This window comes from Lagenorhynchus albirostris, chromosome 7 (assembly GCF_949774975.1).
Source record: "Lagenorhynchus albirostris chromosome 7, mLagAlb1.1, whole genome shotgun sequence".
Classification (NCBI taxonomy): domain Eukaryota; kingdom Metazoa; phylum Chordata; class Mammalia; order Artiodactyla; family Delphinidae; genus Lagenorhynchus; species Lagenorhynchus albirostris.
Window position 1 is genome coordinate 73,434,702 of NC_083101.1, and position 72,089 is coordinate 73,506,790.

The following is a 72,089-nucleotide window of genomic DNA, read 5'->3' on the forward strand; positions in this document are numbered from 1 at the left end:
TAGTCTTTTTCAACATATTGCATCATGATATAATAGGAAAAAATGGAATGGATATTATCACATCTACAGTCCAAATTGTGCACTGAAAAATGAGATAAATGGATTAGAAAACTTTTCTGGCCTTTTCAAATTCCAGGTTTAAAATTAAACTATTTGTCCTTCTACTGTACATAATATATTAAGATTAGAATAGATTGTTAAATAAGCAACAATCACTTCTTCCATATTCTCATCCTTGATTTTATAAAATAGTGCTTTATTCATGTTGAAGCAAGTTTTAACAGAGTCATTCTTGCATCACATGAAAAAGTCTGCATATTCTGATAATGGACGAGACCAAGTTTTACAGCAATCAGTGCAGAATCTACTACTCTGCCCAGTTTCCAATTTTCTTCATAATTTGATTTCACACTACTTGTTCAATATACTTTCTCAGTTCTCTTCAACATGTAATTAGATTTCTTATCTCACACTACTTCCATAACTTGCAAATCTATAGCTTTGACCAGAAAGACCCTATCTACTCACCTCTGAGTGTTCAAATGGTTTTCATTTTTAGAAGACCCAACCACGTCTTATATTTTATCATCTTTATGACACATTATTAACAACTCTGGCCTTCACTGATCTTCAATACTGATGTTCCACAGTAAATACTCTTTATTTAATTGATTACCCCTTTTATATTACTTGTCTTGTGCATTTTTAATTTTTTTCAAACTGTATCATTAGACCCTTCAGATTAATGACCAGGACTTCTGTTTCTGTTTTATCTCTAACACTCCCCAGCATTGTATTATGTATATAGCAGACAGTAGGCATTGTTCAATTTCATTCTTGTTTGAATCTTGTACTAGTGCAGCATTTTTAATTCTGTGGTTCTTTAATGAAAGTGAATTACCTAGAAGCTGGTTGAAATATGGTCTCTTCTGGCCTGCCCTGGATCTGAGAACCATGGAGTAAGGGCCAATACTCTTTAAAAGGAGCCTCACTAAATCTTATACAGCGTATAGGCTGCAGGTAACTGAGTTTGGATGTAGATTTCTAATACATAAATATTACTTCTCACCTTATTTTAATGTTGATGAGCATCAGAGGGGAAATGATCCTGCAATTCATCAAACATTTTTGGAATTTTTAGACTAATTAACAGGATATTATTAGGATAAGTATATGTACTTCTAATTCCACATATGCCTTCTCCATGGGTAACATTTAGAATATGACAAAAAGAAAGTATGTAACACCAGTGAAAGATCTTTTGACGATCTCATTTGTGTGCTTTGAAATCAAGTCTGTATAATGAAAGAAACACTTTTCATGCTCAACAGCAAATTAATTTTAAAAAATTAAAATAGACCTATTCCAAAAAAAGACATTATTAAAGAAAATTCAGTGTGTATCACTTAGTTCTTCCTAAAGATTTTTTTTTTTTTACTTTTTTAAGAGAGGAAGAAACTTATACTAAATATAATTGAAAGGAAAAATGGAGTTATCCTGTTTGTCTCTATTTTGCTTTCCTATGGGTAAAAGTCACAAATCATTCTGTGAATTTTATCAAGGAAAAATGTGTCTTAATAGATTGCCTAGGTGAAGCTCCATTCTAGAGTAAAAATTAAATTTTATGAGAAACCAATTTCTCTAAAGATTTTCAGCTTAAAAATGATTTTTAAAAATTCCTAATCATTACCGTTAGTTTAACTCAGCCAGCAGCTATCAATCCAGAGTTTCATGAACATTCTCTGCAGAGGAAATTGATCCATAGATATAAACGTCAATTTTAATTTCTTGCCTTTTGTTGTGTAGAGATAATATACTTTCCAGGTATGTATTTAATTTGTAATTTATATTTATACCATTCTGAAATTCATACGGTAGGCTCATCCTGGTACAAAGTTACCTTTCCCATAGGACTGGACATTTATACACTGTAAATGAACAGCTGCACAGTGTACTGGTTTCCAAGGCTCACATTAGTACAACGCTAATCCATGTATATTTGCAAATTGTTATGATCATTGCTCAGAAATGGCATCAGTTGCAGCTGCAGCATTCTGAAAATATTTCAGACTTGTGATGGCTAGAACAACAACACAGAAATTATAATCATCTGACATCCATCACCGCTGCTCTTTCACTTGATTACACCAGTCAACAAATCCTGGGCAGGAAGACAGTGAAATAGGGAACAGCACAAGTCTTATCTACTAAAGAAATTATTATCTTTCTCTCAGATTTTCACCATTCCAAGTTTCTACCATCTTCCTTCTTTCCATTTCAAACAGTATCCAATACACAAACAGAATAAGAAGAAATATGATTTTTCGAAATGTCCATTAATGTGCTACTTCTTAAGAACTGAATCAACAAAGAACTTCTAAGAAAACCTAGTCCCAGGTAATGTGAGGTTGTTATGAGATATTAGTCTAAATATGATTATGTTTTTAGTATAAACATATTTATCTGCTTCTTTTTCTCTTTTCATCCCCCTTCTGTTTTCTGTTTTCTTCTTACTGGAAGATTTATCCTCAATGTACAGGTTAGACAGGATTTCTTTTTCAATGCTGCTGTTTTTATCTTATATCTCCTAATCCATATACTATGGCTAAACAGTTGTCTACTGAAGGCTATTTTGATAATTGATGTCTATGAAGTCACTATAGAAATTCAACCTAAAGCATTTTTTTTAGGTCTCAGTGGTAACCTTAGTGTTAGTGGTTTTTCTTTAATCTCTCAAACAAGCAGAGCAACTTCATAAGATCCAACACCAAGCAAAGTGCTTTTATTTAACATATGCTAAATGAATGTGGAATGAACTAATGAAAGAATATTTAATTGGATGACGTGTTATAAAAGTACACTGTGTCTTATCAAATTAGGATCCAATTAGACAAAAAAAAAAATCCTAGTATTATAACATGTAATATAAAACCTTTCATTGGCTGACCTTTGCTTGTTTATTATCCTGCTTGCAAACCATCTTTTCATTATTTGCCACACCATATATTATGTCTGAATATCCTTAGGTTTTAAGTGTAGTATTTCATGGCTTGTGCATGATCTCTCTGAGAGAATTCTATTCGCTAGTAATATATCTATCTCAAATGATTCTTTCTCCAGAAAACCATTTAAAGCATACAATTCAATTTTTAAAATTTTTTTTAGTAAGGTGACAGAGTTGGACAACCATTACCAGTATATAATATAGAACATTTTCATCACTACAGTTTTGATTCTCTTAATTTCTTTGTGTAGATTTGTGTTACCATCTGGTTTCACTTTTTTATTCAAATACATCTTAATTCCCACCCGCCCTCCTTTGTATGGCTATTGTATAATGTTTGCATTGTGTAATATGATACAAATTACATATATATTACATATATATATAAATGTATTATATGTATATATATACCTCCAATAACACAATTAGATACATTGTTTTATTAAATTTTTAATTATTTAAGAGAAGGGAGAAGAAATATATAATTATACTATCTTTTGTAACTACCTACATAATTTTTTTAACTAGCACTCTTTGTTTTTTCATGTGGCTTTGAATTTAGGTCTGCTATCAGTTGCTTTCAACCTGAAGAATTTTCTTTGATTATTTCTTGTAACGTAGATATGATAGCAATGCATTATCTTTATTTAATTTTCATTTTTGAAAGACTCTTGGTGGGTTTTTTTTTTACCTTTAGAACTTTGAATATGTCGCCCATGACTTTCTGGTCTCCATTGTTTTTGATGAGAAGTCTGACTCTTCTAATTTGGTTTCTCTCACATGTGATGAATTGTTTTTCTCTTTCTGCTTTCAAAATATTTTCTTTATTGTTAGCTTTCAACATTTAACTGTGATGCATATGAGTGTGGATCTTTTTGTGTTTATCTTATTCGAACTTCATTATATTTTTGGATGTGTAGATCAATATTTTTCATCAAATTTGGAATATTTTCAGCTGTTGCTTCCTCAAATATTTTTCTGCCCTTTTTTCTCTCTCTTCTCCTTTTGTATTATGCATATATTGATGTTCTTAATGATGCCCCACATTTTTCTGAGGCTCTATTTATATTGCTTTATTTTTCTCTCTTCTTAGGATTGATAATTTCTATAATCTTTCTTCAGGTTTGCTAAATCTTTGTTTTGCCTGCTCAAATCTACTATTGAACATTTTATTAACTCTAGATTTTCTATTTAGTTCTTTATTATAATTTTTATCTCACTATTGATATTCACTGATTGTTGAGATATTGTCAGCATGAATTCCTTTAATTCTTTATACGTGGTTTGCTTTAGGTCTCGGAACAAATTAATCCTAGCTGCTTGGAAATCTATTGACAAAGTTCAAAATCTAGTTCCCACAGAAACGTTTCTATTGTATGTTTTGTTTTGTTTTTTCATTTGTCTGACATAACGCTTTTCAGAACTTTGCATGTCATAATTTTTCAGTTGAAAATTATATCTCAAGATAATATAATGTCAGGACTATGGAGACTGATTCCCACCCACAGACACCTATAGGGAGTTGTCATTTTTGTTGTTGTTTGATTGGTCATTTGTTTATTTGTCTAGTGACTTGGTTGAACTGAAACTATGATGTTTATTTTCCCTGCAGTTTGAACCTCCTGATACCCCTGCTTAGACTTTTCTTTTTTTTTTTTTTTGCTTGTTTTTATCTTTTAGCATGGCTACCAATGGTTCTTCCTTTGTCAGCATAAGCCACTTATTGATCATTGAGTGTGTTTAAGCCTCCTGACCAGTTAGATTTCTACTCTTTAATGGTGGGTATGTGTGTGGCTTGTGTGCTGTTAACACAGTCAGTTTTTGGCAAACATTCATCCAGGGACTAGTAGCCTGGATGTTCTCATTCTGATTACTTCTGAGAGGGCATAGCCTTGGGCATACACACAGTCTTCCAGACTCTCAAGGGTGCATGTGATTTTATTTTTAAACAAATAAACTTCCTAGAAGTTGTTCCTTGGTTAGAGTAGCCTAATGCTTAGGCAACATTGATCAGAGGTTGTAGTTAAGTCCCCTGTGCCAGTTGTTTTCTGCCCCCTGTTAATAGATAAGTGTGAGATTTAGGAATTGTTTCCACATCCTGTTCTGAGATTGGGCAGCCTAGTGAATGTGTACAATCTTCATGATTCCCAGGGTTGAGTGTGATCTCAAGGGGTCCCTCTATTGCTCTCTGTTATATTTCTGATTGCTCTGCCATTTTGCTTGTTTCTATCAGTATTATGGAGCTACCAGACCCTCTTAATTGCTTTCTCCCAGGATCTTCATGGTTTGTGACAATGAAGGGAACATCAGTCCTGTTGCCAGTGCTCACCCAGAAGAGTGTTTTTGCAACATGGGGCTGAGGAGGACAAGATAAACTAGTGTCCTTCCCCTTCTGGGGAGAAATCACAGCCCTAGACCGGGAGCTAGAGGGAGGGGGAGCTCCCTTTTTACTACACCCACCCAGGGTAGAGTTTCCATATGCAGGTCTGGGGAGCAGCATTGGGAGTAGGTTGTGGATCAAATACCACAGTCACTTGTTTTCTAACTAAGATCTAGCATATCTTCTTGAGTGGATGTTTCTGTATTTGCTGTAAATCCTTTAGACAATTTCCAGAGATTTTAAAGTGTTTTTGCTGTAGTTATTTGTAGGTAAAGGCTTGCTGCTCTTGTTGGAGACAGTGTCATCAAGGTCCTCGCTCCACCACTCTAGAAGAAAAAACAGGGTTTATTGCAGCAGTGTGAGGCTTTTGTTTCGCCTTGTTTTTGTTCATCATTACTTTACTGACATACCCGTCATAGTAAAAGGCCACTTGGTAAAAATCGTATGATTGGATAATCACTTTCAAAAATGTAGTAGTCACTTGCTAAAAACTCATGTTTAATTTTAATAGTTAGTTTAGGCTTTGTAAAAGCACAAATGAATAGGTTATAAAGTTAACTCATTGACTTGCCACTTTATTTGGTCTCATTTCCCATGTATGTTTGACAAAGAATATTGATGCTTTTATTTGTCTTCTTTTATATCATTATCATTTCCATGATTCATTACTTAATCATCATTCCTAGAGGGAATAAAATATTCTTGTATTTTAATACAATTTTATCAAATCATCCAGCAGCATATCAAAATAATAATATAACACGATCTAGTAGGGCTTATTCCAGGAAGGTAAGGGTTTCTCTTTATTAATCTATTAACATAATTCTGTACAGCAGTAGACCAAAATTTTAAGAAAGCATATGATTATCTTCTTAGATTCTAAAAACTCAGTGATGAGACACACACTTCCTAAAAGTCTCATTAAACCACTTCTTCGTGAGGAATGTTTCTGATGAACCTAGGGGCAGGGCAGGAATAAAGATGCAGACATAGCAAATGGACTTGAGGACACGGGGAGGAGGAAGGGTAAGCTGGGACGAAGTGAGAGAGTGGCATGAACATATATACACTACCAAATGTAAAATAGATAGCTAGTGGGAAGCAGCCGCATAGCACAGGGAGATCAGCCCAGTGCTTTGTGCCCACCTAGAGGGGTGGGAGGGAGATGCAAGAGGGAGGGGATATGGGGATATATGTATACGTATAGCTGATTCACTTTGTTATACAGCAGAAACTAACACACCATTGTAAAGCAATTATACTCCAATAAAGATGTTAGAAAATAGAAAAAAGAAATATTTGTTTAGTTAAATAAATAAATAAGATAAACAGCCCTGGTTATTTCTGTCTTCACTGGTAACTGCAGAAGTTTGAACAAGCGCAAAAGTATAATTCTTCTGCATTTCTGTAAATGCCGCCTGCTGACCTAAATGGAATATTTGTTTGCCTATACTAAACATCATATAAAAAATTTATCACTGAAAAAAAAAATACTTCCTCATAAAAATATTTTGTAAGCATACTTGAGTTATTTATTTATTTACTTATTATTTCAATCAACACAAATGTTAGCAACAAATCTAATGAGGAAACTATGAAGGCTTCTCCGACAAAGTCAAGGAGAAATGTAAAGATCTCCTTTATCACCGCAATCATTTAAAAGTCTTCTATATGTATATAAAAGAAATGAGAGGTAAAAATTAGGAAGAAATAAAACTATTCTTATTTACAGATGATATTGCCTTTTATCTCAAATACCTAAGAGACTTAATTAACACTACAAGTGATATGATAATTCAATAAAGAGGTGGGCAGCAACAACCCATGAGGTAATACAATTAAGGAAACAAATCTATTTATACAAGCAAAAGAAAATACCTAGGAATCAATAAGAAATGTACAAGATCTATTGGAAGGACAATTTTAAGTGCTACTAAATGTCACAGAAGAAGAGTCAAACAAACAGAAAGACATGAGTGTTTTTGGCTAAAGTGGCGTGGCAGGTAGAAGTGAGCTCTAAGCCATAGGTGATTAGTTAACTTAATAGTCAATCTGTTTGGTGACCAGATATTTTCTCACAATGACTGAGTGGTTGCCTGACATCTCTACTTCATCACACTAATGGGCCAGTAGAACACAGTCCTCGTTTAAGCAAACAGTAAAAAACAAACATATCTGCACTATGAAGGCATACTAGAATTTCAGAGGAAGACGTCTCCCTAGGCACTGAAGTGTAGTTGTGGGGCTGGGTAACTTTTTTTTTAAACAACATGCTTGAACTTCATAGAAATCCCCCCCGCCATCACCAACCCACCCAGGAGTGTAATAGTTGATGTTTAATAACTCTTAGAAAAAATAAAAATGCTCTAAAGCACTAGATTGTCTTCTAGTATAAGAGAGTATATATAGTCTAATCTTACAAATAAGTTTAGTGCACTCTATTTACTGATGTTAAAAAAAATTGACTTTTGCTTATAAGGTTAATTAACTATATTTTTTAAAGGTATTCATCTTTCTGTATAAATAATGTCCGAATATAGTGCCTCCATGTTTGGGTAATGTTAATAAAGCATTTTCTTTTTCCAGAGTCTGGAATAGAAATGCTTCTGTGGTTCTGCTTTTACAGAGGAAATTTATTGTATTAGGCCACAGCTGTAAATTTTCTCCCTCCAATCCTATAAATTTCTTCTAAATGTTTAATGGTTTATAACTGTAATTATTCTTGTGTGCCAACATTAAACTTTAAAAAGTTTAATTTGGAGACTATTCAGAGAAACTCATCTTTTTTACAGCCTCATAAATAGTTCTTTGATGAAATGAGCAGAGGCTCTGTGTCTGCCTGAGGTGAATACAAATGACACCACATAGCCTGTCTTTATGAAGAGGAAACAAATGCACTGATGTTGAAAGTGATCAGCTGGTGCTTAATAGCAATGGGGAGTAATATGTTCAAAGGTGGGAAATGACATAGTTCTCAAGCTTTATGTCTTTCTCCTTCTCCTCCTCCTTCTCCTTGCCCTCTTTCTTCTCCTTCTTATTTTTCTGAAAGTTCTCAAAATTACCAACTAGTTCTAAGAAACAGAGGATGGTGTAGATGTAGCCACCACAAATTCCTAATCCAGAATATATAGTTCATGGCTTCTTTTTAGTCAATATATTTCAGTGCCATTTTTGAATACTCTGCAATGGAGAGTGCATAGCTATATTATATATTGCTAAGAATATATCTTCTTTGCAAAGTTCATTTGCTTTATCATATCATTTCAAGAAACTGAGGTGAATGAGAATTTCTTCAGCTTCAATGTAGGCTATGGACATTGAGATAAATATTGAAAACTCTCAAGTAAACAGTTGTACATAGAATGTTTCCAAATATGAATTTATACACAGTAGTTAAGTTCAATTAAGATAGAATACCCAGTTGATTTTCTTTAATTAAATTCAAGGAAAAAAATTGAAAGCTTCTCACCTACAGGTACCTAGAAAGACATGGGCATACCCTGGAAAAGATTGAAGTTTCTGTTTTTATTTTTTAATTATTAATTACTATGTTTAAATATATATTTTAATACAAAACAATGCATTTTCATTTTGTATAATTGCTTGAATTGAAAAAATTCAAATTAATTTATGATATATTAATATACTACCTTAATTGAAAAAGTATTTAAGATGACAAATACTAAAATATATATCAATTATTTCTTCTATTTAGGCATTATATACACATATTTGTAACATATGCATTTTTCAAATTTTAAAGTTAATACACAATTAAAAAATGTAGAAAAATAGATGTAAGCACAAAACAACAAAACAATCTATTTTCCTTTCCAAAGTTGTCTACTTACTCTATAGGTATGATTCAAATATGATTAAGATAATAAATTTGTTTTAAGACACTAATTTTGTGGTAATTTATTATAGCAGCAAAAGCAAACTAATACAATAAAAATGCAGCATAGGTAATATAATGTATGTAAAGGTACAATATATGACAAATATGGCACAAAGGTTGGGAGGGGAGAAATGAAGGTATAGAATTATAAATTTCTTATCATATACATTAAGTAGTATAAAATCATTTAAAGGTGGTTATGATAAATTAGGTGTATGTTATAAATCCTGCAGAAACCACTAAAATAACAACAAAAGAGTTATTGATAAAAAGCCAACAATGGGATGAAGTAGAATCACAAAAAATTATAAGATGAGATCAATGGTAAACATATAGCAAGATGATCGATTTAAAGATAAAGATGTCAATAATCACATTAAATGTAAATGCACACTGATTAAAAGTCAGACGTTGTCATAGTGAATAAAACACCAAGGTGTACTTATATGTTGTGTATAAGAAATGTACTGAGACATAAATTTAAAGATATGTATGGAAAAAAGATATATTGTGGTAACACTAATTATAAAAGGGTGATATTAACATCAGGCGAAGTAGATTAGAGAGCAAAGAATATATCCAGAAATAAAATGTTATTTCATAAAGGTAAGAAGTTAATTATTCAAGGGGTAATAACAATCCTAAAGATTTATGCATGTAACAGAGCTTCAAAATACATGAAGCAAAAACAGTAGAATTAAAAGCAGGAAAAGCCAAAACTACAATTATAAGAACAGATTTTAATATTCGTCTCTCAATAATAGAGCAAGTAAACAGAAATTCAGTAAGGATATAGAAGATTTGATCAATACTATTAACAAAATTAAACGAATTGACATTTATAGATTCTCAATCAATGGCAGAATACACATTCTTTTCAAGGATACATGAACCACTTGCCAAAATAAACCATCTTCCAGAACATAAAGCATGTTATGTTTCAATTGTTTAAAAGGATTCAAGACATACAAAGTAGGTCTCTGATTAAAATGGAATTAAAAGATAAATCAATAACTTAAGAATTTCTGAACAATCCAAACATGAAAGCATAAAAATGAAAATCAAAAAGTATTCTGAATTGAATGAAAATGAAAATACAATATAACAGGATTTGTGGGGTGCTGCTAAAGCAGTACATAGAAGGAAACTGGTAGCAATAAATGCCTATAATATTGTAGAAAAGCAAAAAAAAACAATCAGTGACCTCAGTTTCCATGGTAAGACACTACAAAGATAAAACAAATGTAAATGCAGATAAGTATAAAAAGAAAGAAATAACATCAGAATGGAAATATGAAATTAATGAAATGAGAAAAGTAGAGAAAATCACTGAAAGTGAAAGCTATTTGAGAGTATCAATAAAAATTTCTAACTAGACTGACCAGAAAAAAATGGAGAAAACATAAACATCTCCAAAATCAGGAATGAGAGAGATGACATCACCATAGATTCTACAAATAACAAAAGTATAAGTTAATAAAATTATGGACAACATTACATCAATAATTTTTAAAACTTAGACTGGACAATTCCTTGAAAGGCACAAAATATTGCAATAGCACACTCAAAAAGAAATTGATAACATAAATCTCTCTATATCTATTTTAAAAATTGAACTTGTACCTAGAAACCTTTTCATAAAGAAAACTCCAGACCCAAATGTTTTCAGTGATGAATTTTACCAAACATTTAAGGAGAACATAATAAAAAGTCCACCCATTAACCTACCAAGCAGCCGTAGGAAACAGCTAAAGGATGGTTTCCTCCCACAGTGTCTCTCCAGCGCCCTCCATTGAGAAGCATAGCATGCAGCTCACCATACAGAAAGGATGCTTAAAGAATTCTGTCCATTATGTCTGCACATATATTGAAGGGCACATTTGGAGCAGAGAGGCAATAAATTGATAACTGGCATACCGTTTATTTTTTGTTAATTTATTTATTGATTTTTGGCTGTGTTGGGTCTTGTTGCTGTGTGCGAGCTTTCTCTAGCTGTGGCGAGCAGGGTCTACTCTTCGTTGCCGTGTGTGGGCTTCTCATTGTAGTGGCTTCTCTTGTGGTGGAGCACAGGCTCTAGGCACACGGGCTTCAGTAATTGTGGCACACAGCCTCAGTAGTTGTGGCTCGCGGGCTCTAGAGCACATGCTCAGTAGTTGTGGCACAAGGGTTAGTTGCTCCGTGGCATGTGGGATCTTCCCAGACCAGGTATTGAACCCACGTCCCTTGTATTGGCAGGCAAATTCTTTTTTTTTTTTTTTTTTTTTGCGGTACGTGGGCCTCTCACTGTTGTGGCCTCCCCCGTTGCAGAGCATAGGCTCTGGACGCACAGGCTCAGCGGCCATGGCTCACGGGCCTAGCCTCTCCGCAGCATGTGGGATCTTCCTGGACCGGGGCACGAACCCATGTCCCCTGCATTGGCAGGCAGACTCTCAACCACTGCGCCACCAGGGAAGCCCTGGCAGGCAAATTCTTAACCACTGTGCCACCAAGGAAGTCCTGGCATACCGTTTAAAATCTTACATCCTGCAGTTTACATAGGTCAAAGGGAGAGTCACTTATGCATTCATGTGCTACGTAACTATATTTCCCAAGCAATACGAGTTTTATTAATTTTCCAGACATAGTCAAAATGAGGAATTAAAAAGAACTTAAAAAAATTATATCCATCTCTTTTCATCAACACAACAAATTTACCGTGATCACTACCTTTGCCGCCTGCATTCTCACACTGTTCTTTCATTCCTTTTCTTTTGTCCTTTGTATTCCCATAACTTTATACAACTTTCCCTTTCTGTACGCAACCTCATCCCCTTTACCTTCTGGATTTCTTCATGACCCCATCATCTCTTAATTTTTAAAACAGATTTATTGAGGGATAATTGACATAAGATAAACCGTACATATATTTAAATTGTACAATTTAATAAGTTTTGACATAATGAATAAAATTGGAAAATCATGACAATCAAGATTATGAACATAATCATCAGCCCCAAAACCTGTGCAAGCTCTATTGTACTCTCTCATTTTTGTTCCTCCCACCCTTGCTGCTCATCTGCAAGCAATAACAGATCAGCTTTCTGTCATCATATGATTTCCTTACTAGCTTTTTAATAACTCTAGAATCTGTAATGATATCACCTCTTTCATTCCTGATTTTGGTAATTTGTAGGTTCTCTCATTTTTCACTGATCAATCTGGCTAGAGGTTTATCAACTTAATTGATCTTCTCAAAGAATTAGGTTTTCATTTCATCTGTTTCTTTTTTTTTTTTTTTTTTGCTTTCTATTTCATTCATTCCTAGTTTGCTTATACTATATTATTTTACCTGAATTTAGTTTGTTATTTATGTTGTAAGGTGAGATCATTGATTTGAGACTTTTCTTTTCTAATATCCATTAATGATAATTTTTTAAATTATCAATTATTGTGTCCATCATTATTTTGTAGCTGAAGCTACATTCCACAAATTTTATGTTGCATTTTTATTTTCATTTGGTTAGTATACTTTCTAATTTCTCTCTTGATTTCTTCTTTGACATACCGATTATTTAAAAAGTATATTATTTAGTTTCTGAGTTTGGTGGAATTTTCCAGAGATCTTTCTGTTATTGGTATCTTATCTATTTATTCACATATTTATCGGTCCTCCTCATTTACTCCTGATATTATTTTCAAAATATTCCATCCCTGAAGATATGTCCTAACTTATAAATAATGACACAGCAGAACATTTGAAGATAAGTGAGAAGTCCAATAAAATTATAGGTGATATAAATGTAGATGGAGAATTCCAAAAATAGTTTGATTAAATTCCACATGATATTCATTTAAAAAGGAAGTAATTTAAGCTCATTTAACACTCATTAATGTAAGTTCACATAACAGTCAACACAGATAATTGATCAGTAAGCATATCAGTGTTTGGTTGTTGCACAGCTCAGATCCCCAAAATATGTTTTAATAATGATCGTTGAATGATAAACCATGTTTATTATAACTGGATCTTCATGAATTTAATGATATTTAATAATATATTATTTAGGTATTGAGGATTTATAACTACATAATGGATATATTGCTTTATACACTCATAAATGTCTTTTAAGAAATCATTAAAGTATCTAACCTCAGTAATGATCCTATTAAGTTTCAATTTAATGCCTAGTTAAGTATGTTTAGGGCAAGTCATTTAGACTATGCCCATACAGATGAAATGAATTAAAAGAACCAAAATAGTTATCTAAATAATTTCAGCCAAAAGTAAATTTTAAGATCTTAATTAACCAGGACAAATGTCTTCTTTGATGTGTTAGGTACCTCTGTAATTCTTGGATATTCTTGTTTTCAAAGAATAAAGTTTACGTGTCATTAAAACTATAGTGAAGTTTCCTCAGGGTAGTAAACCTTTTTTTTTGGCTTCTATATCTTTCTCATAGGCCAAATGAATTAATCAAGATGTATAGAGGTGACGCCCAATAAATTCTTGATAATAACTACTTAACCTTAATTAGAAACACTAGATGATATCTACATAACATCAATTTTCATGGAGTATGACATTTTGTAGTTTTTATTACAAGTTTTATAAAATATTATTATACTATAATTTTTGAAGTGTCTCTAATGTAAAACCAATTCATGAGGTTTTGTGTTTGTGTAAGAAATGAAAATTAGGGCACTAAATACTTTAGACTAAAATTGTCTCAGCTATCTGGAAAAGAAAGCATTCTTATTGATTCATTATTTGACTGTCTAAAATTGTCAGCCATCAAAAGATAAAGTGAGGCATATTGAAACTGTTGAGTTTATTTGAGCAAAAATCGATTCTAATAGGGCAGTGCCAAACTGGAAGTGGTTATGAGTACTCCTCAGGTAGGAGCCACGAGAAAGGCTTATAGAGAAGTTACAGAAACAAAGGAAGAAAATTGATTGGCTGTAGCTTAAAACCTAGTTGGCTATTTCTGATTGGTTGTCCTTAGGTTTCGATTTCTTAACCTTGAGGTATTTACAGGCTTAGGTTTTGGTTTGTATACTTAGGCCACCAAGCATTAGAGCCACTTCAGTGTAATGGGATTCTTGTTTAATTAATTTAACATATGATGTTCATTTCTCACTTACTCTGTAAATGTCATTCTTCTGGATACTGAATCATATTTGAAGATTAAAAGTGTGTAGAAATCAAACTTTTCAGTCTAAAAGGGTAATAAATATGGAAGTAAAACCATAAAGAAATACAAATAAAATGTGATAAATACAAAAAAAAAGGGTAAAGGTGAAAATATTTGTGTTCAGAGGAAAAGGCAATTATTTCCAAAGAATTAAGGGAGAGTTTGTAATAGAAATGGCATTTGATGTTGTTCTTGAAAAATTGGTAAAATTTGGAAAATATCAAATATTTGGAAATCATTAAAGAACTGTAAATATTCCAAAAGAGCTAAGTTATAGGATAAAAATACTTATTATGAGTCCAAGCAATAGCTCGAAGTTTGATGGAAGGAAACTATGTAAGAAGGAAAATAGTTTAGGACATAGTTGTCAGCATTGTCTGGTACAGTGAGTGAATTGAATATCCAGCTAAGGAGTTCAGATATCAATGAGATTTATTGAAATGACTGTCTTGATTATAATTTTTCAAGGAGCAAATCATCTTCATTAACCCAAGTTTTCCATTGACTTTGTATAACTGGCATATTATTTGTTTAAATAAGCTTTGGCAGAGAAAAAACTGAAACCCAAAATGTTTCTTCTGAAAACTAAACCTAAGGCCAAGATGAGCCCTGAGAGCACTAATTATGTGTCAAATTTTAGTTTATAATCTTTTAAATAGCTACTGTAAAAAGACCTGTTATTTTCAATCCAATGGGGGAAAAATGTAATGCTCTAAAAGCCTGTCTCCAATTATTTTCCTAATTCCTCTTCCTATACCATTTCAACTGTATCATTCACCTCAGGTTTCCACTGTTTTTATGATGCAGCAGCTCCTCTAGTTCTCATGAAAAGTGATCTATAATCACGTTGAAATTGATGTGTTAGTGACTTAACATGTAAATCACCACTTTAGACAAAGAGCAGGAAGGGCTAGGGTAATTCTCCATAAAAATTAAATGCTAATGCTGAACTTTCGGCATCAATAAGGTCAGTTGGTATATTAGCTAGGACTCTGGTTTGCAAGTGGCATAGAATTCAAACCAAACTATCTTAAAGGGGAAATTACTGGTTGATGTCCCTGTAATATTAAGTACAATGTTACTTAAGAGGAAGTTAGTTGGTAAGCATTCCAACAATGTCTCACAGCTGCACTTTTTTTTTTTCTCTCTCTCACTCCATTTCTCTTAATTCACTCCATATTCTCTGAGATTTCCTTTCTCTCCTGGACTTTCATAGCAGTTTTAGATGTTACATACCTCTGTTTGAATTGGGTAGTAGAAGACATGTTTCTTTCCCAGAAGTTCCATCAACAGTATTGTCTTGTTTCACTTGTTCTGATTAACTCAAGATCTTCCATGGTGAACAATTAATGGAATGTTCCAATGGGCTTGGGCCAGGACACCTGCTCCAGTCCCCATCTGTAGGTGGAAGTGACTACAGGTAGGAGAAAGGTGTTCCTTAGAGAAAAATTGGTGCTGCAGTTACCAGAAGAGAGAGCAAATGAGAGAAAGCAAATGCTAAGTAAATGATAAAGAAACAAACCTAACTTTTAACTGACCCCAATTTGATAAATAGAAATTTTCTTTCTGTAACTTTATTGCTTTTGTAACAAAATTTAAATGGTGTTTTGTCAAAATGTAAAGTTGACTTTGATTAAAATTTCATGGCTTATGAATTATTTGTGCATTCATTAATAGTGTCAGGATTTTGTGACCAAGAACCCATAACACATAACAATAGTGTTATGTAGCAATATGAAATATTCCCAAGACTTCTCTCTCAACCAGAAAGCCCTCATATTTTGTTCAGTGTCAAACCTCAGACTTCATGAAAGCCTATACCTGCTATCCTACTTCATAATTCAGGCTGAATCACTTTTTTTTGACATTCATATATATTTTTTTAACATCTTTATTGGAGTATAATTGCTTTACAATGGTGTGTTAGTTTCTGCTTTATAACAAAGTGAATCAGCTATACATATACATATATCCCCATATCTCCTCCCTTTTGCGTCTCCCTCCTACCTTCCCTATCCCATCCCTCTAGGTGGACACAAAGCACCGAGCTGATCTTTTAATTTATCTTCCCCTTTCACTGTTTCTCTGTAACTGCACTATCACATGAGACTATGTGACTCCTGGTACAATTTCTGGATCCAGATACTTCCTCTTATTCTCAAAATACTTCAACTTTAGAAGTTATGCAGCAAACATAACTTCTAAAAGTAGTCATTTTAAAAATCAAATTTTTGAAAGAATGTTTGTGAAAATCTCAATTGAATTTCTACAAGAAAAAACTTTATTATATTTATTTTGAATAAATTTTAAAGAATCACTTCCAGTCAAAATTTGTGTATAAGGTTATGAACCAGCTTTCATTTCCTCTCCAGCCTCAAAATGTGTGGCCTCTCATTACACAGAAAAATCCCACCACATTATTAGTTCAAAGAACTAGTGGCAAGAGAGTTTCACATCTTATTATGTAGAGTACAGAATGAATGGAAAGACAAATATCCTTCTAAAGATGGCTAAGGATGATATTAAGACCGCCTAGGTCTTCACACAATATTTGATGTTTTTGAACTGAATCTGTGTTACTGTGTTGTTTTCTCTCCATCCTACTTATGTTTTAGAGACACGCTACTATTTAGAATGTTTAGAAATATTATAATTATTTTTTAGATAAATTCGATTTTAAAGTTGATGTCCACTGATATTGTCACCCTTTATTTTTTATGTTACTGTTCTCTCCTGGATCTGCTACTAATATAGCTGTTTGTTGAGGATCTCTTCTTGCTGGAAACCCCTCTTCTTCCCTACCTTCACTGTAGTTATTTTAAGGACTCAGCTGATACTTCTGTGTCTATACTCTTAATACCTCAAATAATACTTCTCTGTAGGATTTTGTGACCAAGAACCTAGCAAACTCTCAATACAGGTCTTCTGTATTATATTTAAAGACTTCAGGAAAATATAAGACTTCAGGGGAAAAAAAATCTGTTCTGTCCTTTTTATGTGGTTTTCTTTGTTTCGTTTTTTTTCCATATGCGTTGTCAGAAGGGAACCTGTCCACAGGTTCCAAACAAATTTTTCAAATTTTAAAGCAATGAGACAAAGAAGTCAGTCACTTTTACTCCCTAAAATTTATAGTGCCTTAAAATTTTGCTTTGTTACACATGGCCATATATATATATATATATATGTATTTATACAGAGACATATATTAATAATGCACACATTTATATTTAGTAAAAATACATTTATAGAAAGTTATACTTTTTGTTCATTTCCTATCTTTTTTCTACATGAATATGAATAATCTGGGATTTATATTGAGATCATGAAATATTATCCAAAGTTCATTACTGGCCATAGTCTTTAAAGTTGAAAAAAAGTAAAAAAAAAAAACAAAAAAAAAACCATACAAAAGTTTATATTATTCCTTAGAGAATTCTCAAAGACATAAAACAGAATGTTATATTCTTCCACTGAATATTTGCTTTATTTTTTGCAAAGCACCAAACATGGGAAAAATCATTTCAATTGAAATAGAGTGGAATTTGTCACCCCAAAATATTGCCTCTTTGACATAAGTACTATTTTGGGCTGATTATTTTTAAGAAACAGCAGACAAAGGAGAAGCTCTGAAAACTGAGCAGAAGTTACCCTTTTGTAGGAGACCTTTACATTTATAAGGGGAATCTCCATTTGTGAGGGTCTCTCCCTACTTGTACCAGAGAGAGGAGGGATGACCAAATCTCTGAAAACACTTATCAGTTTAATGACTTAAATATGCATAAGACCCACACCCTTGTTTACTGTGCTTTTCCTGGAAACCTGCCATAACTGGCTTACTCTTCTTTCCCCCACCCCTAACATCTTTCTTTTGTCTTCAGCTGGAGACAAAAGGGGGTGGCTTGGGCCATTTCAGGGAGTTTCTCAGTTTTCCTGGATATCTCCCATGTCTGCAGGAAGTATGTATATTATTAAACTTCTGTTTCTCCTGTTAATCTTTTCTTTTAGGGGACTCTCAGCAAAGAACCTAGAAGGGTAGAGGGAATTTTATTTTTCCTCCCCTACACAGTCCTACCAGGGCCTGAGGTAATCTCAGCTGGTGTTTCAGAGTTTGTTAGAGGAATCAGTCTTCTTCTGGATAGTCCTTTGTGTTTACCAAGGCTGCTTTTTTTTTTTTTTTTTGATAGGTGCTAAGCTCTTCTATTTTTTCTTATCCTCAGCACTGTATATCTACTGAAAGATTCATTCAGCTTTTCAACATGTGTATGAGCTTCTAATTCTCCTGTGTTTTGCATTTTATGAATAACATGATTTCAGGAGAAAACTGGCACTGTGTCAGGTTTATTTCCTAATGCCTCGATCCTCTTTGAGATTTAGAACACCCAATTCCAGGTTCCTTTAGCAGCCTAGTACTTTATTTTTTTTCTACCTGACCCCATGCGATTACCTAACGCTCTGATGTTTTTTTCTTCTTGGTACCCACCCTCTGCTGGGCATCTTCTATGTGCATTGCATGTAGCCGAAGAATTTGCAAATGCCTTGAAGGGAAAAGCATCAAATGCAATTTGGATTTGGCTCAGTGAGATCTTCTTCCTAGGATTTTGGCCTCTCTAATTTGACTGCTTTTGAAGCTCATTAATGCTTATAAATAGACTTTTTTTTTTTCTGTATATTTTCTTCAGCTTTTGTAGGTCTTCTCAGTCAGAGTATTAGTCTATTTAAATCTATCCCATTATAGCCAGATGAAGCCCCCTAACTTATTCTAAAATGTGTGTGTGTTTATATACCTGTGTTTTGTTTTTTTTTTCTATTTCTGTCTGCTTAGTAAAGACACACATAATTTGGGTAGAAAGCATCTTTTGGATTGTATGGATAAATAAACTGTTATCTTTGGATACATTGGCTACATTACAAGTAGATATGAAGTTAAAAAAAGCACAAAAGCCATAATGTGGTAAACATCTTTGTTGCATACTCAATAGCTATCTCCTCCCCGACCCCTCTAAGTTTTTGTCCGTAGAAGCACAAAACCCCACTTTTGATCACTTACTGAGTATTGTAAAACAAAGAATGTTGCTCACTATCCTTTTCTACAAGGATTAAATGATTAGCTGCTGTAGTAGCTGACTGACAGTGCATCCTGAGAGGAATTAAGGACAAAAAACAAAATGAGGCACTCTGTGCTTTGGAAAAACAGGCTCCTTAGATAGTTAGATGTATATCTCAGGAAGAATTTTAATGAACCCAGATTCTTGCTTCTTCCCATAAGTAAAAAAAGCACTAAAATCATTACCCAAGATATCTGTTCCTTCGAACAGCAGTAACCTTTAATTGAGGCATATGCTTGACTACATGTATTCCCTAACCAAAACCCATATATATATACACTGGCTTCTCTCCCTACCTCTTTGGAGCAGTTCTCTCAGAAGCTACTGAGAGGCTGCTTTCTGGGCTGTATTCCTCAGTAAGGTCCCTGAATAAAACTGACACTCACAACTCTTATGTTGTGTGTTTTTCTTCCAGTCCACAGTATCCATGTGTTTTAGCTGGTGTCTTCAGCTTGCATGGGTGAAATTTCATTAGTTGCAGCCATAGTTGGTAACTGTTTTCCCTGTCAGTCATAGTATTACAAATCAACCTGTAAAGCAGTTCTGGCTAAGGAGATGTATTGGAAAGCCTTCTTTGTTACTTTAGAGTAAGTCTCTCTTCTTTTAAAAGGTATGTGACGATTAGATGCTCTTCCAACCCTCTTCTGAGTTTTGGGAAATTTGGTTTTGAACATGTGATTTCTGGAGATTTGAGTAGAATTTACAAACAGGAGCCCCAGGGGTGAGGGAGAAACCAACATGCCACAAATGTCAGAACGGTAAGTTGGAAGGAACCAGCATCCATGAAAATTTAGCTGAGTTACTGAAGTCGCTTGCCCTGGAAGGAATCTATCATTGGGCATCTCAGTGAGATAATGTGGCCGAGTGGCATAATCCACTTTAAATTATGTCACTTAAAGTCAGAAGTATCCTAACTCCTACAGGGGCATCTAGAGACACCATCTTGCCATCCTCATATGTGTATTTGTTAATTCATGAAAACTGAAATCAGTATCGTAAGATGAGACTGCTACTTTTGGCTCAATTCGGTATGAAGTGTGAAAAATTAGTTAAGGTTGCCGTTTTGTCTTTCAGCAGGCTTCTGTTTACTCTGCACCTTGAAATTTTGCCCTTTTCTAGTTCTCTGGCTCTTGCTTTGTTTTCAGATGCTTTGATTTCTAGATCCGTACCTAATGCCTTTGCTCATGCCTCTCTCACACCTGAAGTTCTCTACCTCTACCCTGTGACCTACATCTGTGAAAATGTTACCTTTGTTTGATGTCCATATCAAATATATTCTCCATAATGAAGTTTTTTTTTTTTACCCAGTAAAGCTGCTTTTTATTTTCCCTGATTTTTCAGAGCATTTCTTTTTGTGCCTTCCTTATGCCCATTCTTATATTTTGCTTTATATTTTACTCAGACTTTACACTCTGTGAGGTAAAAGACGGCCTCATGTATTGATATATAGTGAGGTCCTTGAAAAGGGGAAGGGTTTTCATTCATCATTGTATTGACAGTTCCTGGTACCTTGTAGGTATCTAAGAAGTATTTATTGAATGAAATGATACTGGAATGCTGATTTAGAAATTCTCTCTCAGAGGCTCTCTCCTTTCAGCTCCTTACCTGGAAAAATTCACATTGCAGATGTCTATGAGAGTAGTTACCCTTTGGATCCAATTAGTGTTTAACTTCTGCTTGCAAGAGCAGTTCAGTCCTGAAAGTATCCTGAAAGTATCAGCCATTAAAATGAGGCACAAAAATTAACTTTTTTTTATAAACAATTCATTTCCCCTACAGAAAGCAAACAGGTAGAAAAATAAATGAAATTAGCATTCTTATCTCCTCTCCCAGCATAGATCTTAAGGCACTCTGGTTGAGTTTGCAAGATTAACATGGCAGAATTTCACATAAGAATTGTTCACAGTTCCATGGATGAATTTAAATGTAATTCAGAAATATCATGAAAGAATTTAATTTCGTAAAAGTGAATGCAAAAATTGCAAGGATTAGAATGCAAAATACCACCAACTTTCAGTAAGTATTTGCTGGAATTAACCTTGCTGTATACAAATATTCTGTAATTCAGTATGCACTGGTTACTTTTCTATCAGAAGTAGCACTTAGTTTAATTTTTTCTCTGCACACTGAGAATTTGTGGTCTCTTAATTTAGAGACCAAGCTGCTGGGACCTCCCTCTCTGAATAGCTTTATTCCAGAAGGGACACATTCCATGTGCTTTGAGATCCACAATCTTACTCCTACTTAGTAGAAACAGATGAGATCTAAGTCCAACAGAATCTAAAAGGAAATGAATTTGGGGAGCTTGCAAGTTATCAGTTGCAATTCTTTAATCATGATGGAAGTATGAATTTCTAACATGTATTCAGTGCATACTGTGTCTCAGGTATCTTGTTTAGTACTTAGCTGCATTATCTCACTGAGGATCGTAGACACAGCCCTGGAAAATAAGCTATGCAGCCTTGCTTTTATCATTCTTGAAAACAAAGAAGAGGAAAAGATCTAGGATCACTCACTCTGCCTCCGATCATCCTCTAACATCCATCCTTTACTACACATGATTTTGTAACTATAAAAATGAGGGCAAATTAGTCCACAGTATAAATTTTATATTTTATTTCAATTGATGTGTGCCTAACTGAGAGTATTCAGTCATAAGGACTTGAAATGTGGGTAAAATTCTTGAATGAAAGTGCTTTTCTTTTTTTCTGATTCATTGTATTCAATATCACCAAATCTGTACTAGATATTTTTCATTTATATTGTCCACAGGATTAACTAAATCACTTAGCCCTTCGGGAAATAAAAATAGAGTATGTGGAAAATAAGAATAAAACAATTGAAAATGTTTTCATAAATGACCTAATGAGCATGCAATGAAATAACTGAACAGTGTGGTTCAGCCTTTGCAATGAGCTGCATAAGTGTGGGTGGCTCGAGGTTCAGCTTCCTCATCTGTAAAATGAAAAGAGATTGGATTCCATCTTCCCTAATATCCATTTAATTTCAAGTAGTCCATGGTACTAGGGAAGAAAAAGAAAGAAACCATTTTTTTTCCTGAGACATGAACAAAGTTGAACAACTTGGTGTTGATTTCTCCTGAATATTTTGACACTGGGAAGGAAAAGTAATTTATTTTTGGCTTTTTTCCTTCCAGTGTAACACTGATAGTTTACACTATAATCAAAGAGAAGTTAGTACACTTGTTCTCAAAAATATATTGAAAATATGAAATCTGGAAATATTGAAAGAGCAAGCTGTTGAATCATACATAGACTTATGTTGATTCCTATTTCCTATCGTTCAAGGATGATGCTATAATAAACACTAGAAAGGAAGTTCACTAGAGTTTTTGCAGGAGTGAGAGAACTGGGCCTTATGTACCAAACAAATAAATTGGCCTGTTCAGTCCCTAAATCTATGAATGTTGACATATTTTGAGTCTCACAACCAGCACACTGAACAGTTCACTTCCAGCATGGGTGTGTGGCGTGGGATAGCCCAACGTGAGGTTTGTCTGCCTCTCTTTTCACAGCCTTGGTGGGAAATTTCTGTGCCAGTTCCTGGCACAAAAATTTATGCACCGAAAGGAGTGGCAAACCATTTTTCCTTTGGGTTTGGTAAATCCTTCATTTCAAAGAATAAAATGGTATAAAATCACAATATACAATTACTTTATAGACTCAGAGCTCACAAATCTATCATTTTCACTTATTCAAACACTGTGGGGGAAAAAAAAACAAACCCAGCAATAAGTAAAGTATCTTCTGAGCCACAGATACCTTGTAAAATGCATGCATTAATACCCAGTCTCACAAACAAAACATGCTCAGACAACACTGAAAGGAATAGCACGGAAATGACTGATGGGAGACAGAGCGTTTATAACATCAATACATAAACATGTACTGAGCACTAACTATTTGGCATTTATTGTCCTAAGTGCTATATCACCACCATGAAATAGAATTATCTTGTGAATGATTACCACGAATTACTACTTATTTCCATTTCATAGATGGTGAACCTGAGGCTCAGAAAGGTGATGTGACTTACCCCAAGTCACACAGCTGTAAATGATGTTGCCAGAATTTAACTTTAGGCAATCTTAGTATAGAACTCATACTTGAAGCCATGACGTTTTATTATTTTTCTGACGTTGGCAAAGTGTGATAATTTGTAGCCTGAAAACAGAGATGAAATAAGGAAATAAAGAGACATTTTAAAACATCCATTAGGGAAATATGAACTGCTAAAATATAAACAAATATTGATCTATTACTATATTTACTACAGTTGGGTATCAGTGCTTTCAGCAAATTAGTTTTCTCTTCGATTTCTGTCACTTGTGAGTATTGCATGGCAGAGCAAATTTTCTTAATTTACTGACCATACGTTTTCTCATATATAAAATTGGGATGTTTTCATTGTGAGAGATGCTGTGATAATTAAATGACTATAAAAGGTCTAGCACAACGTCGGGCATATTTTGAACACTTAATACGTGGTAGCTACTACTATTAGTCATTAGATAATAACAATGTAATATAGAATGTGCTCAGATTCCAGTATTAAGATTCAAGTGGATCATATCACATTTTTCTTTTGCCTGATGCTTATGCCAGTCATGTTGTTTATAACATGTTTATAACATGTATGTATTTTGCAATTATACATATGTATAAAATTATATATATAGTACACCAATAGTAATACAAGAAAAAAACTGAAAGCACTAATCTTCTAGAAAAAGTTTGCAAAAGGAATCATTTTTAACCTCCAACATATTTAAGGATAAAATAAAATGTCATAATCTATTTCCAAGATTTCAAATAAATGATTCTTAGTTTCAATTCTTCAAACACAGGTAGTTGGCTGTTTGAGGTCATATACTAAAATGCTGGTGCAGTGTAAATGCTCACATTAAGCATAAATTGCCCATATGAGAGGCAAATCATTCATACAGCACATAATCGCAGATAGTATTGTTTATTTCACAATTCCTTGGTAAAATCTGTTATAAATATTGAATCTCTCTAGAAAAAGCTATTTTTCCATGTCAGTTTAACCAGAAAAATGTCCTTTCTTTAATCTTACAGTGTGAATCCAATTAATAAAGTGTTAGTAGAAACACTTTTTTAATAAAGAATGATAGTCATTGTGGCTACATACATTTTCATCTGTTTGAGAGAAACGCCTAAAATGCTGGATAAATATAGAAACATTTATTTTAACGTATGGCTAATCTCTTGAATGCAAAGGCCATTTTGGTGACAATAATAAAAATAAGTAAGTATTGTAGCTGGAGGTTTCCCTAAAGGGATCCGATGACAGATTTAGTGGATTAGGATCTGGATATATTTAAAGGTGTGTCTAAACAGCAGGGACAACACAGAACCTGGGACTGTATTGGAACGACCTATTAAAAAATATCGTACTTATGCATGAAGCCAGGACCCAGGACTCCCTGGAGACAGCACTTTCAGTAAGAAAAATACTTGCACACATGCTTCCCAGTCCCCCACCCTCCCCACACCCCATGAAATCTGTGAAGGGAGACTGTAAAGAGCCATGGTCTTGGTCAAGTCTTGCTTGAGAACTCTAGACAGAATACTACACAAATGAGGGTTAAGGTGACTTAGATGTTGGTTCCAGATTGGTAGTGTTTCCAATAGTCTGGCAAAGGAATCATAGGCCTTCTATAGAGGAACTCACTTTAAATCTGTACCTTAAAAGCTTGCCACAGAGAAAGTTCCGAGGAATATTGCTCATCTTCAAAGCTCACTAAAATCATAAGAAAAATAGGTCACCATGAGTCAATAAAAAAATACAATTAAAAAACCAGAACTGCCAAGCTTATGAATGTTGGAATATCAGGAACAAAGACATTATACAAAAATGATACTTAACTGGGCTTCCCTGGTGGCGCAGTGGTTGAGAATCTGCCTGCTAATGCAGGGGACACGGGTTCGAGCCCTGGTCTGGGAGGATCCCACATGCCACAGAGCAACTAGGCCCGTGAGCCACAACTACTGAGCCTGCACGTCTGGAGCCTGTGCTCCGCAACAAGAAGGCCACGATAGCGAGAGGCCCGTGCACCGCGATGAAGAGTGGCCCCCGCTTGCCACAACTAGAGAAAGCCCTCGCACAGAAATGAAGACCCAACACAGCATTAATTAATTAATTAATTAATTAACTCCTACCCCCAACATCTAAAAAAAAAATTATTCTTAACATATAGTATAACAGCAGGTGAAGAGGGCTGAGTTAATCAAGCTCCTCAGTTCATAGCATCGCAAAAAACATTGGTCTGTGAAGTCCCTTTCATGTTTCATTTATTTCCCTTTAACTACATCCTTGACTCCTTTCTATATCCTTATAGACAATGGTTGAGGTATGTGGATATATGTCCTTGAATTGGTATATATTATTGTAAATATGTAGTGAGGTTTTGAGGTCTGACTTTGATTTACATATATGCTCCTTTTGTTTTACATAATTACTCTGTGCTATTTTTTAATATCTTTCCATAACTGTGTTTCCATAACTGCTTTCTGTATTGTAATTCCTGTAGTTGATGTAACTGTTTTCTCTGTTCACACAAATACTTCATGATGAACATCTTACATGTTCCCTTACAGAACTTTGCAAAAAATGTGTGTGTGTGTGTGTCAGAGAGAGAGAGAGAGAGAGAGAGAGAGAGAGAGAGAGAGAGAGAGAGAGAGAATCAATATGAATCAGGAGAGAAATGCTTGCTCCTAGGTACTTACTGAATTTAAGTAAGTTACTCTTAAGAATGGCTGTTTATATCTTTCTTCTCCTCCATCTGACTTTAGTAATTAGGATTCTAAAGTTAATTGTGTTTGGACAGTAAAGTCCTGTTCCTAACCTGTTGTTGAAAATTTAAGGTTTGTTTAAGTGTCTTTAATTAACGTTGCCCAAAAGGAAATTCCATGTTGTCCTTATTACAAAACAGGAAGTTTATCTTTGTCTTTTAATGATATAATGCTACTAGAAAGACATAGAATTTGCTTTCTGATCTGAACCTAATCTCTACATCTGCAACTTTCTCTCTGTGTAACACTGGGCTGGTGACTTAACTGACTTAGGAGCTTTGATTTTATCATCTATAGTATAAGAATAAATACCTATTTTAAATAATTATTGTCATGATTAGTAAAACTACTATACAGAAAATGCCTGTTACAGGGCAATCCTGAAATGCGAATTCCATTCCCCTTCTCATATTCCCCCCTTTTTACTTTTCATAATGCTTAGCATAGTGGCTCGTCATATTTTAAGAGCATTGACTACTTTGGAAAGTAAATGAAATCATTCTAACAGTTTTATTTTAAAAATCACATATACATTAAATACAAAATATTACACAAAATATCAAAGTGATCATGGACCTCTTTAGAGACTACATTTGTTTTTAAAAATATTTTCCAAGTTTCACTAGAGCCTCTGGCTTTTACCTCTTTCCATGGAGGACAGCCCCCAAATATGAATTAGATTCACAACCCCCATCATTTGGATAAAGGAACTGTTTACTGGGAGCTGATATAACTAGCCCAGAGTTAGGCTGACGGTAGCAGCACTCCAGCTTAGCAGAACTCTTTCTCTCTATTCCACTGTCAGGAGATAAAGAATGAGAGCTTTCTGCATACTTTTTGCAAATTATAATTTGCTTTATATGGAACATTCATTAATGGCTTTTGTTTTCTTGTCCTGAGGCACACATTTCTGTCTATGCCTTTGGTAAATGGTTTCATTTTCTGCCATTATTTATTATTTGTACTTGTCAGATTTTTAATTGTATAATTAAAATGCTATTGGTCTTCACTAAAAAAATCATCAAAGTGTTGTGACAGTGTTATACCAAATAAATTCTGAGGTCACTGAATATAAAAGGGAATTTAAGGGCTCTAAGCTACCAGGTATGTAACATATTTCACTCAGGGACAAGCTTAATCAGGTTTAGGAAATAACCAGTTTTGCTAATAGCCATTGGAACACAGCCAGTTATTAGCTCTCTATTATTTAATGAAATGCCATTAGACCAGTGAGCAATGTTTGAAATGGGGAATTTTAGGGAAATAGAATTAGGGGCAAACAAGTTGACATTGTTTTCCAATTCCTTTCTATGAAAACAGCAATATTAAGAAACAAATAGAACCAATTAAAAACTACAGGGAGTTTTCCTTGAGATAACAAAACTGAGGTCTAGAAAGTTTGTCGTTTGCATGAGGTTATGTACTAATTGGGATTTCTAGTCAATCTGACTGTTTAGTGTTTTGTTTTGTTTTGGTTTTGTTCCTCTTTTAGTTTCTTTTCTTCCTATACTTTGAGCATGCCACTGCACTTGGCCTCACTGGTAGCATTAATAGTTTAGGCACCCATGTCTCCAGGATGTGGAGGTGCTGGGAATGCAGATTAAAACATTTACAGCAAATTCCATAGGGCTATATATCTTTTCTTAATTGAAGTAGATTCTCTTTCAAATGTATATTGGTTTACACAAATCCAAACTGCCTAATTACAAGAAACAATTTCTGAATTTATATAGATTAACATCATCAGCTAAAACATATGCACCCAGGTACTATGTAGATGGGACAATGTACAGCTGTTTGATTGTAAATTATTTTTATCCTCGAGATAATTTTTTTCTTTTTTTCTTTTGGAGAAATTGTTTCTAAGTCTTGTCCTTTTCCCCCCACTGTTATGAAATGAGGCTTTAAAAAAAATGCCTTTATATTTCTTCTTGTATATGAATTGTATTGTGCAGCTGTTTTTGTTTTGTTTTGTTTTGTTTCCCTTTTGGCCTTTTTCCCCTTTTAATGTGAATAACTCTGAGACAGACAAGTACTGGATCAAAGCATTACCAGTTCTCTCCATGAGAAATCTGCTGACACCTGAACTGGCTTCTATTGGAATTGGTTTTGGGTTGATCTTTACATGACCTTTGAAATCCTGGCATCTGACCCGCCTTGGGCTTGGACTCCATGACTCTAAGCCTAGTTGCTTCAGGGACCTTGTCCTCCCAATCTAGTAATTTCTGGACCTTCTGTCTATCTTAACCCTCTGGAAGCCAAGATAGGAGAAGCTAGTATTTTCTGGGCCTCTTTGTTGGTCCTACCCCTATGAAAGATAAGATATGTAAAGCAAAATACCACACACCTCTTTCAAGTGGCTGTTGTGTCCCAATGAATATACCAGTGCTGAAAGATGTGCTCATAGAGGAAAAATGAGCTAAATTGGAAAATGCCAGAGACTGGGAAACCTTTGGCATTGTGTACAAAAAAGGGCCTCAGCCAGTGATGCAGTATTTTACTTAAGCCATTCTAAATGCTAGATGGCTAAAGTTAACAGATTAAAATTTTAGGAAATTTCCAAGACCATGAGTCCCAAAATAATATTTTTCATAATACATTCTTTCACACTCAGATGCAATTCTTGGTTCTGGCTTGGACTGTTGACAGATGTGCCAACATCCTCCCAGGGAAAAAAAAAATGCCGTCCTCACAGGGCTTCTGCCCAACTGGAAAAGGGAAATTCCAGCCATCTCTTAATAAAGCATGTGCTCCAGAGATTTGCAACTCAATTTTGTAGAGCTAATGAGTTTGAAGATGATTGGAATAAACATTGAAACTTTGGTAGCAGCTTAGCCGAATTCTGGCTAATCTCTATGTCCTTTGTGGTTTGCCTTTCACAGATGCAAACTCCTCACAGCTATTGCTAACCAAGATTATTAGTGCCATACAGAGCCAACTGAAAACAAGTCGAGTGACAATCCTTATTGTGTATCTTTAATTTACAAAGGGAAATTCTCTGGGCAGTTTTCATTAGCTTCTAGCAAGTTTAATTGGCTGAAAACATTGCTTTCATGATCTTTGATACCATGTGTTGGTACAAATTAAAGCATAGCAGCTTCTAGTCACGGAATTTTGCTCCTCAAATGCCTCCAGAGGGTTAGACTAGACAAAGGAGGGTCCTTAACAGAATTATTACAAATCTCCCAGGGTACAAATTGATGCTTGTAAATGTCAAGATTCAGTACTAAACAAAAGAACAAAAGTTCAGATAAACACATGCGTAATCAAACATTCATGAGAAACATATAATGTGTTCAAGACAGATAATGCATTTAGGAGTCCTGCATTACTTGAAATGGCGACAGGTACTTTTATAGAAAGATTTGTTTTAATGTATTACAGTATATGAATCTTGTCCGTGTGGTATCATAATGCATTGATAGTTTTCTGACCAGTTTGAATTTGTATCATCACTGATGGTCTATTAACTGAATTTGGTCAATAAGAAACATTCAACCCTGATTATTTTGTGTGTGATTTACATTGATTACCCCACTGAAGTAATCTTTGGGAAAAATAAAGTAATCTTCTTGAGTTTGAGAAGGTAAAGGGAGGAGGCAGCAGACTAAGATTTGATATATTTGTCTAATAAGAGAATCACAAAAATAGTCATGTCCAGATTTTTCTGGTTGGAAAACACCGTTACATTGATACTTCTGAGGTGGTCAGTCTTCGGGAGGTGGGCCCTCAGTAACCAAAATCACAAATTCCTAAAGCAATGCCGGTTGTTAGTTAGGATATATGCCTGCTTCTGCAGACCAGGATACTTAAGGTTGGCTTTTAAGGGCATTCGCTCCCCCAAAGGAAGTCACACACCTCTTGATGAATTCCTAAAATAGAGCCAGGGGAAATCCTAAGGGAAGTGTCACAGTCACGATGATGCACATTGTCCAGTTTTACTGTCTAGTGTTTTATCTGCCAAACAGAATACAGTAAGTCCCCTACACACGAACCTTCAAGTTGCGAACTTTCAAAGGTGCAAACGTGCCCCTGGATGCCAGCTGTTGTGCTGTACTACTGTACTTTTCAAGGTACTGTACTGCAAGATTAAGCATGTTTTCTTGATATTTTGTGTTTCTTATGTATTATTTGTGCGAAAAGTACTATAAACCTATTACAGTACAGTACTATGTAGCCGATTGTGTTAGTTGGGTACCTAGGCTGACTTTGTTGGACTTACAAACAAATTGGACTTACGAACGCGCTCTCGGAATGGAACTCATTCGTATGTTGGGGACTTACTGTAAATGTTTGCGTCATCTGCTAACTCTAGTGGGTATTGATGTATTCAGACCTTTTATCTTCCATTGACTAGACTCAAGTAGTTAGGCTTGCAACTTCATGTTGTGAAGAAGATTATCACCTTAAAAATAACACAACTCCTTAACGAGTCTATGAATACTTATTTGAAACATAACAAATATGTATCATGGATGTCTCCACATCCTATTCCAGAGGTCATGACTAACAGTCATCCCCTGGCATGCGGTCGTGAGAGTGTTTCAGGTGTTTGAGGCTGCCAATACCAATCCGTCAAGATGGGGACATGAGTAGAAAAGTTTTGGTCCTGCTCTAACTATGTCATGAATTTTATAAAGCACTCTGGTCTTATTAGGAAAACATATACAGACAATCTCATGGGGAAGAATCTTCTTGTATGTGATTCTTAGTAATCTAATAATACTAATTCTTAGTAATTTCAGATTCTGATGGTAATATTTTCAGGCTTGTCCCTAACTCTAGTGTATGTTCTTTATTTAGATAATGTGACACATATTTTACAATAATAATTTCAACCCTCAGTGGTCATTTTAGTAGAAAAGTTAAAAGGTTTAGAACCATTCAAATGATGCCTAGAAACATTTTAACCTTTTTTTTTCTTGGTATAAATTATGCATACATTTAAACTATTGCTAATAATTCATTTGCTTGAATAGTCATAAACTTTAAATATGATATGTAGCTATTTGATTCAACTCCACTTTTTAATTAGAAAAAAATGAAGTCATTTTTAGCATTAAAAATCTTTAATAATGTTTTAAATGTAAGATCATGCCAGTGGTTGTAAAGAATTAATTCTAATTTCTAGAATAAATCAGCAGAACACATTTTTGCTATTTAGAAAACGTTTGCTAAAAGGAAAAAAAAAAAGAGCATTTGTATGCAAGGACATGCATTCCCTTCTTATGCAAATCTCAAAAATGCTTTAATTTTCCTGAACACTTAATTGACATTATACATAGCAGTGAACGATTCATACAGAATCACGTTTATGTGAAAAAAAAAGGTTCCTGTTGAGCAGTGCAGACTTGAAAGCCAAACCAGGAAACTATAATAAGCAACTAAGTAAACATTTAAGTCAAATGTGTGCTTCAATAATGGTGGTGTAATGGGATGATTCTTAGTAGATGCAGAGGGAACAAAAGGAAAGAAGTAATTCTGCTTGAATCATGTGACACTGAGTTTCTCTTTCTCATTGTCCCCGAATATTCACAGTAGGTAAGAGAATGTTGCCTCCATCTTTTCCTTTTCTATGCCTGCCCAGGGGAAGAGAACAATTTCATCTTTTCTCATCATGCTCAACTTTCGACAGCTCCTTGAAGAATGCTCCCCAGGTACATGTGGACCTCAGTTAGCAATGAATGGGAGGGGCAGGTGTGGAGGGGCTCCAGGCATCATAGTGAGCACCCCTATGTAGTTTTCTCTTGCTACTTACTGGCACTGCTCCCCTGGATACTACTTCTCTCTCTGAACCAAATGGAAGAAAGCTTAATAGATATCACATCTTTGCCCCTAAGTGGTTTTAATTCTTTTGGTTCACAGAAGACAAGATTTAACTCTCCCCGTAACTGTGAAATTGTACTGAATTCCCTAGGATCCAAGCCAGGAAGCTATTCTAATTATCACACTTTGTACAGTACCATTAACTTTTCTAATTTATCCTAATCTTGTGTTCTCAAATTGGGCACAAAACTCCCAGATTAACCCCTACCCGGGGCCTGGCCTTTCTGTAACATCTTCTTCTTCATGGGTCTGGACAGACTTATTTGAAGGTCTTAATTTGAATGATTCAGGCTTGTATATTAGTGTTCATATCTCCATTGGTGTCACACATTATGAGAAAGCTTAGACATGAAAAGGTAAGTAGGGATTTAATAAGCATGTTTGTACATCTCCTGTAAGTACCAAGGAGCACAGACTGAAGTGGAGTGAGCAGTGAGGAAAACACAGGGTCTAGAACTGGGTCTTCTGGGTTTGAATACTGACTCTACCACATACCAGTTGAGTGACCTCAGGAAAGTTACTTAACCTGTGCCTCAAAACTCTTATCGGCAAAATAACGCTTAAAATCAGAAACAAAACCATAAGGTTATTGTGAGGAATAAAAGTATTAGTATATGTAAAACACTCAGATGTGTGCCCAGCATCTGTTAAAGCACAGTGTACTTCTTAAAAACAAAACAAAACAGAACAACTTGATTCAAGTTTGTCTTGTTCTTGATTTTGTAGAATATTCTTTACACCAATCATTATTGTCTGTGTGTTTCAAATGTCTTAGGTAATAGCTTATGTTTTCATTATATTTTCAGTGATATCTGTACACAATTTTACATTTTAATATAAGGACAAACTTCAGTATTTTTTAATAATTTAGCTTTTTTGGTATTTTGTCTAAAATATTTAGCTTATGCTAAAGTGAAATAAAACAAAATACAACATTGTATATATAAATTATATGGAAAAAACTTGAAGTAAAAATCTGATGTAAATGTTAGTAGTGGTGCTTTAGGTTGAATGTCTCCCCCAAATTCATATGTTGAAATCCTAATCCCCAAGGTGATTGTATTAGGAGGCGAGGCCTTGGGGAGGTGATTAGGCCATGAGAGTGGAGCCCTCATGAGAGGATTAGTGTCCTTATGAAAGGAGACCCCAGATAGCTCCCTTGCCCCTTCCACAATTTGGGGACAGAGCGAGAACCAGGAAGTGGGCTCTCACACCAAATCTGCTGGTCCTTGATCATGGGATTTCCAGCCTCTAGAACTGTGAGAAATAAACGTTCATTGTTTATAAGCCATCCAGTATTTTGTTATGGCAGCCCAAACAGAACAAAACAAGTGGCTTCTAGTGTGTAATGGTATTTTCATCCTTTTTACTTTGCTCTTCACAAAATTCTATTATAACTATGCTGCCACGTATTGCATAAGTAATAATAAAAGTTTAAGAGACTATGAGCTGGTCTGCAAACAGAAACACACATACACACTCACGTGGACCAAAGACAGCAATTTAACTGTCAAGATGGAAGGCACTGAGAAAATACAATCCGTAGTGTAACTTCCTCTTCCCTTGGAATCCCGTGAGGATCATACTTACTGAAGATCCTCCACTGATTAAAATGGCAATCTCTTTTAAATCAGTATTCAGAATACACCCTACAGACTTCATCCAGATTCTTCAGGTGTTTTGATAAATAATTCTCTGATTGCGTGTTTTGAAAAGAGGAACTAACTGAGGAATGAGAACAGAATGGTGACTAACCTGGAAAGAAGGGGACAATTATCAAACAGCAAGCACCCTCCACATAAATAATGTGCGTCTTTCCATGACCCTTGCTTTGACAGCTGGTTGCTGCTTCTCTCTAGCAAACTGAGGTCTCTCCTCCTGATTAGGTCGCCTCCCTTGATGATCATAATTCTTAGTGTCACAACAACATAGAAACAACAGTAAAGCAGGGATAACAACAAAGCCTTCTGGGCACTGACATTGCGTTCATCTCTGCACATTGTATGGTTTTGTAAATTGTCTTCACTTTGTAAATGTGCAAAGGCTGACTACTGGGTTCCTTTTCAAACTGGAGTTTTATCTAACAGATGATACCATCAAAATCAGACAGTGGTAGGGGTTCCCTTACCACTCTCCTGGCAAAATGCTATTATCATTATGCTCCAGCTGATCAAGTTGGAACAGTTTGCTCCAGAGGGATTAGACAGGGTATAGTTTATTTTTAAGGATGTTCTGTTGGTGTAATGTGGAGTAGAGTATGGAAATTCTCAAGTGAGTCTGGACAGGTACGTAGTTCATATCAATAATTCAAAGCCTCTCCTTCCTGAAACAACTATGTATTTATCTCAGTTACTCAGTTTGGGGTAAGATATAGGTTATAATCACTGTGGAGCCACAGTTTTCTAAACTTTCCTGCAAGTTCTGACATTCCACCTGTCTTTCCTCCTCACTTTATAGTCTCACCACGAACATATCCCTTGTGGGTTATTCTCCATATTTAGATATATAGAGAGAGCATCTCTTCAGTTTCTTCCTTGATACCTATGGGAACCAAACAGGCCATTTTTTTTTTTTAACAGGGAAATAGTCAGATATATAGGAAATTACAAACTTGGGGATGTTAAAAAATGTTCCAGACATGCTCCTTGGTTAACAGTCCCTGTCTCCCTTCTGGGATGGTAACAAGACACCATATTGTTTTTATGGCTCCAAGAAGACCAATTCTTCCCCAGTGTAGAGTGAAGAGGCAATCCAAGGGAGAAAAAGAAATGTCTATTTTTCTCATTTGGGCAGTTTACATGCCTAGGGATTTACACTGGGTAATACTAATTTTCTTAAGCCTTTACACCTCACCAAAGAACCCTTTGAACATTTCTTACCTATCCAGAGAATCAAGGAGAAAGTAGATCGTGTCCCCATCTGTTACCCAAATGATTTATGTGGGGTGAAATGTATTTTTGGTATCTTAGGAAATTATTTACTATTTTTATGTAGTATGAAATATTTATTTTTTTAGTACAAAATAGAACTTGTAATTTAATAAAAACAGGTTCCTCCTCCACACACGCACACACACACGTTTATATGAATGTAGACATAACCATAGTGCACTATAAAGGCAAAAGAAATCTATAGATATTGTATCATCATGGTTATTATAGCTGTCATATATCTTGCAATTTTTTATACAACTTTTTGTTTTAAATATTTGAAATATGTATCAGAAACACAACTTCTGATTTTATTCTGAATTTAAATATTTCAGGTAACCATTTTATTTTTTGTTTATTATAAATTTACTATTCATTATCTCTGGTGAGATTTGCTATCATGATAATATTAAAATTAAATATTATTTTCAACTGAACCATTAAATTATGAAATTGAAAATTAATCCAGTCATACAGGTAGTAGTAGTTCATTCTTCCTACCAACTCATGTTAGCCATATGTTACTCTTCAAAATTATTTATTCAGATTGTGCAGTGTGTATCCTAAAGTAAAAATGAGTAAGCACAAAAGTTATATGTATTTTTTTAATATTGTTTTTCATGAATTCAGAGCATATTTGAATTAAATTTGGTCTTAGAGAAATTAATGTTCAAATTACAGGTGAGTAAAACAAGCCTGCAAAAGTTCAATGACTTTGTACAGGCCTATGACGAAAACCCTGATTTCTGGATTGCTAGTCACCAGAACTGTTAGTCTAAGAACTGATGGTAGCACCAGCTCTGTCACTAATAAGTTGGCTAAGTCATAGAAATTATTTTACCTTCCATTACCTTCATATCTGAACTACAAAATATGGAGGCCAGCTAGATACTTCCTAAAGTAATTCTGGTCCAAATATTCTATGATTGCATCTCTATCCATTCTACCAAGACTGTTTGCCTTCTTAGTTTAGATTTGCAGATTAAAATTAAGAGCTCCCATCCCCCAGAAGGACACCTTCTGCAAAAAAATTGGGAATTCTGTTCTATTAAGGGAGAATAGTTACTATATGAGCTTTCAGATAAAAATAATATTCTAACATGCATTTATGGCACAAATTTCAGGTACAGAAATATAATTCCTGTAGTCTCCTCTTCAGAGTTGAAGAGTAAGCAGTCTTTCTGTGGAATATTAAAAATGCAATATTGATTTTTGGCTAAGTAATTTGATCATTTAGACACATTAATCAATGCAGTTTTCAGAGTGCATTGAATAACGGGTGATCAGTGGTATGGTAAGCATAGTCAGTCAGTGGTCAAGACATGCAGCAAGATGGTAGGTAGAAAAAGGGGCTAGAAACTTTAAGGTGGTATGATATCCCTAGGGTATTGTATTACCATTAAACCAATAAAAGAAGTTACTAAGGTGAAAAGGGCAGATAGGGTTTCTACTTTGAGGAAGCATTTCTACTTTGAGGAAGATAGATTCATATGTTAATTCTTCAAAGATTTTCAGGAAAGGCATTCAGGTTAAACCCAGGCAGAAACCAGTTTATTCTTGTAATTAACACTTACGACAATTACATCAGATAAACCCTTGGTGATAGGCAAAGTGAGGTAGAGTATTCAGTGGCTACATCCTTTGTACTCAAAGTGTGATCCACTGAGGAGCTACCTTTGGCATCATATGAAATTTGTTAGAAATGCAGACTCTCAAGCACTGCCCCCACCCCAGAATGACTAAATCAGAATCTTCTTTTAACAAGATGTACATACAGTTTAAAGATTGTGAGGCATTTGTTTGAAACCTTTATAACTTTAACAATCTTATTCTCCCAAATTCAGGCCAAAATAGCTAATGATTAATGTCCAGTTTTTATGCATGTCATGAGAAATTGCTTTAGCATGGAGGACACCTTTTTACAGAAGAGGTATTTTTCTCCATTTCATTTTTCCCTGAAGGTCAGAGGCTAGCAAACAAGGTGATGTTCTAGCCAAGCGCTGCTGTTCTATCGCACGCCCGTCCCCCAATACCTGGCCTGCTTCCTTCTCTGAGGTTCGCATTTGGAAATTTCCTTTGGGAGAGGAGCAAAGCTGCCAGCTTTATCACTCTTCACCTCAAGCATGTTTTTGTCAAATCCTAGTCTCCAGGCAGACCCTCCACCACTGAAATTTCAAATTTTTAAACAAATAAAAAGGGGTTATTTTCAATGAAGAAGTCAGGGAAACTTGGGACTGGTTTTTTTTGTTTGTTTGTTTTTGTTTTTCTTGATAAGAAAGAGTCTTTACTTCTTATAAACCTCCTTGACTCAATCATAGAAGCTTTTCTTACCCTGGCCAAAATTCCATTTTATTTCTGGACTTAAGATAAACTCTTTTCCCTCTGTAATGCATACTAAGGCAAATTTGTTTTTGTTGTTTTTGTTGAATCTCAGAGAACCATGATCCTTTTTATACCACTCATCTAAATGTATAATACCCTCTCATTTGTGACACTGATTATTACTCTCCTGGCACTAGAAAACAGCAAGTATGTCTTATTTCTGTGTATTCCCTCTGTTTAGCACAATGCCTGACCCACCGTAAGCATTTAATAGTATTTGCTGATTAAACAAAGGAATTTGGGACTCAAAAAGTAATTGCTCAAAATGTCACACACACTTGAGACGTTTCTAGCTATAAATTCTATGTTTTTTCTTCTGTACCAATAGTTTTTCCAACCTGGCTGCATCCCAAACCAATTAAATCAGACTCTGAATATGGAATACTTGTGTTGGTATTGTTAAGGTCCTCCAAATATTCTAATGTGAAGCAAGGCTTGAGAGACTCTCTCTATACTTTGCTGTCTCTTTAATGTAATGGTGCAAAATCTTCCAGTATGATAAAAAACAGCAATTGAGGAAGTCAGAATAAACTTGTCAATTGGTAGGAAAACACAAGGAATGAAAAATGTTCAGTTTGAAGTAATGAAATCTCAAAAAGAACTGGCTATCTGTCTTTAACTATTTGAAAAGTTTTCTTATATAAATGTGATTAGACTTATTCTATATATTCTCAGGAGGCAGAACCTAGCTGTATGCATGCAAATTACAGAAAGGCAGTTTGGGGCTCAATATGAGGACAAAGCCTCTTAGAACTTGAACACTAAAAATATACTGTACCATTTTTGGAGGTGATGAGGAACATATTGTGGGAGGTGTTTAGGTAAAGCTGGGTGGGTGGGTTGGTGAGGTCCAGATGCTGAATTAAGTTAGTGAGAATGTGGCTGCATGGGACTCTGTGATTCTGTGTGTCTCAGAATATTTATAAATTTTATTTAAAAATTATTTAGTAATAATAGTATTAAAATAATGATAGTGAATATTTGTTGAATGTTAATTATGAGCCAAGCACTATCTTAAACAATTTATATCATTGTATTATCTCTGTAAGCCTCACAACAACTTGGTGACATTGGTATAATTAATAGCCCCATTTTAATGAGGAGGAAACACAGACATGGAAAGATTAGTAAACCTGCACATGGTAATTAGCCAGAAACTATTGAAACAGGGATTCAAACTCAAGCAGTCTAATCTTGAAGCCTGAATTCTAGGTCATTTGGTTCCAATCATCCATACAGATTTCTGTATTTATCAGACAATTAAATACTGTTACTTTTATAGACATATATAGGTTTAAGATACCTACTTTAAGATACAAGAACAAAGCCACTAGGGAAGAAAATATTCAGTTCATTTCTTCTCTTTAAAACCAGGAAATTGCAACCATGTATTTGAAGCAGCAAAGGATGAAACTTTGTTTTGTCGGCTTAAGATGTTAGAGATATGCTTGATCTCTCCATTGAATGATAGAAAGACCAGCTGAGGTGCTGCTTCTCAAAATCTCCACTCAGAAGTTTTGATTAAAAAACTTTTGTAGCTTATTCTTAGAACCTCAGTTTACTCACTCCCCACTAAAGTGGAGAAAATTATGCCAACTTCGACAGACTCAATGAGAATTAAATGAAATAATTATCTAAAATACTTGGCACAGTTCCTGGTTCTCAGCATATGTTAAGCAAGTTTTAATTGCCTGCCTTTATCCCTCTTTTATTGTTTGTTCCATCACCTTTAAAATGGTGCCAATAAAACTCCCTGACTTAAGCCGTAGTGCAGTTATGAAGATAAAAAATGAGTTTATGTATATTCAAGCTATGACTACTGTAATTTACTATTTACAGTTATCACTATTAGTCATTGCCCTTTTAATTATTTAGTTGTCTATCACTATCTTGTATTTTGATTCTCCATAGTATGTGCCACCTCTGTTGAAGGCACTATAGAAATATTTCTAAGAAGAAAAAAGGTCATAAAGTTAAATATGCAGCTGAGCTTCCCAGGGAGACAAAAAACTGGAAGGTACTAAAGAATATTGCTGTAGTAATTACCATCTGCATCCTGTTTAGATTTGCTCTCATGATCCTGCATAGTTTCAGTATAAAGAACTATGGGAGAAGCAAAGGAGGTCACTCTTACAGCCAAAGGAAGTCTCTCTCTCTCTCTTCTCCCCTGTTCAATCCTACTTGGAACTGAGTTCCCTGCCACCATTGTCTACAGAGGGTGAATATTTCCACTAGTATCAGGAAAATTGGCACATTTCTTACTCAAGCTTATTAAGGCCATGCTCTTTCAATTATTTTTCCTCATAAATACCTGCTTCACTTCATGCATGCATCTTGCTTCAGATTGAAACTTTTAGTACAACGATGAACTGCTTGTGTTTGTGGTTTTCTTTGCTAGAAAATGCATATACAGAAAGGATACAAGTTTGGTTTAATGTTAGGCCAATAACTCTAACAGAAAACTCTTCAGAACAAAAGCAGTGTAGGCATTTTTCCCCCAATACATCATGTTTGCAGTCAACTGATAGTGACAAAGAGACAGAAGAATTATGTTTGAGAAAGCATATTTATTATTATGAAGTTTTCAATAAATAGGGCAAAGAACAAGCTGTGATGAATTATGTTTTACTTAGGAATACATTTCCAAAGTTGTTAATAAAAGGAATATTGACTTCAAATGAAAGTCATAGTACTTAGTTATTTTTTATATACATCATCAAGAGAGAATAACTACAAATAGGTTTTACCCCAGTACTTTATACTAGCAGAAATAATGGACTTAAATTTTCCAATGAGTAGGAGTGAATTCTCATGTAACCAAGTTAATGAAACTAAATAAAGCATCATCACAGATATAAAGAATAGTTTGGTAATATGTCCTTTTCTACATGATTTTTCAAACTTTTTTTTATTCAATCAGTTCAAGTGTGCAACATATAGAACCTATGGTATCTTTCATTTACCCAAAAGGAGAAAATAACTACATATTTTCTGGCAGCCAGGATCATGCTTCCTTGGTTTTAGAAATAGGAAGAATGGAGTCTTGTCCTTCACATTTGGAAAGTACATTGTGGAAATGTGAAAGTTCTGCTGAGTGTCTCATTTTATATTTTTCAACTATCCAAACTCCCATATTGAGAGCCTGTTTGTACACAGATTGATTTGTTTAGGCCAGAGGAGCTGGCTTTCTCACCAAAAGTCATTCAAAATCATCAGGACTTTTAAACCTTAGCCAAGGCAAATAAAGTTCCAGTTCCACAATATCCACAGTTTAAAAGGGATGAAGGGTTTCTTCACAAATACTCAAGGATACTTAGGAACTCATTTCAGTCATCCAGAATCATCCTGGTAAGTTTCCCTTCTAAACAGAATATACATTGGTGGCGATATTCTATCTCCCTGCTGTTATTTCAAAAGTAGTTTCTTTACAGTTCTGTTATAGTGCTTGAGATGATTGATCTATATTTGTTTTTGGTTTTAGTTTTGGTGACATTTTGAAGAGGACAGGGCATTTTTGGCCAGGTAGAACTGAATTCCAGATTTACTACTCTTTGTGACTTTGGACAAGCTTCCTAGACTTTCTGAATCTCCGTGTTCTCATTTATAAAACCAGTGGAATAAAACCAGTCCTGCAATGCTAGAAGTAAAAAGGTCAGCATTGTACCCGGCACTTAGCAACTGCTTTATTATCATTATCTTGAGTAAATGAAATGAAGACCAACACTGAAGTACAGGCATCAATGAAGATGTACAATTTTGAGGCATAAGAAATGACTAATGAAATGTCCAGGAATTTTTCAAATTAAAAAAAATGTTTTTCAGATCTCCAAAATATCCGTTGATGTATGGGATTATTACCATAAAATTTGGAGCAACAAATTTGCATTAAAAAGCAGTGTTTGTTTAGCCCTTGGACTCATAAACTGTGTCCATTAAGAATTTCAGAAACTTCTCTGTTTAAACTTTTCTGAAACTGTGATTCCTTCTTCCATTTTTTTTTTTTTTTTCCCTTCAGAGAACCCTTACATCAAGCAAGTAAAAGACAATTTATCCAGAATCATTCTAGCGTGTCACAGTTCTGATTAGTATTGTGTTGAATAAAATGACAACTCACAAATCCCAACCCTGTTTTTCGGTCAGGGTTTTCAGTCCACAGTTCAAATGAAACTTCAGCATTTTCCTTAATGCCAAAAGTAATTTGGCAAACAGAATTTGAGAAAAGAACATTTTTGCTTCTGCTATGCAAAGCCCATATGCTCCATAGATATTATTTAGCATCTCCATGGTGCATTCTGTGTGCACTCTGTTTTATAATCATTGCTATGGCCATTAGCATAAAAATGCTTTTCTCCAGGCTTTTCTTTCCCATGCTTTGGCTTTGAAATTTTATCCTTATCCATAGTTCAAGAACTTTGCAAACAAATAAGATGCTGCACAGAATACTGTAGGCAGCTTCGATCCCAGTACTAATCTGCAATTTGTAGCATGAAACGAAAGTTAAGCAAGCGTATGGCCAAAGAGTGGAGCACAAATAATATTATGCCATGAGACATAAGAATGGAAATATTTATTAAGGTCATTAATTATAAAATCATCATTTGTCTTTCTCTTACAAAATTTAAGGCTGATCACAAAAGTAGACTTGTTTGTCCTGTGTGTGTATATGTATATGTACATATACATATATAAGACATATTATATTTACATATACACACATATATAGTCTTGTTATGTTTCTTTTTTACTTTTATATTGATTATATTTTTTATATGAAGGGTAATAGAAATATGTGAGGGAAATGGCAAAATAAAGGCAAGGATGAGATTAGTTTGGAGAAATGTATACATAGACTCTTTTGGAGTTTATAAATGTGGGGTAAACATTTGTTGGGAGACAAAGCAAAAAGAGGACCCAGTCTGCCACAAAAGCCATGGTGCCCATGGGAAAAATAAAAACAAGCCAATTGCTCAGCACAGATTTTCCTGATTCTGACACTTGAGGGAAGCTCTTTCTGTGAATTATCTAAAAGATAAATGAGGAAGAGGAGACAGAGAATAAGTTTTTTATAGATTTTGATCATTAAGATTACACACAAAATATATAACTACTAATGAGTCAGCTGCTTTTTCTAATACTGGTGTCTTACACAAATTAAAAAAAAATACATATCTTTGAGTTAAATCTTGCTTTATAGAATATTATTACCATATTGTAAAGCTGCATTTATATTAGTAGAGGCATTTTAATTCTAAAGATTTGAGTGAGAATAAAATTTTGGTAAAAGAGATTCTGTATTTTAAATAAGGTGTTTTTATTTAAAATCTCACCATTGTATCCTTTGGTATACAGAAGTTCTTAATTTTAATAAAGCCTGCAGAAAGGAAAAAGAAAAAGACAACCAACTCATTTTTTTTAAAAAGGCAAAATTGTTACCTCATCAAAGGTGATAACCAAATAGCTCATAAATCCATCAACATATGCTTAGTATCATCGGTTGTTGGGAAATATAAATTAAAACAACTACCAGATATACTATACATCTACCATAATTACTAAAATGAACTGAAAAGTACACGTACATTTATTAAAAGAAACATATACAAGGATATTAATGGCATTTATCGTACTAGCTTCAAAGTAGGAGCCATCCAAATGTCCATCACCAGTGTCATGGATAAATGTATTGTGGTATATTCATTCAATGAAATTGATGTGGCAGTAACATTTCACAAACTCCAGTTACACAAAACAGTATCAGTGACTCTCACAAACATAATGTTAAGAAGTCAGACTTGGGACTTCCCTGGCGGTCCAGTGGTTAAGACTCCACGCTTCCAATGCAAGGGACGCGGGTTTGATCCCTGGTCAGGGAACTAAGATCCCACGTGCTGTGTGGCATGGCCAAAAAAAAAAAAAAGGTAGTGTACTGTTTAAAAAGTCAGACTTGAAAAAGAGCATACTGCAGGATTCCATTTATATGAAGTTCAAAAACAGGTATCACTAATCTTATGGGGAGGGAAGAGAGAGCGGTGGTTACCTTTAAGTGATGACTGGGGAATACTGACAGGGAGGAAACATGAGGGAGGCTTCCAGGGTGCTGGTAATGTTTGACTCATAGCTGTGCACATTATAAAACGTCATCTAGCTGTACACATATTATTAGTACAGTTTTCTGAAACTTAATATAGGCTCTTGAAAATCTCAAAAATAAGGGGAGCTCCTATATAGAATAAATCACAAGTTTGTTAATAAAGCAAAAATAAAATATAAAGAATAGAGCCTTAGAAGTATGTGCTGCTTTGCTGTGTAATGCAATTTCTCAGGGTTATTTTACTGGCTATCCTTTGTATCCATCCTTCTTACAGCACTTACGCCACGGTATTATATTTATCTGTTTACGTTCTTCTTATTTCTGGTTATTCTGGAAATTTCTCTTGGGAAAGGAAAAAGGTACTACAAACACCTGAGATTGTTAGATTTGTGTTCTGTACTCTTTAGAAAGGGGCAGCATCAAAGCAAGGCCTGTCATTCCTGCGGCCTGTACTAGAACCTCTCCAGCAGGCCCCAATCTCTTGGTGCTGAGCAATCATCACCCAGCCCCCATCAGCCAGTAAGTTGTACTCCATGTTTCTGCCCTCAAACCCTAACCCACTCCTACCACCATCAAGATTGGGGAAGGTGTGGAGCCGAAAGGCAATCAGATTACCTCTCTTGAAATTTTGTTCAGGAGGTTTAGGACTAGAAATCAGTTGACTGTTTTTTTTTGTTTTGTTTTTGTTTGTGTGTCTGTGTGTATGTGTGTGTGTGTGTGTTTTCTCCTTGCTGAAAACGAAGGAAAAAAAAATTTCCTACACTAAGACCCTTGTTTTTCTGACAAGTGTACAGTGGAGCAGAAAGGCCAGTAAACATATAGGATTAAGAATGAAACAGAAATAAAGATGAGACCATGTTACCGTGAGAGCTGGAGGAAAGTAACTTCCTTTGTTTATAACTTTATTTTTCTCCTTCTCGTTACATGTGAGGCCAACTGCATTTCCCTTCTCAAACCAGTAGGTGCATCATTTTAATTTGATGCGGCTTCTCCATGCTTCTGTCACTTGCAAAACAAGCAAACAAACCATAAACCCTCCTTTAAAACACATATATGCTGTTTCAATCAATTACTTTGCTGAGGCTTGGAAATTTGACCTATATGTGTAAATTTACTTTTTAACTTTATACTTTGTTGATTTTGTTCATCTGAATTTAAATAAAGTAGCATCATAATTTCTCATCTCTCTCAGATTAACTATAGAACAAAATCTGGTTTACTAGAAGATGAGTTTCTTGAAAGCAAGGAAATCTTATTCTAAGTTTTATCCCCAATATTTAGTGGGGCTTGACGTTAAGGAAAGCTTCCAATAAATACTGACTAGAAAAATGAATTATCCTGACATGCAGAAAGTCTACCTAACTGTGGAAAGTAGGAGAGTCCTCTGCAAGGTATGGTGATGGCAGTGGCTGTTAAAGGGGAAGACTTTAGGGTGAAGCCTTGTGTATTTGGTAAAGTGTGAAATAAATCTTTAACAGGAATGAGGTGGGCATAGCTTTGATGATTTTCTTCCCCCAAGAAACTGGCTCCATAGCTCCAAAAATAACATCAATTTTAAAAGTTTATTTGCTGTCCAAATAGTAACCAACATCTTTTTTTTCTTTCTTTCTTTTGTTTTTACATTCATAGAATCAAAGAACAAAATGTAGCCATTAAAAGAGGCTGTTTGGACGTTTACGTTTGAAAAACAAATTTCCTCTCTTATTTCTGCTTATGCTCCAGAATGCCTAATTTGAAGGCTCATGATTTGCTGAGGCAATGCAGCAGCCTGAGCTGTGCATAGCAGCTGCATGTTTATGTCTGATCCACAGACAGGAGGATGTGTCCATAAAACATGAGAATGTGATTATCAGAGCTTTGAAATGAGCAATACCGGGTAAGCAGGCACAAGATTGGCTGCGCCCGACCTACCATGAGCCCTGGATGCCAAAAATAGTGCAAGACACACACTTAATTTCAATTTTAATTTCCAAAAGGCTTAATTGATTTAAAACTGATATACAACCACGATTTACTATTTACTCCACTTCTATTCAGTCTTTTACTTAAACCCTATTGTTTCCTAAAGATATGGAGAGCCTGTACCAAAATGTTAAATAAGGCATCCATTCTCATAAAGCCATAAGTAGTATCTCCCCTCTGTTTTAATCAGACTTTGTTGTTGTTGTTTATTGCAAGGAAAAAATGTAGATAGATTTAAGACATAGGGAGATAAGATAATGAGATGGAATAAGGCATAGTTCTAAACTGCAGGGTCCAAAACACACTGATATATCACAGTCATTCCTGAGGTATGTCATAATGACTTTACTACAGATAGTGGTCAACTTACTGAAAATTTTGTATGATTTCCTTTTCAAAATACATTCTGTATTTTGAAGTTATATTTTTGTGATGTTTTTCTAATTGTATTTTTCACATCTTTGAGAGAAGCTAAAGTCGTGGTTAGATCACCAGGTAAAGGTAAGGTGAGGGGAGTAATCACATTATATGGAAAGTGAACTTCGTTCTTCATTTATCTGACAAGAGAGAAGAAGTTTTCAATCATTGATATGAAAGGTTTCAGGATTTCATTAGTGTCAATCTTTATGTCTAAATACATACTTAAAGTCCACTGCAGACACCTCTCATTTTTTCTCAAAAGATTATAGACTAACTGAAATCAACTTGATGTCCAGTGTTTGGGGGAAAGTAGGTTTTTGACATGACCAGGTTATGTACAAATCTCATGTAATTTTATTAAATCATAAGATCTATTTTATCAAATCTTATAAGATTGCTTCCTAAAAGTCTTTAGACAATGTAAGGACTTTGGGATTTGAAGGCATTGCCCCTTGAGGATGCAGGGCTGATGCGAACAGAACAAAGGTTGACGCTGCCTTTTCCCACTGTACTGGAAGTGCTACTCCACATGAAGTACATAGGGCATATATGGCATAAGTGATATGGATATGACACTGTGAAATTCTCGTGGTCATTTTTGCTTTGTGTCTTCTGAATATTCAAAAAGAAGTTTTTCCCAGCATTTTGGCTCCAAGTTGTCTCTTCCTTCCAAAGAGGACCAGTGTATTCAGTATGTAGATGTTGTAACACAAAACATGGATAAATAACCTGATAAAAGATTATCATTGTTGCCTCTGTTGTTGTATTTGCTATATCTCAGTGCAAGAGACAGTTTATGTTAGAAGTTCATGTTTAAAAGTTTAATGGTTAGAAGTTTAGTTGAATTTTCTAGAGTTCATAATTTGTGAGGTCAATACAAAGGAATGTTTTATATCCAAACTGTACTGAAATTTTAGCAGCTGAGATGATTAGAAAATAATTTAAAGATAGGTATTGCTCAGAAGACACCAAGTTCTTTAGGTAGATGTGGTGGGTTTTAAGTCGACTCACTTTTCTACAGTTCAATATATGGTAATTGTATGATTTTAAAGTTTTGGTTTTGAATAGAGGATGCAATGATTTGTTCTGGGGAGCAAAATGGTATAATGATTTTGTTGTCAAGTAGATTTAGATTTTTATCCTTTTCTATTTACTAAATGGGTCAGGAAACCTTTTAATATTTCAGTATTTTGGCCAAAATGAGGATATTATGTCTAATTCATAAAGTTTATTATGATAAATAAAATAAGCTATATAAGGTATTTAAAACCCCTAGCATATAGTTAGTAATCAATAAATGTTTATATTTTTCCTCATAATTAAAAAATTAATACTTATATCAGTATAATCTCACACATAAACATCATTATAATCTCACACATAATCTCTGTGCTATAATAATATTAGGTAATAAGCGTGAAAAAATATTGATAATATTTATTACACTGAGAAAAGCTTTTAATGTGGATTTCTCTTTTGATCTTCACCATAACCTTAAGAGATAAGTGCAATTTCTGTCTCACTTCACAAAAGAGAAAACAGAGGAGAAAGATTTAATAACTTGTTCAAGGGCACACAATTTATCAATGGTGGAGGGAGTATTTAATGTTGGCAATTTGACTCTACAACCTGTAACCTGTACACATACCACATCTAGAAATATAATAGGCTGGCTGTAGAAAAATAAAAATAAATTTTAAAAAGAATTGCAAAGACATGGCTAAGAGAATTGGGATGGATATAGAACTTCATACTTCTAAGCACCTACTTTAATACCCCACTTTACAATTGTTATTAAACCCATCAGAGAATTTTTCATTCATTTTCTGGTTTAGGTTTTAGAATTTCCGTCTTCTTATAATTTTCTTTCCTTTGTTAAGCTTCCCTATCTGATTATACATTAAGACTGTACTTACTTTAACTTTTTAAATATTCTTGAAGTTTACTTTTTTAACACCTTTTTAAGGCAAAATTTATAGGCCATACAAGTCATGCATTTAAAGTATACAATTTTATTTTTTTTAAGTAAACTCAGAGCTGTGCAACCATCACCACAATTCAAGTTTAGAACATACCAAGCTGTGTAAAAGAAACCCCGTATCCATTGTCATTCATTCCTCATTTCCCAGTACCACCCCGTGGGCAGCCACTGATCTACTTTCTCTGTCTATGGATTTGCCTTTTTTGGATACATAATATAAATGGAATCATAAAACACATGATCTTATGTGACTGCCTTCCTTCACTTAGTGTAATATTTTTAAGTTTCATCCACATTATAGCAAGTATCAGTACTTTATTCTTTTTCAATGCCAAATAATATTCCATTGTATGTGTATTTCACATTTTATTTATCCATTTATCAGTTAATAGACATTTGGGTTGTTTCTACATTTTGGTTATCATGAATAATGCTGTCAAGCACATTTGTGGGCAAGTTTTTGTGTTTATATTTTTTACATTTTTCTTGCATGTATACCTAGGAGTGGAATTGCTATTGTAACAAATGACCACAAATATACTAGCTTAAATCAATGCAAATGTATTATCTTACAGTTCTAGAGGTCATGTGTTTCACGGAGAGAAATTCAAGGTGTCAGTAGGGCTATGTTCCTTCTAGAGGCTCTCAGAGAGACTCTGTCATTCTTGCCTTTACTAGATTTTGGAGGCCATCTGTATTCATTAGCTCCTGTGCCCTTTTTTCATCTTCAAAGCCATCAAGGTAATATGTTTAAATCTCTGAGTCTTCTGCTTCCCTGCTTCACTTATAAAGGCCCTTATGATTACACTGGGCCCAACTAGAGAGTTCAGAATAATCTCAAATCCCTTAACTCCATGACATCTGCAAAGTCCCTTTTGCCACGTAAGATAAAATATTCACAGATTCTGGAGGTTAGGCCATGCATGCCTTTGGGGAGGAGGCATTAGGCTGCATACCCCAGTGGGTCATATGTTAATGCTATGATTAACATTTTAGGGATTGCCTGTTTTCCAAAACGGCTGCTTTTTTGCATCCCCACCTGCAATATGTAAGGGTTTTAATTTTTCTACATCCTCCCAACACTTGTTTATTGTCTATCTTTTTGATAATAGTTATCCTAGTGGGTATGAAGTCATATCTTCTTGTGATTTTGATTTGCATTTTCCTAATGAGTAATGATATTGTTAATCGATTAACATGCTTATTGGCCTTTATTTCTTTTGTAGAGAAATGTCTATTCATACCCTCTGTTTATATTTTAATTGGGTTATTTGTCGTCTTATTTTTGAATTGTAGGAGTGAGTGATTTATATGTTAGGATATAAGGCCCTTATCAGATACATGATTTGCAAATATTTCTCCCATTATACAGTTTGTATTTTCACTCACTTGATGGTATTGTTTGTAATACTAAAGTTTTCAATTTTGAGCAAGTCTAATTTATTCAATTTTCTTTTGTCACTTATACTTTTAAATTGTATTTAAGCAACCATTGCCCAACTTAAATTCATGAAAATTTACAGCTATATTTCCTGTAATTCTTTGAGCATATTTTTCTTTAGTAACTTTAACATATTTATTATAATTTCTTTAAAATTTGTCTTTTAAGTCCAATATTTGCCACCTTAAATTGATTACTATTGACTTTTTTTTTTCTTGAGTATAGGTCATAATTTTTATAGGTTTTGATTGTACACTAACCCTGCTGATAATTCATTGTGGGAACTCTTGTTTCTCTTATCTTCCTGTAAAGATTTTTGTTTTAGCCAGTCATTCTTTTACCAGTTGATCACTTTTCACTTGTCCAGACTTGATCTTTTGCTTTATTAAAGCTATTAATATTTCTGGAAAGCCCAAAGAATTTTCAGGACTTTCTAATTTGGAGGTACTAACCATCCAAATCTTGGCTCCTCTTTGGTACTTAAGGTTTGATTTTAGGTTTCATTTGGGCAGATCCAGAATGAACCTTATTCTGCGATATAGTCTTTATTCCTAAGCCTTGGCTTTTTTGATGTCTCAGATAAATTCCTGCAGCATTCATGCAGGGCTTTATAAATATCTCCACTTCAACCAGGCTCAACCTCCAGTGTTGCCCTCTACTCCTTCACACTCCTACCCTTGTTGCATTTTCAACTGTATCAGCTGCTTTTTGGAAAGCTTTGTGTAATCTCATCCTGCATGTGTACAACCCATAATCCAGGAAATTGCAGGGAAACCTAACACAGACTCTGGCATCTTCCCATGCACACCTCTTAGCTGCTTTGTTTTGCCCTTTCAGCTTCAAATTCTGAACTCTTCCTCCAGTAGAAATGCTGAGCTCTGCTTAGATTCTAACTCTCTGTGTTATAGTTGGAAAATCGTCCCCAATAAAGAATAAAAGCAGGGCTTCCCTGGTGGCGCAGTGGTTGAGAGTCCACCTGCCAATGGAGGGGACACGGGTTCGTGCCCCGGTCCGGGAAGATCCCACTGCCGAGGAGCGGCTGCGCCCATGAGCCATGGCCACTGAGCCTGCGCGTCCGGAGCCTGTGCTCCACAACGGGAGAGGCCACAACAGTGAGAGGCCCGTGTACCGCAAAAAAAAAAAAAAAAAAGAATAAAAGCAATTATACAGATCACTCAAAATTTCTTTCCTCTCAGGAATTATACTATTCTAATGCCTCTTGTTCAATGTAGGAAAACTTTTTTGACATATGTATTTTGCCCAGGATTATGGCTGTTTACAACTAGAAGCCTAGTCCATTGTCAGTTACTCTATCATAACAGGAAGTCAGACAGAAACTTTTTTTTTTTTTTTTGCGGTACGCGGGCCTCTCACTGTTGTGGCCTCTCCCGTTGTGGAGCACAGGATCCGGACGCGCAGGCTCAGCGGCCATGGCTCACGGGCCCAGGCACTCCGCGGCATGTGGGATCTTCCCGGACCGGGGCACGAACCCGTGTCCCCTGCATCGGCAGGCGGACTCTCAACCACTGCGCCACCAGGGGAGGCCCCAGACAGAAACTTTTGATAAATATTTTAAATTATAGCCATCCTAACATTTCTGAATGTTGGATATCCTTTTACCTTTTCTCAGATATATGGTAATTTCTATTGACTTAAATTTCATTGTCTGATACATTTTAGGTAGATAATTTCATACCAATGCTTATAGTGAATATAGTGAAACATTTTTAAAACTTTTAAGTGGCAAACAAGGATCTGAATCTAAGTTAAAATATAACCATGTGTGCTTGTAGCAATACAAATGCAATATATATAATGCCTAAATCTGTGTGTGTGCAAGTAAAAGACATAATTCACCATCTCTGATGGACGGAGGCAAATATCTTTGGAAACAAATTTTAAATACATCCTTATCTTGTTAAATTGGAACAAGATGATGTGGGATAAATACTTTACTAAATCCCAGAAATGATGTAACTATCATGCTTTCTAGAAAGGGATCATACTATAAGTACCTCAGTTTGACTCTTTTCTCACTTAACAGGTGTTAGATACCTTTCTAGGTCAGCACATGTAGATTTATAATATTCTTTTAGGAAAGCTTCGTAAAACTCCATTGTATCAATATACCATGAAAATGTTATCTAATTCTCTTTTGATGGACATTTAGACTACTTCTAGTTCTCTATTATTATAGTTATTTATTATAGTTATCTAAAAAAGGAGATATTCTTATACCTATATCTGTGTGTACTTGTGTGTATACTTCAGAAAGAAACATTCTAGAAATGAAATTTTTGTGTAAGAACCTTAGGCATATCTTGAAATATGACACATAGTGACATGCTGCACTTTCAAAAGTTTTTAGTGATTTACATTCCCACAATGCTAATCTAAAAATAAATATTTAGGTATTGTTAGATAAAAGGTGTCTAACAGTAAAGTAGAGTGACTCCTTCAAAAGGTAAACTGGCATTTGATAGGCTTTTCATTTTACCAGTCTATTAGAGGGGACAAAAGACTATCTTATTATATTATATTGTTTTAAGTATTTCTAATTTTATATAAGTTTTTATGTTTACTATCTATATATATTCCTTTGTAAATGTCTTTTAAACTGTTTTTCTACTGAGTTATTGTATCTTCTGTGTGTTGGTGTATCCTGGATACAATACTTATGTATACCTTTGGTAAACTAATTTAATTATTTAAAATTTCAGTATCCTCATTTATAGAATGAGAAAAATAATAGTGCATTCTTCACATATTAATATTATAATTAAAGAAGATTGCAAATGCTTAAAAAATATTACCTATTTCTAAACTTAAAAAAATCCTCAGTACATTAAGCATGATAACTGTGTATTTCATATGTACATCAAATAATTCATTTAAAAAATGCTTTCTTTTGTAGGCCTTAAAGTAAATTTTAATTTGGTTGTATTCAATTTATCCATCTCTCCTTATGGATTTCTGATTTTTATGTTACTATTTTGAATGACTTTCCATTCTAATCTCAGAAATATATTTAATCATGTTTTATTCCAATAATTTATGATTTATTTTTTACATTTATATGTTTGATACACATGGACTTCATTTTCTATATGTGTGTGTATAAGGACAAAGTTAGATATCTAACTTTAATTTTTAGATTTTTATCATTATCCAGTTGTTCCAAGTCTGGCTTCTCATTCTCCTCATTCTTTTAAATTTTTTTTCTTTTTTTTTTGGCTCTTCTTATACTGGTAAACAATGTACCTTTAATTACTCTAATTTTATAATATATACTAATATCTGAAACAACTGCTTCCTCATTTCTCTTTACTTTAGAATTTTACTGACTATTCTCGTGTGTGTGTGTGTGTGTGTGTGTGTGTGTGTGTGTTTCCAGATAGACTTTTAAATCATTTCCTCAAGCTCCAAGACTTCTTTGAAGTCGCATTAAATTTATAGATTTAGGAGAACTAATGTTTTTATACTATTGAGTTCTCTGATCTGAGAAAAATGTTATATTCCCTTTTTATTAATTTTTTATTTATGTACCTCAGCAGTATTTAATACCCTCTTTGTATATATTATAAACATTTATTCTCCATTTCCTCTCAAATATTTCACTATTTTTTGCTTGTCTGAAAAGTTAATATGATCGTTTTGAATTATAGCAATAAACTTACTACCATTTGTCATTTAAAAATATTTTTATATAACTTTCACAACCAGCCATCATACTAATATTTTATTTTTTTACATTTCCTTATAGTTTCCTAGCTACTTCTCTTAAGGTTTCCAAATATACAGTCAAATCTTCTACCAATTATGATAATATTATGTTCTACTTCTACTTTCCCTTTCTTAGAGAGATAAAGTATACATTTAATTATATGTTTTTAAGATATTAATAAGGCATTTATCTAGGGTCATATCAGCACTAAACCTGTGACCATGTGTTACTCACTTTGACCTATTAATTTGGTGTATTCTATTAATAAATTTCCCCAAATTGACATAGTTTTACAATTTTTTAAAGGAAACCTGCTTTTTGTTTCAGTGCTAGATATTGACACAACTGCTCTTTTTAAATTTCTTCATTCTATAGCTGATAATCTTCAATTTTGCATATGTAGAGAGGTTCTAAAGTATTCTCTCTCTGAAATTTTTAAGAAGTTCCAAAGTATATTAATCATTAGTATTTTGTATTTAGAATTCCCATTCTCTATCTTTTTCTCCTCATCTTTCTCTTCTTAATGGTAGTAACCAGGAAAGATAATTGTGTTTTCTTTCTGTTTGTTACTCCTCCTTGAATGGAAGTCCTTTCTTTCTATTTGCTTGAGAATTCCCTGTGTACTCTCTTTTGCTCTCATTTTGCAATGTTTCTATTAGAACTTATTAGTTGAAAGACTGGATTTTGATTGTTCAATACATCTCTTGCTTGGAGGGCAAGGAATGAAAGGAAATGAGCTAGAGCACACAAGTTTCAGTTTAGATATGTTATCTTAAGATTAACATTTTTCTGCAAAATATGACAGATCCTCTGTTTCCCCTAGCATTTGATATATATATATGTTTTTGATTGGAAATAAGTACTGAGGCTTGCATTAAACACATATTATACATACATCTTTTGTTTGGTCGTTTGCTGTATATTTAAATCTGCTGTTTATCTCTGCAAAATGAAGTTAAATATGTACTTCTCTCACCTGTCTGCTTTAACAAGTCTCAAAATTCTTACTTGGATAGCTAGTTGTGTGGGTAGCGGGTAGTGGGGGAGGGGACGGAGAGGAGAAACAAGAAGGTGGGTGTGCCCCCTCAGGAGCAAGGAAGGAAGGAAGGTGACCTAATTTCATCTACTTGTCAGTTAGAGCTCTGTATATACTGGAAATTATTTAATAAACCTAATACTATGTGGCAATCACTGATTGTGAAAATCTAATTTAAAAATCTGGTCTTGTATGTTAGCTCATCTCTATTTCCCTCCTTCCTGAAATCTACAGTAATTTCAGGGGTTTCTGGTTCTTTTCAGTGCATGGTAGTATATTTTTTTCTTAAAAAAAAAAAAAAAGATAAAACAAAATCATCTAATGTAAATTCTCTGTTCTTAAATGGTAATGGGGTTTTACTCTTTTTCTCATATCACTAGCCACTACTTTTTCTTTTGTTCTGGTTTTCCCTTTATACATAAAACCTCACTTTTGAGACTTATGTTTCTACTCTTCTCTCTACATCCCTTGCCTCTTTCTGATACATTCCTAACAAGAGCCAGGTTATAATGGAAGTGTAATAGATGACGAAGTTGACATGGCCACGATTGGAGCTTGAGGGATCTGCACAATCCAATGAAGATGTAGATAAAAGAAGAGAAATAGGAAACTGGAGAGTGAAAAAATCCCTGAAAACTCTGGAAATTTGTAGGAGGATTCCCTGACAAATAGCTCAGATTTGTATTTAAAATGAAAAAATTTATTGAGTGCTTATTTGGTGCCAGAAATTGTACCAAAGCCTCATTTTATAATTTCCTTGTGAAGGAAATTTCATAACGTATTAGTAGGCTGATAGAAAGATACAGAGTTGGCTGAGCCAAGCCTTTTCTAATGGTCCAGATTTCTTCTGATGACAACTAACAATGTAACTATGCCAAAAACAAGCTAAAAGAATATTCATCCAACCATCCATTCATCCAATAATCAGATGTTTATTGAGCAGCTCCTAAGTGGCACACATGAGATTTATGTATGTTGGAGAATAAATGGGTGTTATTTATATCTTCAAAAAGCTTATAGTCTAGGGAGAGACAATGAAATATAAGCATACAAATAAATGTATTATTATAAGTTGTCATAAATACTGTGAAAGAAGGAACTGTGGGCTTCCAGTTGTTTTGGGTGACAGTGGAAGAGAGACATCATTCACAATGAAACTATATTATTATAGTCATGCTATGCTGATTGAAGAAAAGAAGGACAAGTGCCCACCACCAAAAAGATTAGAAAGAAACTTTACAACAGTATGTTAAAGTGTTTGGTTGTGCCCGGTCAGACTAGTTTTGTACTTAGAAACAGCATTTTATTTAATAGTTTCTTTATAGTATAATTCCTTTGAATAGTTATAATGCTGATGGAATTCAAAATATTGTAGTACATTTGAGTACTGAACAATAGTGCAGCTTATTCTTTATGAGGAGAAAGCACTGAGGAGAAATAAAAGAGCGCCATAAGTAACCCAAATGTGTGACAGAGAAAAGAGCTCACCCCTTCCAGTACTTTAGGTAATAGAATGTCCTTGTAACACCAGTTGAAAAGGGAATCAGTGAGTGCCACACGATTTAAGTGGCAGGTGCAAGAGTATATATTATTCCTATTCATCATTTCAACAATGGCAGAAGAACCATGTTAAGCTTATAGATATCTTTTCTTCAACATATATTTGGCAAGAGCCCGCAAGTGGTATCTCTTGGCGAAAAAGAAAACTATGAGGCTACTTTCCCAATTAGTGTATTCAGCTGATTTTCTGCGGCAGAAGAAAATGCAGACTGATTGTTCAGCCCCCAGATGAGTGTGTCCCAAACTTGCTCATTCTACAAATGAGTGTCTGACACATAGCTGCCTTCAATAGATACCATAGGAATAAGTGAGAAAAAGAAGAGAAAATAAGAGGAATGGGAAGACAGAACGGAAATAACAAGAATTTGGAGTACTTAAGGCATTATTTTTGTCCAGTTTGGGTGATGTATAATTAACACATTACATTTTATAAGTTTAAGGTGTACAACATAATGACTTAATAATATATGTCGGTATTGTGAAATAATTACCACAATAGGATCTTTTAAGATTTACTCCCTTATTCTCTTTAAAATATACAGCACGGTATTGTTAACTATAGTCACTGTGCTGTATATTACGTCCCCAGAACTTATTTACCTTATACCTGGGAGTTTGTACCTTTTGACCACCTTCGTCCATTTCACCGTCACCCCCAGCCCCCCCCGCCCCCCCCCCCGCACCTCTGACAAGCACCAGTCTGATCTCTGTTTCTGTGAGTTTGGCTTTTTTGATTCCACATATAAGTTAAATCATACAGTATTTGACTTTCTCTGACACTATTACTAATTTGAAGTAACAAATATGTGATTGTGCCACAGGGGGAGAGAAGGAAGGGAAGATAACCTGGGAGACAATTACACGTCCTCAATTAGCAAATTCAGAAATAACCCAACGTGATCTTGTGTTTGGGTCTATAAAGGGTATGTGTTATGCTAATGGTTTTGGAAACAAAATAGGACATATTCCAAAAGATGCATACCACTTTGAAAACAGAAATGTTGGAAAAGGTTAACAGATGTATATAATCAAAATGAAAGTGAGTATATTTGTCTGCCTCTTTGACAGTCTTCCACATCACCTCTGTTTCTCTCTCTTTCTGAGTAAGAAGCATATTGAGAAAATATTCATGCAAGATAAAGAGTATGTCTTTATTTTTTTCTTTTGAACAGCGCTGTGGGTGTGGCAGGGACACCCATGGAAACATAGCATGACTAGATGTCTTAGTGAAGTTTCTGAATGTTTAAACATTTAAGATTTAAGAGCTCCTTGGTATGAGAGTCTAATTCATTTTGGCAGTTGACAGTTTGCTGGCAGTTTCCACTTGGTAAGTGCACCTGACTCTGTCAGTCTGTTTTCACAAGCAACCTATCTGTCACAGTGTGAGTGGCCTTCCCTCCACTTATACAAAGGCTGTCTTTTTTATATTATTTTCCTCATGGAGATTTAAAGAGACTGCGTGGTGAAAGGCCACATAATCAGTCTTTGTGATGACACCATGCCTGCCCTCTAGATATCAAAATAGTAAGAAAAATACATGCTGGTTCAGAAATTGTGATTTAAGTTACAATCTAGTACTGAATGGACATTGAACTTCAGGCACTTGTTAGCAATTTGTGGTTTTGTGTTTGTTTGTTATTGTTCATAATTTAGAATCTAGTCTTCCACAATAAAAGTAATGCAAGAAATAAAAATGATGTAAAGATACATGGAGAAAATTATTTGTAATCCTAAGAAGGATTACAATCCTTCTTAATAATAACCCTCCCAAGAAGTTCTGTGAAAGTGGATTTGTATGGTCCTGAGATCTGTTATATGATAGCCAGTGAAGCACAGGGAGAATCCTGATATCCTTGTGATGATATTGCTAGCACAATTGCACATATCTTCTGTGACTCCAAATGTAGGCTACACTGTGAAGGCTGGTACAACACCATGAAAGAAAAGGTTCAGAGAAGAAAGGCAAAGAGTCAGAAAGCTCTTGGGTCATTACATAAGACATTCTATTCCTTGACCATATAGCCTGCACATGCAGTAGAATAGTTACATGCTGTAGAGGGCAGCTTGACTATTTGGGGAGTGTTAAGTAAACAGGCATCATCACAAGCAGTATGTCTTGCACCACATAAGAGGTGAGAGATGTAGCAAGAGCAAAGAAAGGAGATTTCACCTCAAAATTTACCTCACACAGAACTAGTCTGGTATGAACATAACTTCTCAGCCTTAGTAAATTGAATAATAAGTCTTCTCTGAAAGCTTTTAAAATGCCTGGCCTAGCATATAATTGGAAAAGTAGGATTGGAAATATGATTTTCATATCACCAACAAGTAGACTTCCTAAAGTTTTTTTTCACTACAAATGTTTTCAACAGAAGTTAAGGTTGTTAGTAGAAAATTCGTAAGGGTAATGCATTGATATTTTCAGTCTCCTTGATGAAATGATGAAAAATGAAAATTAAACAAAAGATGTTTGTGGGCTAAAAATTGATGTTTAACCATTGTATAAAAAAGAAAGTTGCAGTGCTCTTGATCCAAAGTTAATATCAATATTAGAGAAGTATTTTAGCATTCAACAATCCAGGTAACATTTATCTGTGAACATTTACCTGGTAATATTAAGTGACTACCATGTATCAACTAAATGCCAGGCATGAAAAGAGTTATTTCACGAGAGAATTAAAAAAAGACTGAAACACATTCAATATGAGTCACATCAGAAACTATTAGGATTAGAAATATTTTACTCTGGAAAGAGAACAGAAAGATAGAGATTTTAGTGTTTTAACAACTGAATTATCAGTCCTCAGTTAAGTATTAAAAATAAAACTGACACTGACTCTATCAATAAGTAATTCATTACTGCCAAGAGACTTTTTATTAAAATTGAAATTGAGGATTATCAAAAGAACAATGATAAAGACTGTGTATCAAGAAGTGTTTTAGCCGCTCCGCAGCATGTGGGATCCTCCCGGACCGGGGCACGAACCCGTGGCGCCTGCATCAGCAGGCAGACTCTTAACCACTGCGCCACCAGGGAAACCCCAGAAGTGCTTTATTGTAAAGATTAAAAGCCATACTAAGAGAAGAGAGAATTTAATTTGTTTCAACACACAAAAAAGGGATTAGAAACAAAAAGCCACTCTTGTCTGAAAAATGAAAGTCTGAGAATTACTTCAAGCAGGCAAGAAAAACTATACAAACTGCCAGCCAATTTTTATTAAAAATAAGAAGATAAAAGGAAAAATTAAGAATTCAAGCACAAATCACAACACATCAATTATTTGAATGTGAAGGATGGCAAGGAGATTGAAGTCTTTCTAGACCCCAGTTATTAAGAAAATATTAGATATATTCACTTGAAAAGCCTAAATCAGAGAGGGAGTTAGCATATACTTTGAGGATTCTGATAGATTGTTTTGTGATATGCTAGAAAAAGTCAGAAGTTTTGCCCTTTTTGTTGTTTCGTGTATGCATTTTTTCAAGAACTCCTGGATGACTCATACAGACTGCAAAATGTTATTTCCATATACTGAACCTACAAACCATGCTGGGATTACGGTTATTTACATCACATATCTTGTGGTAGAGAATGGAATATAGAGTTACGGAGTATAGAAGAGAAAAAAACAAAGGACCATAGCGAAAATTTAAATGAGAGAGGGAATTTAAAATTCTCTGTAGCAGGGGACATTGGCAGGGTTTTTTAGTGAACTATGGAATAACCATCACACCATCAGGGTCTATACAGATGCTTGGCAAATATCAAAGAGAGCTATACAATATCTTTTATTTAATGTTTAGTGGGGACTAGATCTAAGAAACTCACAATTGGAAGACCCCTTAGTCTCTAAGTGACCTCTGATTTCATATTCAGCTTCTAATCGAAGCAGCAACCTTTCCCATGAGCTTTACAGGTGATTGTTTAGTATCTGGTTAAACTAATTCACTGGTCATCTACTTATGACAATATTGGAAAATTTTAGTTACCATTTTAGAAGGTTAAGCCTTATTTTGATTACAAATATATCTTCATGTAACTTTTCTTACATGGTTTTATTTTGAGCTACAAAAATCTAATTACTCTCACATAACATCATTTAAAATATTTGAAATTACATTTGTCCTCCTTTTCAAATTGAATATCCTTGGTTATTTTCTATAGTTTCTTCAGTGGTGTATAAATTCATCCTGGATAACATTGAATTGCCATATATCAAGGACATCACATTTTGAATTATACACATCATTTGTATAAACTAAAGATGAAACTATAACAAAATTTTCAAATTGGTATTATAATTCCCCTTTCAGCTATTAGGAACTATTTTTTATTAGATCGATCCTTACTCTAAGAACAAGTAGAAATCAAAATTTCTCTCTTTCTAGATAGACAGATAGATAAATAGATATACATACATATACATATTAGTATCTCTATAATCTCTGAAGTCTGTACACTTGGGTAAAAGGAAAAAAGGCTTCACAAAGCCTAAAATGGATCTTTCAATCAGTTCAATCATATGTTTGTAAAGATCATTTACTATTAGTCTAACTTCTTGTCGGAATTGAAAGTACATACTTTCTTGAGCAGCAAAACACAATTCAGACACTAGGTTTTATTAAAATATTCCACATATAATATGCAATGCTCAGTAAATAAATGTCCAGGCATACAAGAAAAGAAAACTTGACCAAGAGAAAAAGAAACAAGAGAACAAACCCATAGGCAATTCAGATTATGGTGTTATTAGGAGCAAAATTCTAAATAATTATAATTGATATGTTAAATTAAATGTTAAGAGGAATTATTTTGGCTGGAAACTGCCAAGAGACATATCAAATGGATGTTATATAAAATATAAGAACTAAAATTGAGAAATAAATGGATGGGTTTAATAGCAACTTATAAAGAGTTAAAAAGAAAGTTAACTGAAAGTTAGATTAGTAGAAAATATCCAAATGGAAGCATAAAAAGTCAGAAGGGAAAAATAGAGCAATGAGTGTATTCTGTAGAACATAGTGACAAATCTAACTAATGTATAATTTGAGTTACCAAATTTTAAGAGAAAGGAATGGAGCAGATACAATATTTAAGAGGATAATAACTGATATTTTCTAAAATTGATTGAAGACATGTAGCATAGAATAAAAATGCTATAATGCTTCTGCTTCTTGTTATGACTAACAGGAACCAGATATATTCCCACACATGAAATGACTTTTAAAAAGAGAAAAATATGTGAAACAAGTATTTGCAGACATTGGACCATGGGCAACAGAAGACAGTGATTCCTGCAAGAAGGGAATGAACACTGTGAGCCTTCTGATGGCCAAGCTTGTAGCCTAGCTAGAGTTTCCAGGGTGCAGTGTGGGAGGGAACCCCAAAAGGGACTAGTAGTCTTCTTGAGTTGAGCAGTAGAGTTTATAATTTGAAAAAGCCAAGAAAGCTAGAATTTGTGAGGCAAAGTGCCAGAGAACAGTGCTATGTGTCTTGTTAAGAAATCAAAATTATTGTTATATATCTTCCCCTCAAAAAAACAGCAAAACACATACAAACAAAAACAAAACAAAAGGGACCACTACAGGACCAGATGGCTACACTGGCAAATTGAATCAGAAATTTTAAGAGGAAATAATACCAAATCAGTGGAAATTCTACCAGAAAACAGAAAATGAAGAAATGCTTCTCGACTCATTCTTGTCAACATGCATTACCCTATGGCACAATCAGACAAAGACATTAGCAGAAGAGAAAACCACAGACTCATGAATAGAGGTATACAAATTTTCATCAAAATGGAACAATTGGAATCTAAAAGTATATAAAAACTGTAATAGATTGTGACCAAGTGAGATTTATCCCCAAATTCAAGATTCTCTTAAAATTATAAAAATTAATTTTTAAGATGAGCCTCAATTGTAGACAAAAAGAAAAACTTTATATTGGAATGGAAGATCTCATTCACTGTCCCTTTCAGCAGTCACATAGTTGTCCCTCAATATAGGCCTATTGTATTGAGTTGAGAATTGAGTCCATGGTCCTATTTTCAGGAGAAGAATTTGATATGATGTTCATTTTGGAACTAGAAGAGTACTGCTATTGTAGTCTCTCTGGGTTGTCTTAAGATTTAAGAGGCAAGGATTTAAGAACAATTCCAGGGAAGAGCTTAAAGTAGAAAAAGCAAGAAACCACATTGGTCTGGTTAAAAGTTGTAAAAGAAATAAAGCATTCTGAAAACATGGCCAAGATGCAGATAGGTAGAGATGGGAAACTGAGGAATAGAGAAACCAAAAATACATCTGGCTTTGCGTATAAAGTCTAAGCAATGGAAATGAAATTGAGGTTCCAGACACAGGCCTTTGAAGTAAATTCAGTGTCAACTGGGCAAAACAATAGAATAAACAGAACTTACTACAGCCACATGGGCAAGAATAACAGGAAATCCAAAAGCAGAAACAACAATTCCAGTAGTGAAGAAACATGCCAGGTCCCAACATCGCCACTTGTTGCCTCTTTTGTGTTGCTCTTTTGGCAAGGAAATGGGGCATGGAGGAGATGAAGTGAGATAACAAGATGAAAAGGGCCCATAAGCGCTACTGGTTGGACTCAGAAGAAAATCCCAAAGAATAGTTACAATGACATTTTAAATTAAAGACATACTGCCATTTCAAAATTATTTAAACGTCTAGGTTAAAAATATACTTAACTCAGTTGTCAGTGTTAGAAGGTAAGAGAATTTCTACCAGGAACATATAAGAAGTAATGATATTTAAAAATTATGAGTGCCTTAATGTGTAGATACTTTATATTGTGTTAAACAACTACACAATGCATAGTCTAGAATCTTTATTGTCTTCTGTAATTTCTTTAATGACGGAATCTTTTTTATCTTTGCTTTCCCTATAGAACATAGTACGCTGGCTTACACATGTTAATTTAATAAAGATCTTCTGAGTGCTAACAAAGAAAAAAAAGAGAAAAAAAATGAACCTCAACACTTATCTCACACTCTCTGCACAAATTAATTTGAAATAGATCATAACCTTAAATTTAAGAGCCAAAGCTATACAACTTCCAGGGAAAACATTACAGAAAAAATCTTAGTCACTCTTGAGTTAAATAGAAACAAACAACAACAACAAAAAGCAATATAAAAGAAAAAGAGCTGCCTTATTGGACTTCATAAAAATTAAAATCTGTTGTTCTTCAAAAGACTCATTAAAATGAAAAGACAAACTGCAAAATGGGAGATAATATTTGCAAAACATGTATCTGAAAATGGACTTGTATAGAAAATGTATAAAGAATTCTTAGGGGCTTCCCTGGTGGCGCAGTGGTTGAGAGTCCGCCTGCCGATGCGGGGGACACAGGTTCGTGCCCCGGTCTGGGAGGGTCCCACATGACGCGGAGCGGCTGGGCCCGTGAGCCATGGCCGCTGAGCCTGCGCGTCCGGAGCCTGTGCTCCACAACGGGAGAGGTCACAACAGTGAGAGGTCCGCGTACCGCAAAAAAAAAAAAAAAAGAATTCTTAGAACCCAGTAAATTTAGCAAGCAATAAAACAAAACCGAAAAACTGACAAACCACTTTTAAAAATAGGAAGATTTGAAGAGACATTTCATCAAAGATATGTAGTTGGCAAATAAGCACATGGGAATGTACTCAATGTCTTTGGTCATTAGGTAAATGCAAGTTAAAATCACAATGAGGTATCATTAGACTCCTTGGAATTAGAAAGACTGAGTATATCAAGTGATACAAGAGGGTGGGGCTACTAGAATCCTTATCTACTGCCGCTGGGATCTTAAAATGAATATAACCACTTTGCAAAAATGTTTGGCTATATTGTGAAAAGCTAAACGTACAACTACTTTATGAGTTTTGACATAGAGATACACCCGGCTATTACTCAATATTAATGAAAGATTATTAAAAGCATACATCCACACAAAGAATTATAGACAAATGTTCACAACACCATTAATTGTAACATCTCTAACATGGAAACAACCCAAGTTTCCATCATCAGGAGAAGGAATAAACACATTTTGATATACATATTCAATGGACTACTACTCAGCTAAAAAAAAGTTACTGAAATTAGTGTTTAACACAAAAACATGGATGAATCTCAGTGACTCTACTGAGTGAAAGAAACTGACAAAAGAGAATCTATATGATTCTATTTGTATGAAATTCTATAAAATGCAAACTAATCAGTAACGACAGAAAACAGATCTGAGAGATTGGGGTAGAGGGAGTGATGGATTACAAAGGGGACTAGTAAACTTTCGGTAGGGAGAGAAATGTCTTTTATTTTGATTGTTACAGTAGTATATCTACAGGTCAAAACTCATGAAATTATACACTTAAATATGTACAATTTGTTGGAGCCAACTTTATAATTCAATAAATCTATAAAAAATAATTGTTATTAAACTTAAGTGGAATAAACAGTAAGAAAACTACAACTGGCATATGATAACTGAAATGCAAAAACCAAAGCAAAGAGAAAATCTTCTAAAAACCAAAATAATAAAGGCATATTATCTTCAAAGGAGCAACAATAAAAGTGGCAATTTACTTCTCAGCAGATATAGTGAAAGAAAAAGACCAAAAAAAAAAAATGACATGTTGAAAGTTACTTTGAATGGGAGTAAATGCCGACTTAGAATTCTATAACCAATGAAAATATTCTTCAAAAATGAAGATATTTTCAGAGAGTCAAAATCTGAGACAAATTTTCACTAGCATACCTGTACTATTGGAATTGTTAAAAGGTGTACTTCAGGCAGGAGAAAACTATTCCTAGATTCCAGGTCAAAGATGAATGGAGACGTGAAGAACTATGAAAATGGTCATTATATGGGAAAATCCAAATGAAAAATATCTGTATGAAACAGAAGCTATAATATGTTTGTTTGGTTATTTTTACTAATTTATTTTATTTTTTATTGTTTTATTGATGTATAGTTGATTTACAATGTTGTGTTAATTACTGTCGTACAGCATAGTGATTCAGTTAGACATATATATGTTCTTTTTTTATATATATTCTTTTCCATTATGGTTTATCATAGGATACTGAATATAGTTCTCTGTGCTATACAGTAGGACTTTGTTGTTTATCCATTCTATGTATAAAAGCTTATATCTGCTAACCCCAACCTCCCACTACATCCCTCCCCCAAGCCCCTTCCCCTTTGCAACCACCAGTCTGTGTTCTATGTCTGTGATTCTGCTTCTGTTTCATAGGTTCATTTGTATCATATTTTAGCTTCCACATGTAAGTGATATCATATGATATTTGTCTTTCTCTTCCTGACTTACTTCACTTAGTATGATAATCTGTAGTTGCATCCATGTTGCTGCAAATGGCATTATTTAGTGTTTTTTTTTTTTATGGCTAAGTATAGTATTCCATTGTATATATGTACCACATCTTATTTATCCTTTCATATGTTGCTGGACATTTACGTTGTTTCCATGTCTTGGCTATCTTGGCTATTGTGAGTAGTGCTGCTATGAACACAGGAGTGCGTGCATCTTTTTGAATTATAGTTTTGTCTGGATATATGCCCTGAAGTGGGATTGCTGGATCATATGGTAATTCTATTTTTATTTTTATTTTTAATTTTTTCCCCAACTTTGTTCCTTCTTTTAATCTGTTTTTTAACTTTAAAATTTATCAGATTACAAAAAATTATAAAACCAATACAAAGAATATACTCCAATTTCCCAAATGTTAAAGTCATATACAACAAGTGTACAATACCAAACTGGAAAAAAAAAATAATACTGATACAATACTGTTATCTAATATACAAATCTTACTCACGTTTTATCATGCCTTTTGTTCATCTGTATTTCCATCCATTATCCTTTCCCTTCAGCCTGAAAAAATTCTCCTACTAGTTCTTGTAGTGCAGACCTTTTGAAATCAATTTGAAAATTATGTTAATTTTTTTTCTGTCTAGAATATCATTATTTTGCCTTCATTTTTTTAGGATAAAATTCTAGATTGAAGGGATTTTTTTCTTTCAACCTTTTACAAATGTTGTTTCTTTTACTTCTGGCCTCCATTGTTTTTGGTGACAAGCTAGTTGTTTGTACGTTTGTTTGTTTGTTGTAATACCAGTTTTCCCTCGTATGTAATCTTTTTTCTCTGGCTGCTTTTTTAAAAAAAAATTTATTGGAGTATAGTTGATCTACAATGCTGTGTTAGTTTCAGGTGTACAGCAAAATGAATCAGTTATACATATATCCACTCTTTTTTTTTTTTTAGATTATTTTCACATATAGGCTATCACAGAGTATTGAGTAGAGTTCCCTGTGGTGTATAGTAGGTCCTTATTAGTTATCTATTTTATATATAGTAGTGTGTATATGTCAGTCCCAATCTCCCAATTTGTCCCTCCTGACCCCTTAGCCCCTGGTAACTGTAAGTTTGTTTTCTACATCTGTAACTCTATTTCTGTTTTGTAGATAAGTTCATTTGCACCTTTTTTTTAGATTCCACATATAAGCGATATCATATGATATTTAGTTTTCTGAGGAACGTACATGCTATGTTCCACAGTGACTGCATGAACTCACATTCCCATCAACAGTGTAGGAGAGTTTCCTTTTCCCCACACCCTCTCCAGCCTTTATTTGTAGACTTTTTAATGATGGCCATTCTGACTGGTGTGAGGTGGTACCTCATTGTAGTTTTGATTTTCATTTCTCTAATAATTAGTGATGTTGAACACCTTTTCATGTGCCTATTGGCCATCTATATTTCTTTTTTGAAGAAATGTCTGTTTAGGTCTTCGTTTATGGTTATTTTATATTATACGGTTATATAACACACACAATATTGTTGCATCAGTTCAGAGCAAATTGAATGTGGTTAAGCAAATTGTAAGATCTTTCTATTAACTAAGTGATAAAGCTACTTATTTATATTAAATTTTAAAAGATCAAGAATGGGTATTGTAACATCAAGCGTGACCCTTAAGAGAATAGAAAGAGAATGTATACTGGGTAAGCTAATAAAGAGGTAAATGGAAAACTGAAACAATTGATTATTTACAAATGAAGAAAAGAAAGGAGTAAGAAATACAGAAAAGGTGGGACAAAGAGAAAACAGTAATATAGCAAATTTAAATCAAAATATATCAGTAAGCACTCAAGCAACAACAGTAAGACTTGATTAAGCACAAAAACTTAATCTATATAGTCCTTAAAAGGATACAAACCTTAAATACTATTTTAAATGTTTTTATATTTAAGTGTTTCAGTTTTCAACCTTTCAGCACAATAAATATTTGTTGAGGATCCAACTTGGGTCAGACCCACAGGTTCATAACATACAAGGCTAAAAACACATGTTATCTGTCACCAAGAAGTTCAGTTTCTCCCTGTAAAAAGATCTAAGTTTAAAATATGAGAAAAGAAATAATGATACATGTTTCTAATTATATCAGCAAATCAAATGGAAACTTTCTTTTCAATTCTGTTTGTATTTAAACTTTTTTGGGGGGTCATATATATGCCTCAAAATATATTGCTGTGAATCTATTTTTGAGCATGGCTGGTAAGCATATTTACACAGAATTAGCATGAATGAACCAGTTTGCAGCATCTGTTCAGTGCAGTGTGGCTTTCCTCCAGGGTGAAAATGTCAACATAGCATAGCAACTTTTTTGGAGAAGGGAAAAGTGAACTTTTATTGTTTCTAGGCAGATATAAATATCATAGGCAGTGTCATGACAGACTGATTAATGAGCTCAGCAAAGAGGGGAGAAAATGGTTCACTTTTATCATTTGACCAGTTTTGCACATTCTTTCCTAATTTTCTGGTTGTGCCAAAACATGCTTGTTTTCTCTTTTCTTTCTTTTTTTTTTTTTTTGAGATTGAAGGATCAATCCAGTTATTCATTGTGAGCACTGTACATTAAGGAATGTGATGTTATTGTATGAGACTGTACAGTAGAGGATGCTGAAGTGCTTAAGTTCTAAGTCACATATGATTCCATGTTTAAGGAACAAGTTGCTTGTTAGATAGTTTTCATACATATTTATAATACTTCATGTAAATTCATACCTAAGTACTGATATGCAAATAAATATGCATATGTATATCTAAATACATATACATTATATATAAACACATATATATTGTATATATATGGGTACATATATAAATATATGAATGTTAAAATATATATTAATATATGACTATATATAAATATACAAATACAAATGCATACACACACATACAATTCTTTAACTAGAAATTTTTACAATACAAATCTCTTCTAAATATCAACAGAAATTTATATTACCATTCATAACATATGACTGTTGCTCTCTGATTTGATGTATGAGCACTGAAAGAAAGTCTTGAATATGACTCACTTTTAAATTAACTTAGTTTTCATCAAAGTCAAAATGAGCTTCATTAGACTCTAATTATTTTTTACCCTATTTTCTTAAATGTACCTTGCTCAATCCTCCATTTTCAGTTCAAGTATGAAGTCTTTTCTTTCCTAAAATAAAAATTTGTTTTCTGGAAGAATATACTTTTAAAAAGTCACAAGGAGTAGAACCTACAACTAACTTCTCAAACCCTGGCACTTCACAAATGAAGCTTCCAGAAACTTAAAAACAATGTAATTAGTCATTGAAATTTGGATTTGATAGCCAGGAAAATTACAATCAGTTTAAGTTTTTGAGAGGACTAACATGAGGGAAAGTAATCTTCACTGTTGCCAAAAAAGAAATTTTGTTTGTTTACAACAGTATACATTATTTTCTGCAGAAATTATTTTGCTCTTAATTTCTTACCTAAGCACCTTGTTATCTCAACCTGTTTATCTCCACTGGTAATGACGCCTTATTTCAAATGTTTTGAACATTTGTTCAGTGTAGGGTAAGAAGTACATCAACTCTTTCAAGTTTGAACCTGATTGAAAGCCTGAAAATTATACATTTTAAGCTATGACTTGGACTGTAAGCTTCTGATGAAACCTTAAAGTGACTTATTAAAATAATGCTTCTTTAATTTGTCAAGGAGAGCAAAAATAATTTTATCATAAGTTGGTAGTAAATAAATCAGAAGTCTATGCGTTAAACACAGGCAACAATTATGTTTTTAATGTCAGGGATAACTGGGAGGTAATTGCAGTTTAGGTTATTTAAACTTTAGCATATTTTATAATGTTTTGAGATAATAGCCAAACATGAAGTGCTTTTTACGTCATTTATCTAACTGGAGATAATGAGAAGTCAACTTTAGTTTGAGTCATCAGCAGTGATATTATTTTATTATCATTATCCCCATTTCTGTCACATGATAATATTATATTAGGGACTAGTACATATCAACATAGCTTTCTTTTTCTTTAATTTATTTTCTTTATTTATTTTTATTTTTGGCTGTGTTGGGTCTTCGTTGCTGTGCACGGGCTTTCTCTAGTTGCGGCGAGCGGGAGCTACTCTTTGTTGCCGTGCTCGGGCTTCTCATGTGGCGGAGCGCAGGCTCTAGGCACATGGGCTTCATTAGTTGTGGCACGCAGGCTCAGTAGTTGTGGCTCATGGGCTCTAGAGTGCAGGCTGAGTAGTTGTGGCACACGGGCTTAGTTGTTCCGCAGCATGTGGGATCTTCCCAGACCAGGGCTCGAATCTGTGTCCCCTGCATTGGCAGGTGGATTCTTAACCACTGCACCACCAGAGAAGCCCCTCAACATACTTTATACTCATGGATTTGTAAGAAAGAAAAAGGAGAAAAAGGGGAAAAATCTTCAAAGAAAGAAAAATATATGTGGAGATGACATACTGAAAAAAGCGTTATTAGAAATCATTTAGGTATGAAGTGAATTATTTTTTTCTTCCTTTATTTTTTCCTTCCTTCTTTCCTCCCCTTTTTTTTTTTCATCTTTAGTTCCTTCATTACTTCTTACAATTTTCATCCTGACACTTTGGCACAATGTGGAACGTATGGGCTATATTACTTTACAATAATTTTCCCTTCTACTTACAAGTCAAACTATGCTTGCCTCTCTTTCTGTTGTCAATAGGCAATAATCTAGCATTAATAGTTACTGGTCCTAGGACAGATATTATTATTCAGCAAACTTGTAGGAAAAAGTAATACTTTTTTGCTAAATAGAATTAACAATATTAATTATCTTTAACTTCTCCTTCAAAAATAATATGCCAGTGTATTTCCTAACCCACTCAGAAATAGCATCTGTTCAAAAGTTACTTACGTAAAACAGGAAGCTGCACATTAGAGTTGTGTCTTAAAAGAGTTCTGAGAATCGCATAAAGGCAAGACCTTGGCAAAGCAGAGAAAGAACTTAAAGAAGAGCAGAGGGATATGAATCTTCTGCCAGAATAAGAAAAACACAACTTCTGATTATGATTCTGAAACTCAAATGTGTCTTCCTTGGCATAGAACCAGAGAGAAATGAAGCAAGCGGCACTTTTTGTTTGGCACAAGTCTCAAAATGTGCCTCCAAAAAAACCAGAGTTTTGGCGCAGTGAGACCCCAAACATCCAAATGAATGGCTGACTTTTTCTCCTTTCACATGAGCTGAACGATACCATTCCAGCCTCTGTGTATGTGAAGCAGCCTGTTCATATGCATCATGTTTCAATCCCCAGGATTACCACTCTCCTATCTTCTTTGATCATATAGACCAGTAGTTTCCATCAATAGTTGACAATGTGTGTGTGTGTGTGTGTGTGTGTGTGTGTGTGTGTGTGTGTGTGTGTGTGTGTAGGTGTGTGCCAGTGACTAGGCCTGGGAAATCACATGATGAAACATGTAACACCTTATGCTGTCAAATTGTGAAGACATGTCAAAGGATGATAGGGACCTACCAGAAGAACATGCTTTGAAGGAGTTTCCATGGACAAATCTGAAACTATTTGAGCATAAAAAATGATTGTAAACCTTTATAACTTTCTGATTAAAATGTAACTCTATAAGGGAAGAATAAAAATCTTTTCTTACAGTGGAAAAATTTGTAAATCAATAAGGGAAGAATAAAAATCTTTTCTTACAGTGGAAAATTTTGTAAATCTATAAGGGAAGAATAAAAAAACTTTTCTTACAGTGGAATGTCCTTTAATAGATATAAAAAGATTGACAGAATTAGAAAATCACCAATTTGAAATATGGTACCTTAAAGATATCATTTATTCAGGCAAAACTAATCAATGCATGTTAAAATTATTTGATAAGAAGATATTTATTACAAAAGGGACACTTTTATAGTTGTAAAAACTAGGCAAATACTACCTTAAGTGACCAAACGTAAGATCATCAGTAATGGGATAAATTTATATTGTGACATCTTGACATGAAATACTGAGGGTAATCAATATGACTTATGAACAAGAGTGAATATTAGATGAATCCAAATTGAGGTACATTCCACAAAATAATTGCTATGTACTGTTAAAAAATTGCAAGGTCATGAAAGACAAAGGAAGAGAGGGACAAATTGCTCCAAATTAAAAAGGATTAAAAATTCATGACATCTAAACATCACACATAATCTTGGCCAGACACTTTCTGGTTGTTTTTGTTTTTTTTTTTGCTTCAAAAGACATTAAATTTGGATAAATTTAAATAATAAATGTATCTAGCTCAGCTCTTGACCCTCTTCTGTCTACTCTCAGTGGAGCCATCTGAGTTATTCAAGTGAAGCATAAGACAGATTATATCATCCACCTGTTCAAACCATCCAATGACGAACTATTAGGGTAAAATTCAAACTCCATACTACAATCATGGTGACTTATTATCCAAACTGGGACACTTTTGAGAGTGAATACCACATTATTAATAATCACCCCAAAATAACAGGCATAAACTTGGGTATATGATCACCTTGATTACAAAATCTTATGTAGCCCCCCTTAATTCTCTGGTCTTCTATTGTCTCTCCCTAACTATGCTGTTGCAGTTACTTTGGCTTTTCTGCTCCTATGAGCAAACTAATAAATCCTCCACCACCAGGTCTTTGCAAACATTGCTTAGCCCTGCCTGGAATGCTCTTGCCACAAATTTCCTCATAATGCCCTCTCTTATTTCCTTGAAGTCTGTACTGCAAAACCACTTTCTCAATGATGTAAAATATGTATGTATTTTTGTAAAATATGTAAAATTTCAAGATCTCCTCTCTAAAATTTCATGTCTCTCTTTCCTGTCTTATTATAGGCATTTACTTATATATTTATCAATATATAATAGAACACAGAGTTTGATGATTTATCTAGACTGTTATCTGAATTCCATAGTAGAGTATAAGATAAAAAGGACAGTATTTTTGTTTGTTGGATATAGT